The 60,948-nt window shown below is 49.6% G+C and overlaps 2 protein-coding genes and 1 long non-coding RNA gene across 12 annotated transcripts; 1 reads left to right on the top strand and 2 right to left on the bottom strand.

The window, feature by feature from the left end:
- Positions 1-293: 293 nt before the first annotated feature.
- L3MBTL1 (L3MBTL histone methyl-lysine binding protein 1) lies at positions 294-35,253 on the bottom strand. 9 transcript variants are annotated; one of them, XR_014315322.1, is made up of 22 exons: positions 34,857-35,247; positions 28,514-28,666; positions 28,134-28,360; positions 27,670-27,811; positions 27,253-27,406; positions 26,991-27,123; positions 26,282-26,366; positions 18,085-18,173; positions 17,468-17,572; positions 16,404-16,539; positions 16,002-16,093; positions 14,597-14,748; positions 14,107-14,183; positions 13,500-13,585; positions 13,206-13,316; positions 12,624-12,738; positions 11,702-11,801; positions 11,373-11,515; positions 11,178-11,227; positions 6,668-6,825; positions 6,176-6,238; positions 294-2,953 (listed from the first exon to the last, which is right to left on the bottom strand). XR_014315322.1 is itself a non-coding variant. In XM_082744654.1 (22 exons), exons 2-22 carry the CDS (start codon positions 28,647-28,649, stop codon positions 2,855-2,857), a joined length of 2,544 nt encoding a protein of 847 aa, XP_082600780.1. In that variant the 5' UTR covers positions 28,650-28,666; positions 34,857-35,248; the 3' UTR covers positions 294-2,854. The 9 variants fall into 9 exon arrangements, 6 of the variants coding, with proteins under 6 accessions (XP_082600780.1, XP_082600781.1, XP_082600779.1 ...); XR_014315323.1 differs by having other exon boundaries at positions 11,472-11,515; positions 34,857-34,957; XM_082744654.1 differs by having other exon boundaries at positions 294-2,989; positions 11,318-11,515; positions 34,857-35,248.
- Positions 35,254-38,264: 3,011 nt separating this feature from the next.
- LOC309871542 lies at positions 38,265-47,534 on the top strand. The gene is made up of 2 exons (XR_014315341.1): positions 38,265-43,114; positions 43,325-47,534. It is a non-coding gene; the product is annotated as an uncharacterized lncRNA (long non-coding RNA).
- SRSF6 (serine and arginine rich splicing factor 6) lies at positions 45,198-51,144 on the bottom strand. 2 transcript variants are annotated; one of them, XR_014315330.1, is made up of 7 exons: positions 50,876-51,144; positions 50,503-50,651; positions 49,516-49,783; positions 49,045-49,169; positions 48,691-48,899; positions 48,242-48,325; positions 45,198-48,146 (listed from the first exon to the last, which is right to left on the bottom strand). XR_014315330.1 is itself a non-coding variant. In XM_082744673.1 (6 exons), the coding sequence occupies exons 1-6, from the start codon at positions 50,980-50,982 to the stop codon at positions 47,786-47,788; spliced, it is 1,035 nt and encodes a 344-aa protein (XP_082600799.1). In that variant the 5' UTR covers positions 50,983-51,009; the 3' UTR covers positions 45,198-47,785. The 2 variants fall into 2 exon arrangements, 1 of the variants encoding a protein (XP_082600799.1); XM_082744673.1 differs by lacking the exon at positions 49,516-49,783 and having other exon boundaries at positions 50,876-51,009.
- Between the last annotated feature and the right edge of the window lie 9,804 nt (positions 51,145-60,948).

Genomic DNA, 60,948 nt, shown 5'->3' with positions numbered 1-60,948 from the left:
CTTGACCTGAGCCGAAGGCAGACACTTAATGACTGAGCCACCCAGGGGTCCCAGTTTGATGTTATTTTAAAAATGTAGGGCTTCGCTGAATTTTCCACCCCTGTCCACTGTTTCTGGAGGTTCCCATTGTTTACGTTTCTCTGTGTAGACAAGTTTTGTTCCTTACCTTTAAAATAGAATAAGGACCCCCTAACAATAAAGGGAATGCTTTATTCTCTTCAATAATGGAGCTATTGATATTCATTTTGGTGTTTTCTGGATGTTTTACCATGAAAATAGAAACAGACTCTGACTGTGTATCACCCAGATGTTCAAAGTTTATTTATGTTGTTTCAATACACTGACAACACACCACAGTTTGTAAATTTTTCTCCCTCAAGAGCCAAGAGTCATTTTATCTTAAACCAGAAGATGCTCTTAAAGAACACACGCACACGCACACGCGTGCACACACACACACATACGGAAGATACAAAAACAATCCCACCAAAGTGCATGTGAATGAAAGTGCAAACAGGCTTTGTTTTCAAACTCTGGGTCCGTTCTCTCTGCTTCAGAAATTTAACAGAAAGGTCCTCACTGACCTAAGCCAGGGCTGGGCCGGGGGCTGGGTGCAGCTGTTGGGGGCCAGAGTGTGAGCCGTGTCTGCTGCCCAGAGCAGGGCGCTGGCGCCGACGCCTTCCCTTCACCTGCATCCCCGTCAACGTGGGAGGATCTCCTCTAGGGACAAGATGTGGGTGAAGGGGCCGGAGGGCCGACTGCTTTCCCCCTTTCTTATGGTTTCTTTCTGAAGAGTTTGACGTTGGTGCAGAAAGTGCTGAGGTCTCCAAGTTCGGAGGCCTGGGGCCCCTCTCCTCAAGGCCCGTTGGTAGTCCAGCCTGCCTCTCCCGTCGGCAAGCACTGCGAGTGTGGCCGGCAGATCCGCGTGGCAGAGCTGTCCCAGTCCTGCTCCTCGGGAGTGGGGAGCTCCCACGGCACAGCCGTGCATCCTTGCCGCCTTCTCCTCACACCACAAAGCCAGCTTCTCCTCAGTTTCAAAGAGGAGCCAACCAGGCCAAGTTGCTAGAGAGTTCCGCCACCACCCAAGCGAACCAAGGGAGAGAGGCTCGGACTGGCCCCTCCTGCCTCTTGGCCAAGGTGGGGCACCAATGCAACCTCTGGGAGCCTGAGCCTCAGCCAGAGGCAGGGCCTACCCACTTTCTTCCCAGGAAGGCTGTGCTCAGAGCTGCCTCTAAGGGCCGAAAGGGCAGGAACATCAGAAGTCCTGTGGGAGTTCAGCGGGGCGGCTGAATGGCTGCCCCGGCCCAGAGCTGTCTGGGCCCACAGGAGGGAGAGTCCCCTACTGGGCTGTGGCAGGAAATCAACAGAGCTTTGGGTGTCCCACTTCTATGGGAAAGATAAAGCTTCATATTTTAACAATAATAGCCCTTGACATTTTCCCAACACTGAGCCTCACAGATGCACCTGTCAAACACTTCTGGGGGGGCGCTGATGTGCACACACATACCACGTGACTGAGGGAAGGGTCGGGCTCTGCACCCCGCAGGCCCATCGCAGCACCTGGGGCCACGGGAGCTTGGAGGTTGCTCCTCACCTCCCTGTGGGGCCAGCTGCTCCGGGCCCTCTGCCCCTGCCCCACCCTGGTTGGTTTGGCAGCGGCTCGGTGGAGGCTCGGCCCCCACTTGGACAGAAAGGTTGAAGTCCCCGAGCCCCAGCAGACACCCGGCTGGCAGTGCAAGACAGATGGAGAGTGGTAAGCAAGGCTTATGGAACACAGAGAATTCAAAGACAGAAGAATTCACCTTCCCAACTCCCAACTTCAAGGGGGCTTTGTAAGACCTCAAGAGCAAGACATTGACGGGACAGGTCGAATGTGATGTTGTGAGGTATGTGCGCTAGACCGAGCGGCACATCCCCACGGCAGGAGGCCTGGCAGGCATGGGGTCCTCACCCCAGGACCAGTACCCTGGCTGAGATCTATGCCTGCAGGGAAGGATGGTAGGCCCAGCTTCAGGGACCATCATGCTTGCTGGAGATGCCCCTCTGGGGAGCAAAGACCCGAGATTGTCTGACATACCCTTGTGCTGCCTCTTCCCCACACCTGATACAGGAAGGGTATATGGGGAACCCATGTGGAGCCTTAAACTCTTCCGCACAAGTGAAACAGGTCCTAACCATCCACTCTGCTGGAAACAGGGTTTGGCGTGGGCCACCACAATGCCAGCTCATCAGAACAGCATGCTCAGAAAGGCATCTGGGCTTGGCATCCCGAGAAAAGCAGCCAGAGACGCCCAGTGTATCCTAGGACAACCTGTTTCCAAAGCTCACCCATCCACGGGGGGAGAGCCAGTGGGGTCTGGGTGGGCCCTGCCCAGGAAACCGGACAGCGGAGCAAGTACGTATGTTTGTGGCTGGGTCACTTCCTGGCTGGAGCCAAGGCAAGAAAAGCATGGAGAGAGGCCCAAGAGAAATGAGCCTCTGACCCGAGGATTCCCCTTCTAACAGATTGTCCTTAACCGCTAAGATAAAGACCCTTTGGTGATCACACAAGTCAGCTAGAGATGTGGGGCGGCCAGAGGCAGGGCCCCTCTGGTCTACTCCACCGGTAATGTTCCCCCAGCCCAGTCACACCCTCACTGGTGTGCCTGCTGGCAGATGAGCCCCAGGACTCGGGGGCTAGGACTCCCAGGTATCCTGTAGGAAGCAGCCCCAGAGAGAAGGAGCACCAACCCCTGGTAAGTCGTAGAGGGGGGTTGGGGTGGGGGTGGGATATGAGGAACTCAAGTTGGGAAGGAAGCGTTGGCTGCGGAGGGAGGCCCAGCTTGGGCTGGAGGTGAGCCCAGCCCCGAGCCACTCACTTTAAGGTGTCATCGGCGTTTTTGAACATGAGAATGGCGTTATAGATCTTCAAGGCCGGACCCAGCTTGACGCTCATGATCTTCACAATGTCCGCCTGTGTCAGCAAAAGGAAGGCCTCGCCGTCAATCATCTGAGGGGTCGGAGGAGGGAGGCGGAAAGCGGAGAAGGTGGAGGGAGAGGGCCGTGGGAAGGAGTGGCGGAGAGGTGGGTGGGGGATGCGTAGGGAGTGGGCGGGGGAGAAAGAGAAACGGAGTCAAGGATGGGGGGGGAGGACAGAGATGGGAAGAGGAAGGAAAAGGAGAAACGAGGGAGGGAGAAAGGAAAAAAGGAAGATAGCGATGGGGACAGAGAAGGACAGAGATCTCCACTGGCTCCCCCATGTTCACCCACATACTCTTTCTCTCTCTTTCTGCTGCCTGGTCTGAGGTCAGTGTGTGTGCATAACGTCTTCTGAGTCCTCCCGGCCAGTGGCCTCAAAACACCTGCTGTTGCGCTCCCCCCCCCCCCAGCAAAGCCCCAGGTTAGTGTCCCTGCTGCTGGCAGGTCAACACGCAGACGCAGGGGGCATGCACAGGGGATGCAGTGGGATGTGCACGGTGTCACCTATGAGCTATTCTTGCTGGGGGTTTGTGGGGAGAGAGGATGGGAGAGTGATTTAGTCTGAATCTGGGCTGGGCCAACCGCCAGACTGGACAGACTGACTACCCATGAGACCGTCAGTCTGCTTTGCCCTAATTTCTCACGCTAATGACTGGTCTGTGTCCCAGCCAGAGAGAATCTTGATGTTGTGTGTGTCTGAGTGGACCATTTCAGCCCAACCACAGCCACTCCCTGGAGCGTGGTCCAGATCCTGGGGGGTGGGGGGTGATGCCACGGACCAGATCCTGGGAAGGGTCATCTTCAGCTCTCACAGGCGTCCTGCTTCCCACTGAGACCCCATCTGATGCTGGCTGTCCACCCTTTGCCCCTTCTGGCCACTGCTTTTGTGTCCCAGACCATGCCGAACTGAGACACACAGCAGGTGCTCAGGGTGGGAGGGAGCCCTTCTTCTGACAAGCGGAGGATGTTGTAGCACCTAACTTTCGTGTGGCTCTGTGGCTGGCTCAATGACTACACTCAGCAAGGAGTTATGACTGTCGTCACAGAGGGAGACCTCTAACCAGTGCCACATGCTTCTATCTCGTGAAACAGGTGTGGTAAAGGTGTGGCTGAGTCACCAAATGACAAGGTGTATGACACTGGAAAGGCTTACTGGTATTAGAGATGACAGGATCAAGATTTAAAACAATGAGACTATGAAACCAACAAAATAACATTTAATAGGGATAAATGTAAAGTTGTACATTAGGTTAATAAAAAAAAGAACAGTGGTACAAGTAACAAACTGGAAAATGTGGTTAGAATATAATGGAAATTGATATAATAAACGGCACTTGGGGACTTTTGTGACCTCCAAGCTGGTCTGATGTGGCTATAATGAAGCTAGTGCAAACTTAATTTTTGCTTAAAAAAAAAGAAAAAGAAAAGAAAAAATTATATAGGGTTTGCATCTAGGGGAAGAGAAAACAACCCAAATATCCAGTAACAGGAGAAGCATGGGCTCTTCATAAAATGGAGCGGTACTGAGCAATACGAATGGACAGACCACTGGTTATACACGGTAACACGGATGAGCCTGAGAAACGTCACACTGAGTGAAAAGAGACAGACACCAAAGGATAAAAGCTGCACCCCCCTTTATGTGACGTCTGAGAACAGGTATAACTAACTTACGGTGCTAGAAATTAGAACAGTGGCCACTGATGAGGGCAGGGACTGACAAAGGGGCCAAGAAAGACGTCTGTAAGAACTCCCTGGTATGATGGGAACGTTCTAGATCTTGGCTGAAGTTCTGGGTTCAGGTGTGTTCGTCTCACAAAACTCGTGGAACTGTACTTCTAAGGTGTGTGGATTTTGTTCCATGTACATTTTTAACTCCATTAAGAAACATCTGGGGGTCGGTTCAAGGATTCTAACAAGTGTGCCCCTGCGGTGAGTGCAGCTGTTAAGGGGGGGGGGCGGCTGTGCCTGGTGACAGGTGGGGGTATCAGGGTAGGGGCTGGATGGGGAATCTCTGTACTTTCCTCTCCATTTTGCTATCAATCTAAAACTGCTCTGTAAAGATAAAGCCCTTTTAAAAACAAAACCAGAAAGCATGTACGGGAGAACTCAACCGGCGTGTTCTGTGCTGGTCAGAAAGCATCTGACACTGGGGTACAGCCCTGAACACATATGTCAGAGTGAGACCACCAGCCCAGGAGGCAAGCACCCGGAGTGGGGTGGCATCTGTGGGCTCCCCCGCACGAGGTTACTATGAAGAACCGGCTGTGCTGGGTCTAGAGGGAGTGAGTCTTCTCGGGGAAGAGGAACAGACTTCTTTCCTATGGGCACCTTTCCCACTTATGGGGAGCTGAGACTATGCTTTCCTGGATGAAGGGGTATGGACACGTGTATTCTTGGGAGGGGAGATCTAAACAAACTCCAAGCTACCCTTCCAGTTTCAAACTGTGTGAATTCGGAGTCATGATAAAAATCTTCACTTGAGGACTTAAGGACGACTATTCAGAGTTAAAACCACCACTGAGCCCCCCTCCCCCACCCCAGTACCAGGAATTCTGTTATAGTGATAGGATTTGTGTATTACTCTATAGCAGGCGAGCGATATAATTATACTAGACATTCTGGTATCACGATCCATTCATCATGGCCATTGTTCAGGACAGCCCTGTGAGGTTGTCACTGTTATGGCCGCATTATCCCTGTTTTAACTCATTTTATAGATAAGAAGATGCAGTCACACACAGTAAAGAGCTCCAACTGGCAGAACTGGGATTCACACTCACCCTGTCTGTAAAGCTATGGTTCTTTTATGTACGACTTACTGCTTCTTGTCGTTGGTAAGCTTTCCGGTCGTGGTACTACGTATGTGTTAGGACCCTGGCGAAAGAGGCAGACCTATGCCTTTCAGGACCCACTTGAACTTACTGTCCCTAGTGAGCTGGGTTTGGAAGGCAGGCCGCACGGAGAGCAGAGGAGCGAATGGAGCCCCATCTCCGAGAGGCATTCTCCTTCCTGCGGTGATCTGAACACAGAGGGTTTACAAGCTGGGCCACGGTCCGTACTGGATTTTTCCCAGAGACGTGGGTCACTGTGACCTGTCTCCCACAGGCAGGACAACAGAGGGCCCTTCCTGGCAGGGGGCAGCGCTGCTGAGGGCATCTGCTCCCTGTCGCCTCAGTGACCGACCCTTCTGCCCCACTCTGCACTTGTACCTCACCTCATCTTTGAAGAGTCGTGCCTGGTCCTCACAGCCGGTCAGGGTCTGAACGAAGCTGAAGACCTTGGAAACCAGAGAAGCACCTGTTGCCAAGGGGATGGGGCCTGGGAGCGCAAGGCAGAGGCGGTCCCACGTGCACTGGCTGCTCTCGGGGCTTTGACAATGTCATTTTTCCTTATTAGCCTGCGAGGATGCTTGTGTCCCTGCTGCTGGGTGAGCGAGCCGGGACCCAGGGGAAACGTCTCTCCCGCTGGACTTGCATGGGGACTAGAAGTGCGGGGCGCCCCCACCGGCCAGGGGAGGCCTGCTGAACCATCGATCGGCCCCCGCTGGGCACCCACCCAGAGGGACCACGGACAGGAGACAGGAGCAGCGGATGCTGCCAGGAGCCGAGTCCGCCTCTGCCTGCCCGGGGCCTTTCCTGAGCCCTCCCGCCAGGCTGTGGGGAGGGCACAGTAAGGGAGAAGAACGGGGATGGGTCCTCTCTCTCACCTCATCAATGGTCCACTTGGCAACCGCAGAGGCGGAGATGCCCGCCACTCCCGGCAGGAGCTTGCAGTGCTGTTCCCAGCACAGGGACAGCGAGCGGTCCGGGTGGGCCGACAGGGCTGACATGAAGAGGGACTGGTGCATGGCGTCCGCGGCTAGCGCTGCAGGCGGAGGCAGAGGCCAAGGCCAGCAGGCTGACTCTGAGGACGAAGCTGGTCCCCAGGGCCCGCTCGTACCCCTGCCTCTTGGGAGGACCGCGGCCCCTTTCTGAGAGTCTTGCAGAGCCAAGAGGGAGGGCGATGGGACCCCTCACGCACAGCTCGCTCCCTCTGGCCAGTTACGCTCCTCACTTCACAGACTTCTGGGGCTCAGCTGTCAGGAACGACCCCAGCCCCCTCTCTCTGAGGCTACATCACCCTGGGCCCCACGAGGAGATGCTGTAGCATTCCTGACTGTTCTCTAGATGCCCTGCAGCAGAACGGCCTCTACCCGCCAAGGATCTCAGCCCCGGCAGCAGAAGCCCATTCGGTCTGCCCTCCTCTTCTTGAGACCTCCGGGGCCCCGAACCACTGGCGGGGGGGCGAGGGAGATTCTGTGCGGGAACCCGGCCTGGAAGCCGCGGCCATCGCCTCCGGCTCCCGTCCTCGTCCCTGTGCTCACCTGAGCCCGGTCCGGTTTGCCCGCTGCCTACGTGGACCTGCTCGCCGCCTCCACGCTACCTGCCACCCGCCGCTCTGCCTGCAGTCCCAGCTCCTGGCCTCCAGCCTCGGCTGCTACAGGGTCTCCTGTGGGACTCCGCTCTGCTGGGCCTCCTTCTAGGCCAGGCCTGGCGCCTGCCTGCCTGGACTTCAGTTACCTTTGGCCGCTCTGACAAGCCTGGCCCCTGCCTCTCTCACCAGCCTCGGCAGGCCTGGAGCCACGCGGTCACTGTCCCACGGGGCTTGCCCTGCCTCTAACAGTCCAAGAGAGCTGCCTCTTTCCTGTTCATGGGGCATTGGTTCTGGACACGCGGCTGCAGCTCGCCACCACCCCCTTCCCATGGGGCCTCCCCTGCTCGTCAGACTGTCCTTCCCTGACCTTCGGCCCCTAAGCTTCAGCCTTTCACCTCAACTCTGCACCTTGCAGCCACCCCCCGAGCCTCTGGAATCCTATCGGCAGCCCCATGTGCCGTACTCTGCAGCTCCTCCTGCCATCCCTGCTCATTGGCCCCAGAGAGCCCTGCCTTGGGCACCATGAGGCAGCTGCCACCACGCGCGGCTCAGCCAGCTCTCAGCGCCCACCTGCGGCCCCGGCAGCCTCTCCCCTGCCCGCTTCCGCCCCAGCGCTTTGTCCCCTGGCCACAGGTCTGGCCTCCTGCCTTTGAGGTCCTGTTTCTGGTTCTCCAGGTACTGGTGGAGGAGTCCTGGGGGACAAGGCCAAGAGGCTGTAGGGAGCTTTGCTCCTTATCTTTCTTCCCCAGAAAGATATCACAGGACAGGAGCTCTCACTCGCCGTCGGGGTGTCTTACCGAACTGCAAACTGCCTTGGAGCCGGTCAGAACCTGCTTAAGTTTGTTTTTTGTTTTGGGGTTTGGTTTTTTTTGGCCTTATAAACAACGGAAACATATTCCTGACAGTCATGGCAGCTGGGAAGTCCAAGATCAAGGCACCAGCAGATTTGGTATACGGCGAACGCCCACTTCCTGGCTAACAGATTGCCAGTTTCTCACGGGGTGTCATTTCGCAGGAGCACTGGAACCTCTGAAGTCTCTTTTATAAGAGCACGATCCCATTTGTGAGGGCTCCACCCCTATGACCTAATCACCTCCCCAAGGCCCCACCTCCTAATACGGTCACACTGGGGATTCAGTTTCACATATGAATTTGTGGGGGGACACCAACATTCAGTCCATAGCATTATTGTTGTTGTTGTTATTATTATTATCATATTATTGGATAAGCCCTTCTTCACCCTCTCTGGGCTGCAGCCTCCGTCTGAAGAGACTTAAGTTCTCAGGATGCTTCTGGAATGAACACACAGGCACACGCCCTCTGGTGGTCAGAACATGGCTCTGGATGGCAAGCTGGCCAGGTGTCCGTCCCACAGACGGCTAGAAAAGGTGCCCACTACAGTCCCATCCCCAGAAGTCCTCACCCTGGGGCCTGAGAGGCTGGCCAAGCCCCTCCTCACTCAAGCCTGAAGCTGCACGACGTGCCTTCTGCTTCCACCAAGAAGAGTATGGACCGGCAGCACGAGGAGGTCAGCCACACTCAGGGCTAATAATACCAGTAGGGACTGGTATTAAGCCCTTTACTTGACCTTTTCATTTAAGCCCCCTACTGCCTTCTGAGGTGGGCGTACTATCAGCATTGCACAAATGAGCCAGCCGAGGCTCAGAGAGGGGGTCACCTGCCCGAGGTCTCACAGCCTGTAAAAGGCCATCTGACTCCAGGGCTGTGCTTTTAACCACCATCCTAGATACTGTCCAGGTTGCAGAGACTATTCCTGAAGAACTGGAATAGCTTAAGTGCTGCCCACCAACTAGGCATGAACTAGGTGCTCTCCTACCCACTCTTCTGGCCTCAAAGACAAGGGCATTCCACTCGACTGAGGTGAGATCCCCAGCACGCCTGCTGTGTGTCAGGCCCTGTGTCAGTGCCTGAAGCCGTGAGGTCAACCTGTCACCCAACGGGAGGCTCAGTCACCCTGTCCCTCCCTTTGGAACGTGCCATGGGGTTCACTGTGTTCCCCCCAAATTCACATGGTAAAGACCTAACCCCCAATGCCCCTGAATGGGACTATACAGTTAATCCTTGACCAGTGTGGGAGGGGCACCAACACCCCATGCAGTCAAGTCCACGTAGAACTTTGACTTCCCCCAAAACTTTGCTGCTAACACCCCACTGTTGACTGGGAGCCTTACCAACATCATATACATTACCATAGGTTTTCTATGTTATATGGATTATATACTGTATTCTTTCAATAAAGGAAGCTAGACAAGAAAACGTTATTAAGGGGCGCCTGGGTGGCTCAGTGGGTTATAGCCTCTGCCTTTGGCTCAGGTCATGATCCCAGGGTCCTGGGATCAAGTCCCGTATCAGGCTCTCTGCTCAGCAGAGAGCCTGCTTCCCCCTCTCTCTCTCTGCCTGCCTCTCTGCCTACTTGTGATCTGTCAAATAAATAAATAAAATCTTAAAAACACAAAACGTTTTTAAGAAAGTCCCCCCAAAAATACATTGGCAGTACTGTGCTATAAAAAATTCACATGTGGGGCGCCTGGGTGGTTCAGTGGGTTAAAGCCTCTGCCTTCAGCTCAGTTCCGGATCCCAGAGTCCTGGGATCGAGCCCCGCATCGGGCTCTCTGCTCAGCAAGGGAGCCTGCTTCCCTTCCTCTCTCTGCCCGCCTTTCTGCCCGCCTCTCTGCCTACTTGTGGTCTCTATCTGTCAAATGAGTAAAAATAAAATCTTAAAAAAAAAAAATTCACATGTAAGTGGACATGCATAGTTCAAACCCCTTTGTTCAAGGGTCAGCTGTACTGGGAGACAGCGTCTTTCAGCAGATGACTAAGTTCAAATGAGGGCATCAGGGTGGGTTCTCATCCAATCTGGTGTCCTGACAACAAGAGCAGTTTTGGACACGCGCAGAGAGACACCGGGAGCACACACGCACAGGGGGCGGACTGCGGGAGGACACGGTGAGAAAGCGGTCATGTGCAAGCCAGGGGCAAGGTCTCAGAAGAAACCCACCCTGTGGATACCTTGATCTGGGACTCTGAGCCTCTGGAAGTGTAAGAAAATAAATTTCTGTGGGTTAAGTGGCTAAGTCTGTGGTACTTGGTCATGGCACCAAAGCTAAAACAAAGGAGCTGGAGGGGTAACTGACATCTGGCTAGGTACTTCCACACTGTTACACCAGTGGCAAGGGCAGAAGTCAGACCCGAGTCTGAATCCCAGCTCTACCCCCTACAAGTTGATTGACTTCGCCCTCTGAGCCTCCCAGTCCTCTTCTCTCAGCAGAAGAGAATGGTGTCCATGTTATAGGATGCCTGTGAGGGTCAGCGACCGTGTATGTAGAGCGCCTGTGACAGTGCTGGGCCCACAGTAGGTCCTCAGTAAACAGCATCACTAAGTAGTTATTCCAGGTACTTGATGCCCAAAAGAAGTATTAGTCATGTCTTTAAATGAGACTGAGACTCGGAGATATTAAGTGACTTGCTTAGGGTCACGCAGCTAGACAGTGCAAGCCAGGCCTCCCTCCCAGGAGGAGCAGAGCTGGGGGCCTCCTCCTGCTGCACAGTGGGGAGCCTGAGGCCCAGAGACTCACAACAGGGTCTCCGGTGAAGTGGGGCTGGAGCCTGAAGGGCCTCCTGAGCTCTGGCCTCTGCTCTGTGCTCTGCAAGGGCGTGAAAGGAAGAGGCGGCCTCCCTTCCACTTTCCCCTCTGGGTCCCCTCGTGACTCATCCCACCAATCACTAAGCACTCACTGTGAACACGGTGTGGAGGGCATGGCAGTAGAGGACTCTGGACTTACTTGGGAAATCTTCCTGTGGGATCTTCCGGTATTTAGGAGGGCGTCCAATCCTGGAGAGAGAGGGACCCGGTCCGTGGCAGGGCATCAGGGCCTGGCCTGGCCCCAGAGGACACGAGGCCCTGTACCCTTGCCCTCCGCACCGGCCATGATGGCGAGGCTTCTTCCTTAGGGAGAAGCCCGAGAGGTTCCTCTTACGGGCCGAGGCCTCTGTGTCGGATAACTCCGCCTTCAGCCGACTCTGGTTCCTCTCAGCCAGCGGGCAGCCCGAGAGGCAATGGTGAGCTGTGAACTTGCCTGTGACGTGTCCGGAACCATCACAACCAGGAGTGGGGCACTTCCTGGGGAAGAGTTAGAAGGAGAAGGCTTACATTGGGCTGAATCCACTTGTCCCCACTGAGCCCTTCCCCAGGCTGGTCCCCTTCAGAGAGTGTTTTGTGGAACCCTGATGGGCCTCACGGAGGAGGTATAGAGGACCCCTCTCTGAACAATGCCTGAGAGTCTCTAAGCAGAAGCCCTTCGCTCACCGGTGGTGAAAGCTATACTTGGAGGTCCGAGTGTGTGGCAGGCTCCGACAGCTGAGAGGGGGACAGCCCCCGGGGGAGGCAGAGCTGGGCTCTCTGGGTCCTGGGGGAGCAGGAAGAAAAGAGAGTTAGCATGAAGTCCTGGACTGGGGGTGGGGTGGGGGAGGGAGAGCAGGGAAGGAACAGTTTCTCTGGGGAAGGTCAGCACTAGGAGCTAGCGCCCACCTAAGGGGCCCTAACGTAGACTGTGACATCATTTCCTGCTAATGAGTAGCCGCCCCTCCTTGAGGAATGAGGGCTTGGCTCTTATACGCTTTGTCAAAACCCCAGGCCATGTCCATTGTCTATGAGAGGAGATCCCTATGGGAGAAAATCAACTCCAAGCTGGTGTGGGCACAGCGGTAGCTTAGAAGCCACATCAGGCACAATTATGTTACCCTGTTTGCTTCCCTGTTTCGTTCTTGAGACTCTGGTAACTTTCTTTAGGCCCTACTCGTATTTGGAGAAAAATCAAGAAGGATCAACACCGCATGTGTCTTGGGGTTAAGTAGTCCAATGACCTGACCTCCCAAGCCACCCGCAGGGACCAGGATCTTATTTAAGGGAACCCAGCTTCCTCAGCAAACATAATGTGTGCTCTGTGTGGCTCTGCTGGGTGCTGAGGGAACCCCTGGGGTGCAGAGCTCCCTCCTAGGCACACTGAAGCAGCCTAAACCCAACAGCCAGGGAAGCCAGAAGCACAGCTCAGTGTAGCAGAGACCCCTGATACAGGGAGGATGGGGGACCCAGAACTCACTGTGGGCACTGGAGCCCACCTGTGCATGACGGTCAGAATCCCCTGGATTCTACAGGAGGGGGACGGTCAGAGCTCATGGGGTTGGGACTTCTTAGTAGGAAAGGGTCCGAGTGTCCTAAGCGTACGCACGGAGAGGAGGCTGCAAGGGATGTCCTGTCTTGGAGCACCAGCCCGCAGGATGGATGTCTGGGTGGTCGGCGTCAATCCAGAAGTCATAGGCGTGACTCCAGCCATCGAAGTGGAGCTGTGGAGGAAAGGCCGTTGGCGGTCAGGCATTCCTTGAGCAGCCCAGCTCAGCCAGGAGATCCTCCAAGCTCCAGGAGGTTCTCTCTGTCCCCCGGGTCTGTCAGAAGCGACATCCTGGATTGGAAGGACCAAGCAGCCAACCTCACAGTAACCCGCCTCCACCACCACATTTTCCAAGGTCATTAAGTTACTGGCATCTTCCATCAATCTAGGCACAGGACAAGGGTCATCAGACCCACGTGGAAGGCTCAGAGAGGGGAAAGGACTGGTCCCAGCTCATCAAGATCACTCACGGACGAGGGCAGAGCGAGACCCAGGATCATCAACCTTGAGTATAGAGCTCTCCTCCCTACAACCTGCAGCCTCCCTTATGTCTGGCTCCTGCCATGCCCTTGACCGCAAAGCTGTCAAGAATTCCTGCCCAGACAGCCTGTGCACTCCCCAATTCAAGGGGCCCAGAGCCACCTTTATCCGATGGTCCTCCACGTCCTCCACACTGGCCACGCGCACCAGGGCTGGGTTCCTGCGGTCCACGGCCTCCAGTTTCATGTTGACCAGAAAGCTGTGTGGGGGTCGCTGCAGGGGGACAGCAGCCTTCAGGCCAACGCCCAGCTCAGGGGGGCCGAGGCCCCAAGGACAGAGGCCAAGTCCTGTGCCTTGGAAATCATGGTCTGCCAAAGGGGCAGCCTTTCATTGGGCTGGCTGAGTGTTCCATGCCTTCCCAGAGGTCAACTCTGAGAGCAGAGAGAGCTGACTCACCACCTTGAAGGCCCAGGTGGGCACAGCAGATGCCCCGGTTTCTTCCAGATACTTCTCCCAACAGAAGCTATCAGGGTCTGGGTAGTCTGGAGGAGAGGATGAGAACAATGTCTCGGCACCCCTGCACACCAGGGGAGCTCTCTCTCCCCAAAACAGGACCAGGAGCTCAGAAGGGGTACAATCCCCCTCACCCCCAGCACCACCAGCACCAGCTCCAGGCAGGGGCTCCTGAGGCAGAGGGGCACTAACCAGAACTAAACACATCACCACCCCACAGTTCACTGTGGGTTCCTGGGCTATCTTCCCCCCTCCCCAGCCCTGCTGCTGCAGCCCTAGCCCCAGCCCCCATGGGAAACTTTCTTTGCTTTGGATTCCTGCTGGGGCTGGGGAGGGAGTCATTTAACTTTCTTCCTTAAACCTCAACAGAATCGGGGGTTGACAGGTCTCTCCTGACATCAAAGACTTCTCAATTCCCAAGCCAAAAAGATGAGGCTCCAGGACCCAGATCCTAAAGGCCCTGCTACTGAGGCCCTGTGAAGGGGTTGGCCGAGGAGAGGGCTGTGGGGCCAGGCCTGGGAGGGGGCATCTTCTCAGACAGCAGGGTCACCTTGTGGAGGGGTGAGGGGCTTTCCTTGCTTCTGGCACCAGCCCACCGGGTGGATGTAGGGGCTGCTGGGGTCACACCTGAAACCGAGAATACTTCACTGTCCCAAGGGCCACTCAGGACGAGGACAGCACGGCCTCAGTGCCCATCCTCATTTTGCTGCTTGGCGACAGCTACACAGATGGCTGGTAAAAAAGTCAGAAAACTGCAGCATTAACTACAAACTATAATAAACCATAATATCGCAGGGAAAACCATGAAACACAGCAGCTTGCTCATCCTAACCTTGGTATTTTTAGATGAAACATCTGATATTACACCGGGTTGCTGAGGATACAACAGATCAAAGCCACAGGACAGTCAGTGAGTCCCAGAGCAAATATCAATGTCAGGACCAGGCAGGGGCCACATGGGGCCTAAGGTCTGAAAGCCCTGCCTTGGGCCCCAGCCTCCCACCCCCCGACCCAAGGCCAAGTCTGGGCCCTCTCACTACCAGTAGTCGTAAGTATCATCCCAGTTGTCAAAATGCACTAGGAAGCGGCTGTCCACCACGTCGGTCACGCTGGCCACACAGACGAGGGACGGGTTCATGCGGTCCACTGCCTCCAGCTTCATGCCCACCTGGAAGCCCAGGGGTGGGGGGCTCTGGGGGCAAGAAGAGGGGCTGCCATGGCCAGCCCCAGGCTGGCCAGCATGAACCCAGAACCCCCTGGCCCAGGAAGGAGGAAGTTCTCTAGGAGTCATCCCTGGGGTGGGGTGGGGAGCAGGAGAGAAATCAGCTGAGAAAGAATGTCCCTCCAGGGCAGAATCCTAATCCCCAGCCCTGAGCCACTCGGGAGCTTCTGCTCTCCAAGGGGCGCTAACAGGCAGCCTCACTGAGCTGGACGCTGAGGGACAGGCAGGAAGTTACACATTCCCCTAGAGTCCGTCAGGGTGAGCACAGCCTCTCCTCCCCAGGCAAGCCTGGCCAAGTTTGCACTGCTGCCGGCTGGGGCGTCTGGGTCAACACCAGGGCACTGGGGAGGGAGGAAATGACATGAGCGGGGGAGAGGGAAGGGAGGGCATCTGTCAGGCATAAGCTTCCAAAACTGTCACCTCCCTGTTGACCTTTATCACAACCCCATGGAGACAGGTACGATCATCTCCATTTCAGAAGTTAAATAACTTGCCCAGAACCACAATGCTAGTCAATGGTGGGACCAGGATTTAAACAGTTTGACTTAAAAGTCTGGATTCCCTGTCCTCATAGTGGGTAGAATGCCCCCAGTCACCTGGGATCCTGGGGCCAGACCACGGTGGGGGAGTAAGGGTCCCTGTCTGCATGGCACGGGACCCTGCCCTTTTGATATAGTGACAACTTTAACGGGGGTTCCCGAAGTCTCTCGGACCTTTGGCTGGGGGTCAGGAGCTACTTTAACTGCTGGATAAAGCTGCCAGCCGCCTTGAACAGAGAAGAAGGCAAGGAGCGAGTGTTGGGACTAAGTGGGAGAGCTGCGGTATGGGTCAAAGGGAAGGAAAAAGCAGCTTCCAGAACAGAGGCTTGGTCCTTAACACCAAGACCTGCAGAGCAAACCAGAGCAAGAAACCAGCACAGTGACATCCCTGGGCCTGGGCCAAGCTGGTGGCCAGGGACTCGCAGGGGGTGCTAGGAGGAGAGGGCTTCTGCAGTGGGGTGGAGGGGAAAGCGGGATGGAGGGGAAAACAGGGTGGAACCTATAACCAGCTCCCCCTCTGGCCCTGGGCCAGCCCAGAGGCCCCGCCTGCTGGGTGGGAGGGACCAGAACAAAGCTGAGAGCACTGGTAGGAGCACTTTCTCCTGGAGGAGTCCGGACAGCCAGGCCCGAGGCAGGGACTCTGTCCCGGAGGGTGGTGTCCACTCTTGCCCCAGGGGCACTCACGTGGCTCTGGCTCACGAACAGGTGCTTGGGGGCGGCCTGAGCTCGTGTGCTGCGCAGGTACTGGCCCCAGCTGAACTCCTCCTCCTTGTAACCTGGGCCCCTCAGTGGGGGAAGAAGAGAGGGCCGTGCAGACAGAGGCTGGGCCGCAGCAAGGGTGGCCCGTACCCAAGCACCAGAATAGGGAAAGCCCAAGGACCTCCCAACCCTCAAGAGCCCACCCGGGAAACCCTGCTGAGGCAGGATGTGACCTGGGTAGACACCCAAGGGGCAAGCGCAAAGCAGAAGCCTGGGTTCCTAGTCATAGTGGGACTGCATGAAGGCCAGCTGTGGAATGGGGAGTAAGGAAGGGCGACCGACGGGGAACAAGGGAAGGTCACTGTAAGCAACCCAGCCAGGCCTTACCTTTGGGGGGCTGCAGCTTGTGTCCAGTCTTCTCGAACCAGCCGGCAGGGTGAATGTCAGGGGAGTTGGCATTGATCCAGAAGTCATGGCACTCGGAATACCCATCAAAGTGCAGACGTAGGCGGTAGCCACACACCTAGCCCCATGATGGGGAAATCACAGGGACTCTGACGCCAGCAGACACCCGCTCCCTCCCCCTCACCTCTCCTAGCCCAGGCTGGTGGTCTCAAGGGTCTCAAATGCTAGCAGATTCCCCACCCCACCACTCTTCCCCCGATCCCAAACGTGGCCCCGAGCTCTCTCATCCCACGTTGAGGACAGATCAGGTACTCATGAGCCCTGAGCTCTGGGTATGACAGGCGGAGGCTAGGACATCCTCTTGCCCTTTGGAGCCCTGGACAGAACCCCACGGGCACCTACCAAAGCTCAGGCCTGTTCAGGGCCGCTGACAGCCTTGCCTTCTGCTACCATGTCTCCCTGCTCTCTGCTCACACACTGCTCTGACCTCACCAAGCTGATGGCAGCTCCTTGAACGTGACACCCTTGTCCATGCCCCAGTACTTTTGTTCCTTTGCTACTTCTGCCAGGAACACCCTACTCATTCACAACTTATCCCTCAAGGCTCAGCAGGAGGGCTTTCCTCTATGAAACCCCTTCTGTCCCCTCGGTGCTGCCCTGCGCAACCTCAGTTGCTCCACTCTCATCCCCGCCGCCCCTGCCCGCCTGTGCTGCACGTTGCTGTGTTTCTCTCACTGATTCCCACACCACAAGCTCCCAGAGGACAGGACCTTGGTTGGACACACACACACATCCCTGCTCTCAGCCCCTCTCCTCCTCGTCCCTGCATGGAAGGACACACCATTCAGTAACATCACCATGCCCAATACTTTGGTGTTTATTCCTTTTTTAGCTCTCTGTGCGTTCCACCATAAGCCCCTAAAGATTGTGCTTTCTGAGGGCAGGGCAGCATTTCCCTCATCCAAGCCAGGCCCTCCGTGCCCCCAGCAGTCCCCGTCGGTCTACCCAAAGAGATCGCCAGAATGTGGGTGCCTGCCTCAGCTCACCTCCGCCACGGTGAGGATGAAGTACATGGACGGGTGTTGAGGGTCGATGCCTTCCAACTTCATGCCCGGTCTGAAGCCATTCTTATTATGAGTGACGGCCTGGTACTGTCAACGCACAGATTGGGGAGGACCCAGCCTCCATCCAGCCTTATCCTTGCCTAGTGGGCTTGGGGTGAAGGAGCGGCCTTTAGGCCCCACCCGCCTCATGTTACCAAAGGGGTAACTTATTTGGGGATCTTCAGTGCAAGGAGCAGGACAGACCAGCTCCCGAGTCCTCTGAAAAATGTCTAAGTCAGGGCTGATCTAAAGGGCTCCCCCTTACCCACGCCATGGGAAGATGAGCGCACAGAACTGGGTAGAAGGTACGAGGGTTGCAGAGTCCACAGGTGCAGGATGGGCAAACCTGGGTCCCACCCCTCTACTTTCTCCTACCCTGAAAGCCTCTCACGGTGAGTCCCTTTTCTATTCTGGGACCCTAACCAGTCTCTCCCCCTTCTATTCTGCCAGGTTTTTTTTGAGGGATATCAGACACACAATACACCAGAAGGTCTGAGTTTGGTAGTGAGTTCCTGGACTGGGCATATAAGCTCTTCCCAGGTAGAAATTATCCGACTCACGTCCTGGAAGAGGCTGACAGGGGCAGTGACAGCCTTCTGCTCCTCGAGGTAGGACTCCCATGACCAGCCTTCTTTCTTCTCCCCTGATGCTGTGAACAGGAGACAGACAGACTGACCCCTGGACTGCTCCTGACAGATTCTTCTCAGTTTCCCCCGAATCAACTTTACCTTACCTCCAAAACAAACCCTTGTCTATGGTTGTGTGCCGCCCTCTGGGCCCTCCCAGCCATGATGGCCCCAGACCCAGGGGCTCAGACTTTAGGTGAGCCTAATCTCCGGTGGGGCTACGCCAAATTCTGTCCGCCCTATCCCCCGGCCACTGTCAGGAAAAGTACTTTGGACTGTAGAGCATGTAACTGAGGTTACAAAGTCTCAGTCACAGAGGGACCCTGCTCTCTGACAAAGCTGAGTGGCAAGTCCTGAGCCAGAGGACTTCATTGCCTAAGCTCATGGGAGAAAAGAGGAAGAGAGAAAGGAAAGAGAAAACACGGAAGGAAGAAGAAACAGAGGAGCGAGATCACAGGGAAATGAGAAACTCATATTTCCATCCTTCTGAACACAGAGGTACGCACAGAGACACAAATACTTATCCATGTGTCTGGCGTGCCCACAGAATAGAGACAGATTGTATGGCCCTCCCAGACATACACACGCTGTACGTGCACGCGCACCCCCCCCCCCAAGCACATGCACGCACGCTACAGTCCGGGCCTACAGCCCTCAGAGCTCCAGGTCCTGGGGAGTGCGAGGGGAGACCAAGTCCCCTGAAGGAACTTCAGGTTAGCCTGCGGTGGGGACCTGGCCAGCAGCAGGGAAGAGAAACATCCTTTAGAGACTAGAACAGCTGGCAACGTGTGAGGTAGGCTCACGAGGTCAGCCTGGGCTGCCTTCAACTGAAGGCCACGGACAATGAAAGAGGCAACTACTTGCAAAAATCAATTCATGTCCCTTGGGTAAACAGCTCCAGCTTCTTCTAGTAACTTCTCTGCCCCCCCATTTTGTCATCTGCAATATGCAAACGACTTCATCTACCACAGGGAGTCGTTGGGAGGAGTAAATGAGATGCTGGGAATAAAAGATCCTCACGAAATGCAAAGTCTGGTCTTGAGTTTCTGGATTCCCAGGGCTCCCCTGGTCTGTCTGACCTGGACTCTAGCTCTGCCATGCTCTGGCCCATTTGGCAACTGCCCTGGGTCATTCAGATGTGGAGGGCTCTGTCACTCACAAAGACGCTTTTTTCTTTAGTTGGAACCTAGGTGGCTAGAAGCTCCTCCCCGGGAGCTACCTAAGGTCTGGGGTCACTGGGCTGAGCCTGACCCAGCTGGGCCAGAGCAAGGATTTTCTTCATCATCAAACTCTCAGACACCCACAGGGGCACACCAGACAGAGCACATCCTCTGCCCCTCCTTGGTCCGAACTCCCAAATTCATTGTCTGTTGGCCGTACCCCAAAGTGGCTGAGTCCAAAGACCCCTGTGCTACAGCAGAGGCCTCTGACTTCATCTTCTGTCCCTTGGCCTCCCAACCCCCAACCTTGTCATTGGCTCTTTAATTATCTGGATTCTCTCACTAGTCATGATGCATAATAAGTATACAGATGGCGCAGTTTGTTCTCAAATGCCACTTCCATTAACCTTAACCATTCCTTTACCACTGAGTGGGACCTCCTGTGTGACAGGGCTGGTGCCAGAAACCGGGGGTACAGGGATGCCTCAGCGACTTCACATCCACGGACCCCTTTATTCCTCATACAATGCCTTGAGGAGAAAGGTAGGATTCATAGTAATCCTTTTCACAGATGAGAAAAGAAATTATCCAGGGGCACCTGGGTGGCTCAGTGGGTTAAGCCGCTGCCTTCGGCTCGGGTCATGATCTCAGGGTCCTGGGATCGAGTCCCACATCAGGCTCTCTGCTCGGCGGGGAGCCTGCTCCCCCCCCCCCCGCCTGCCTCTCTGTCTACTTGTGATTTCTGTCTGTCAAATAAATAAATAAAAATCTTAAAAAAAAAAAGAAAAGAAATTATCCAGAATCTACTAGAAAAGGGGCCTGATTACTAAACCTTTCAGTCCTGATTAGACCTCCCCTCCCTGACCAAAACCCCAGCCTCCTCCAGTTGCCTGCATCTGTCTTCCACGGTGAACAATGGGCTGAGCTGTTAGGTACAACCTCCAGACCAGAGAAGTCCCAAAGCTCCTGGGTACGGGTGTGCGGTCTGTGTGCTGCACACAGACACCCAGCCAGGAGGGTGAATGTGGGCTGACATTCAACTGGGGTTCCTTGCGGAGCCATGTTGCTGTCTACTCAGGTTGCCTTTTTCTAATTGGGTCTGCTCAGAAAGCGCACTTTTTACGAGGTGTCCCAAGGTATGGTACAGACTCCCTATGGTCCTGATCCTCTCTTGACTTCCAGAAATGCTCCTTTGCTTACTCCTGCTTCCTTAGACCTTAGCGCTCTCGGCTAGCACTTTCTTTGGCTAGCCCAGGCTGTCCAAAACTAAGCTCGTTGCTTCTCTGGCCTTCTTGGTGCAGTCTATTTCAGTCCGTGGCATCCGTTCAACCAGCCACATAAGGCATGGACTTGGGAGGGATCCTTCAGGTCTCTCTTTTCTTTTCTTTTTTCTTTTTTTTTTAAAGATTATTTATTTATTTGACAGAGAGAAAGAAATCACAAATAGGCAGAAGTAGGCAGAGAGGCAGGCAGAGAGAGGGGGAGAAGCAGGGTCCATGCTGAGCAGAGAACCCGATGCGGGGCTCGATCCCAGGACCCTGGGATCATGACCTGAGTCAAAGTCAGAGTCTTACCCCACTGAGCCACCCAGGCGCCCCCAGGTCTCTCTTTTCACCCCCAAGTATCCTTCAGTCCCTGAGACCTGTTGACTCCAGCTCTACCTGGCTCTCCAACTATCCCCACCTCTCCGTGCTCACTGTTCGTCTGGCTTTGAACCTGGTCCAAGAGCCTCTGGATTGATCTCTCTGCCTTAGATTCAGTCTATTACCAGAAAAGCTCTAAAATAAAACCGGTTTATTTCTTTGCTTTAAAGTCCATGATGGCTTCTGATTTACAACCAAAAAAAATTTAAAAATCCAGACATCTTTCTGCAGCATACGGAGCTCTCTGTGAACTAGCCTGATCATGCGTTTCCAAGACCCTGGGTGCTTCTGCGCATGTGCGCACCCTAATCTCCCGACCTCATAGATCCTGCCCATCCTATCCCTTTACCACAGATCCTGTCCCATCCCATCTTCCTCTCATCCTTCAAGACCCAGCCATAGCTCTGGCACCTAGCACAGGGTTTTACACAGAAAGATGATCACCGAATGTTTGTTAAATGGATGACCAGAAGGGTGGATATATGCATACATGGATGTACGGATGACTGAACGCATGGATGCTTGGATGCGTGGACAGATGGATGCAGAGATGGAATGTCACCCCACCTACCTACCCCATGAAGCCCTCCTTGACTATATGAGGCAGTTTGTTCTGTGACGGTCCTTCGTACCTACACATCTCAAACACAACACTTACTCTACCATTGCATGATAACTACCTGTTCATACATCTCACCCTGACATCAGACTACAAGTTTTCTAAGGGCTAGTACTGTGTTTTGCTTAGTCTGAACTCTTCTATCTCAATAGAGCTGGGGGAAAAAAAGAAACAAAGGGAGAAGGCATGCATAGTATTAAGGGAAATTTAAAAAGGGATATCACCACATATCCTGCAGACTTTAAAAGATAAGAGGTATGAACAACTTTACATCCTTCTGACACACTTCCTCCTGCATCACCCAGTCTCAGGCCCACCTCTGCACACTAGTGAAGTTGTTCTCGAGTCACCAGAGCCACAGTCCAGTGACTTTTTCTCATTCCTCAACTCTCTTGATCTCCATGTGCTACCAACATCCCTTCCATCTGCGCATTTCCTTCTTGCCGCGCTCTCTTAGCTCTATCTTCCTCCTCTTCTTTTGCCATCAGTGGTTCTTCTGTCTCTGACCCCAACCGTGCTCCTCAATGGTGGATCCCTCGAAATACAGTAAATCCCCCCGATTTTCTCTCTTTCTGCTCAATCTCTTAGGAAGCTTCTTTGGCACTTCTTCAGTCATTTAAGTAGAGAGAATTTGTTGGGGCACCTGGATGGCTCAGTTGGTTGAACAACTGCCTGCAGCTCAGGTCATGATTCTGGAGTCCTGGGATCGAGTTGCGCATCAGGCTTCCTGCTCAGCAGGTAGTCTGCTTCTCCCTCTGACCCTCACTCCCTCATGCTCTCTCTCTCTCTCTCTCATTCTCTCTCTTTCTCAAATAAATAAAATCTTTTTTTAAGAAGATGTTTTTAAAAATTTATTTATTTGACACAGAGAGAGGGAGATCACATGTAGGCAGAGGCAGGCAGAGAGAGAGGGGAAAACAGGCTCCCCATTGAGCAGAGAGCCCGGTGTGGGGCTCAATCCCAGGACCCTGAGATCATGACCTGAGCCGAAGGCAGACACTTAACCATCTGAGCCACCCAGGTGCCCCACAAATAAATAAAGAAAATTTTAAAAAGAAAAAACATTAAAAAAAAGAGAAAGAAAGAAAAGGAAAAACATAGAGAGAATTCACAAATGGTTCTAGCCAGACTTTCCACTGGGAACACAGAACTGAAGAGGGTGAGCTCCAAAATGGTATGGTCTACTTTTTACCTGGCCTTCAGTTTCCAGTAAATATAAATGGACCTTTCTGAAAACCGAATGAAAGCCATGGACCATCTCCTCAGAAAAATAAATAATTCACAGAATTTTGCATGTAAATTTGGACTAGGGACCTCAGTTAAGAAGGCATCTAGAAGAGTCATACTGATTAATGACTTATACTAAATCATTCCCAATTTGTTCCCCAGCTCTGTAAGGGATTCCTTGTATTTTGATTAAAAAATATGTTTCTTCTATGTCATTAAAAAAATGGCATGGCTCTGAATAAACTTTCTTTCTCCAAAGAAAATATATACATGGCTAATAAGCACATGAAAAGATGCTCACCATCATTAGTCATCAGGGAAATGCAAATCAAAACCACAGTGAGCTACCCCTTCACACCCACCCTTCACACCCACCCCAATGGCTATAATAAAAAAAGATAAGAGGGCGTGGGTGGCACAGTGGGTTAAGCCTCTGCCTTCCGCTCAGGTCATGATCTCAGGGTCCTGGGATCCAGCCCCCCATCCCACTCTCTGCTCAGCAGGGAGCCTGCTTCCTCCTCCCTCTCTGCCTACTTGTGATCTCTGTCAAATAAATAAATAAATAATAAAATCTTAAAAAAAAAAAAAAAAGACAACAGCAAGCCCTGATGAGGGTGTGAATAAACGAACCCTCATATGCTGCTGGGGTTGGGGGGAGAGAAAATGGTACAGCCACTTTGGGAAACAGCCTAGCAGTTCCTTGAAAGGCTAAATGTAATTAAAAAAAAAAAAAAAAAAAGCTAAACGTAGAGTTACCACATGATCCAGCAATTCACTCCCGGGTGCATACCCAAGAAAAATGAAAACATATCCACACAAAAACTTGTACACAGGGGCGCCTGGGTGGCTCAGTGGGTTAAAGCCTCTGCCTTCGGCTCAGGTCACAATCCCGGGCTCCTGGAATCGAGCCCCGCATCAGGCTCTCTGCTCAGCAGGGAGCCTGCTTCTCTTCCTCTCTCTCTGCCTGCCTCTCTGCCTACCTGTGATCTCTGTCTGTCAAATAAAAGAAAAAACAACAACAACAACAAACACGGAGCTAAGTGAAAGAAGCCTGTCACACAGGGCCATGTATTAGATGATCCCACTTATGTGAAATGTCCAGAACAGGCAAATCATATCCGCAGAAAATGAACTTGGGGTTGCCTAGGACTACAGAAGGGTGGTGGTTTGGGGGGAATGACAGCTCATGGGTACAGGGCTTCTTTTTGGAATGATGAAAATGCTTTAAAACTGAATGTGGTAATGGTTGCACAACTCCGTGGATACACTAAAAAACACTGAATTTGTATAAGTCAAATGGGTGAATTACATGGTATGTGAATTCCATCTCAATAAAGCTGTTCGACACTACTTTGTAAAGTTATGTATGAAGCACTAACTGCTTAAAATGGATAAAGTCGACATCATCAAAATGAAAACATTCAGTTCCTCAAAAACCATCATTTAGAAAGGAAAAAACAAGCCACAGAGTGGGAGAAAATATTTGTAACATATACATATGACAAAGGACTTATATGCTGAATATATAAAGAATAGGAAGAAGATAAACAACCCAATTCAGAATGGATAAAAATGTGGGGTGCCCGGGTGGCTCCGTTGGTTAAACGTCCAGCTCTGGATTTTGGCTCAGGTCATGCTCGGGGTTGTGAGATCGAGCCCTGCACTGGGCTCCGTGCTCAGCAGGGAATCTGCCTGAGATTCTCTCTCATCCTCTCCCTTTGCCCCTCCACCTCTCTAAAATAAATAAATAAATAAATAAATAAATAAATAAAAGAATGGGCAAAAACATATGTCTGAGGTAACTAAAGGGAGACAGAACAGGAATTTTGGGGGGGCTGCTCTGAATCTGAAAAGGCTGTAACAGGTTGACTCCAAAGAACGCCACCACAGATACCCGATCTGGACGTCAGCAGAATGAGAGATGACGCGAGAATATCAAAATAGCTATTAATAACGACATATATTGTGAAGACTTTAACCACGGTATGTTGGAAAGATTCCTTACACGAAGCAGCCGTTGAAAACGTAATGTGGATACATGAGAGAGAGAGAGAGCCCAAGTGCATACACGAGTTACAAGGCTCTAACTCATGAACTACTGGAACATTCTGTCAGGACTAGACACGTCAGGCCGTTCAGCATGGACCCAGGAGCTCGCCATCCAACTGCCAGAGTGTAGCTATAACGTGGATTCTCCACACACACAGGACACTCAAACAACCCTGCTACCCCTACCCCTCATGCCAGATTCTTCTGCCAAAAGACCCCAAAAACAACTGGAAAAAAACTGAGCCATACATGCAAACTTCTGCCAACTGATAGAGTAGCTTCCCTTGGACAAAGGAAAAAAGACACAAGGAGGAAAGTATCCAGAAATCAATGCCACACCAATGTTTATTTACCGTTGAGATGGCAAGAGGTATGAATCAAAAGATAACCATACTGGCCAACAGGACCCAACTAAAAGAATGCTGATTCATGAATGGATTCCCTCAGTAAGAGCAGCTGAGCCACTGTCTTGGGTGGTTGGACTGTCTCCTTCTTCTAGGTAAGACTTAAGAAGCCATAAACCAATGAGAGCTATGTTTTCGGCTTCTGATGTGAGAGCCTTGGGTTGAGAGACAACAGTGAAAATGTGGTTTGCTTGCAGTGCGCAGAACTTCTAACAGGCACTGCAGAGTTCGGAGCCCAGGACATAGACTGGGTTCCTCTGGCTGGTACTGGATCCATCAAGGCAGAATGTCCTAAGAACTCACCTCATCCTCTGGCTCTCCTGAGACAGGAAGGACAGTCACTCAGGCAACTACGCCACAGTCCGAGCGGAATCACCAACACACACCTCATGCATTCCTGAACCGAGCAAACACTGAGAGTCCACGTAATACCAGTCGCTGAGCTAAGCACCGGGGATACAATGATTAATCAAATAAATTCAGTTTTGAGGGTGGAAGATAGACATTAAACAAGCTGATATACAGTACCTACGTGATTACAAGTGTGATGAATGTTACTCAGCTCCAGCTGACTGCTGTCACGTGGAAATGGAGAAGGCCTGAGGGCCAGAGATGACTATAAATGGCCTTTGTTTCCCCCTTTTTTTAAGAACCAGAAGGCCAGAATGGGGGCTCAGATAGCAAGGACAGACCAACGGCCAGCACAAACTTGCTCACACCACCAAGGGGAAGCCATGCCATGTGATGCCATTAAAAGCTGTTTAAGTCTTTGGGTTCCGAGCCTGGCTGTGAGGCCTATTCACGACTGGCTAGCACATGATACAATTCCTCTGCAAACACATATACTAACGTGTAAACCAGAAACATCGTGTCTCATTTTTCTCTCTTTCCCTCACACATACACTAATTTCTACTTATCTCTGTATGTACAACACGCCACCACATACGTAACCCATACTTCCAGCCTCACACCTCCAAAGACGTATACACACATTACAGCAACGCGGACACACACGGAGACCACCGTACCAGACTGGCTGTTGCTCCACTCCTCACTCTCTGGGGTGCTAGCAGCCGGCTGTCCCTCTGAATCCTTTCCTTCTTCTTGCTTCTCCTGTGGAAGGCAAGCCTCATTCCTGTCCTCACGGGTTGGAGTGAAGCCCCAGACTTATTCCAGGCCCCCGCCTGGCTCTCTGGTCACATGGTATTCTGCCCCCAAACAAGTGGAATCTCTTCTAGATTACCAGCAGGAGCATGGCTCCAGCGGGCAACCCCCTACCACGTGGGCACAAACTCACATGACCATACAGCCCCTGGTTACACAGTCTGACTACAGTCCCCTCCATTCCTCAGACCAGCTGTGTGTTGATCTTACTTGTCCACTGGAATTTTCATGCTCTGTCTCTTCCAGCTTCTCTGCCTCTGGCTTCGTGACGGGGTTCCAGTGATGGAGCTTTCCATCTGCCTACTCATCTCCTTGGGTGCTGGTGTATGTGAATGTGACTTAGCCCTGACGCTAGACTGAGATGGGGGCTCCAGAAAAGCGGGAAGGTGATTTAATCATTTTCCTCTAACCCTGTACAGGACCTGAGTTAAAAACGGGACCCCAAAATAGGATGAGTGAGTCATCATGTGTCTTCTCTGGCCCTGCCCCACAGCCTTGATTGATGGAGAGGATAGTGGGAATAGACGTGTAGCCTCTAGCCTCCCCTTCCCCTCCCCACAGCCCTCTTCCTACCAAGGTCTCAGGCTCTGACTCCTCCTCTGATGGGCTGTGGTATTCCCTGCGCTTCCTCTTCTTCATGGGTTTGAGAAGCTCAGAAGCGCTGGTGCAGGAGTTCTGGCCAGAGGAGTTCTCCACTATGACTGACCTGAGGGACAGATGGCCTGAGAGAAAGAACCACCCACCCTACACCACCCAGTCCCTCTCCTAAGCCCAGAACAGGGGGAATGGGATCCCTAAAGCAGAGCAAGTACGGGTGCAATCCCCTCCCCCTTACCGCTCTTGGAACAGAGGCGGGCAGTCATCATTGGAGGAACCAGCAGGATCTGGAACCGCGCTTTGCTGAGGTCCACACTCCTGGCACTGACAGGTGCCATCATCTTCTGGGGGATCCTGGGGGGAATCTTCTGGAGGATCCTGGGGGAGGTCCGCTGTGGAGGCCAAAGGGGCCTCAGGCCGCCCATCCATCACAACCACACTCGGGCTCCGCCCACCTCGGAGCTCACGCCCCCTCAGGCTCCCCGGGACCTTCCCCCCAACAGTTTTTGCCATCTCAGGACCAACCTCTGGGTGCACCGGCAGAACCCAGGTCACCCACCCCAACCTCCCCCTGCAGCCCCATGAATACTCCTTAGGGAGCTCGGGCCATGCCCCACCCGGGCAGGGCCCCAGCCTGGGGACTGGGGGTTCCTACCCGGCTGTTGGGTGCCTGCATCGCCACCTCCCGCCGGGGCCTCGCCATCTTCATATTCGGCCACACCTTCGGGCCGTAGCTCTGGGCTCGCGGGCTGCTCCGCTCCTACCATGTTCAGCGGTGCGTACTCGCTTATCCGGAACTGCAGCGTGGGAGGGTCTGAGGACGGGACTCCCGCACCCCCTCGACCCACCTCCGACCTGCAAGGTCCTCTCCCGCCGCCTTACTCCAGTAAGGCTCGGCTCCGGGAGCCTCGCTCCAAGCCACGCCCCCGGCAGCCCGCCAGACTCCCAGCGCCTCCGCCCAAGCCATGCCCCTAGAGTCCCTCTGTCAAAGCCGCACCCCAGAACCCTCCATCGCGGACTCCTTCCTCCTCCCTCCCCTCGGGCCCCGCCTCCTGCCCGCTGGCCCCGCCCCACAAGTGCCCCTCACCGGCCCCTCCGCCAATCCCCACAGACACTGACCCGAAGGCCGCTCCCAGGAGGCGGGGCCGCGGCCTCCGTCCACTCCAGGAGCCGCACTGAGGTGGCACCGGAGCTGGCCGCAGGCCCGGGGCTTAACTGCGGCAGAACGGTGGCCGTGACAGGTACGCTGCCCGCCACTCGCTCCGGAGTGCCCACATGGATGGGCTCCCGTGGAAAACAGGAAACATCCAGGGCACTGCTGGGCAGGCCAAGGGTGGCCGAGCCGGCTACGAACAAATACACAGACATGACACAGGTGAGCCTGGCGGCCCTGGCCCATGCGTGTGTGTAGGCAGGTGAAAGTATGTCCTTCGCGGGATCCACACCTGCTTAGGCAGGTGTGGGGCTGCTCCTCCCCCCAGGCCCCTGGCTTGGCCCACCTGGGATGATGAAAGCGGTAGCGGGCAGGTGAGAGCTGGAACCTGGGCTGTCTCTGGCCACCAGGTGCACGTTGACCTCTCCTGTGGAGGGCCCCTTCAGTGTCCTCAGCATCTCCATTTCGGCATTCCCCTCCATCCTGGTAGGCCTACAAGCTGAACACGACCCCCACGGTGATCAGGGAGGGAAGAGCCTTCTTTGAGGAGGAGCTGGTCACCCTGTAGAGAAAAGCCTCAGCCCTGAGGAGAGCACGGTTTCTTAGGAGACCAACACTAAGTCTGGCTCCTGGTTCTAACCAGGTCACCCAGGTGAGGGCTCTGGCCAGGCCCTGCCTCTCCCCTGGACGGGAAGATGGGCATGTGTGAGGGTGCTTTGTAAACTGTGATGTACAGGTGCACCACTGACTCTGGGAGTAGGTCTCAGGCCAAGGTTCTGTCTGGCCAGCGTCAATGCAGAGCTCAGGCTAAGTCCAAACTCCCCTCTTCTCAAGCCCCACCTCCAGCCCCACTAGACTCTTCTTCCTGTGGGGACTTAGAGCCCTCAAGTACCAAACTCACTCTCACTCTTAAGGTCCATTTTCCTGGGAGGTCATTTTCCCAATCACATTCTTTGATGCCCTCTGGCCACAGTCCTTCCAACCCTAAGCACAGAGTGAGCACTAGAAGGTCCGCTGAACAAACGCACACATGTGAAAAGCAAAGACGTGCTCTTGGAGAACCCAGATAGTGCGTGACTCTTCCATATAATAAAGCAAGGGCAAGAAAGTATTTAATAAAGAGGTGGGTGGATAAGTAAATATATGGGGAAAAAAGACCTAATGATGTAACAACTATACTTAATAAATACCTATCATTTACTTAACTCCTAAAACGTATTGGCCACTGCCCTAGTGGCTTACCAGTCCAGGAGAATTTTCTGTGATGATGTAAATGTCTTATGCCTACATTGTCCAACACACTAGTAGCCACTAGCCACATGTGGTTCCTGAGCACCTGCAATGTGGCTAGTGTGAATGAAGAACTGAATTTTTTAAATCTTAATTCAAATTAAAATTTAAATAGTCACAGTGGCCATAGTTACTGTACTGGACAGCAAAACTTTACAGATAATATAATTGGCCTGTCGCCTCTATTTGCAAAACACCTCTCAGAGTCTGACTTCTCTCCATCTCCTTGCTGCCTTGCAAGTCCCAACTCCCATCAGCCCTCCTTGGACTTCAGAAACTGCCTCCTGCCTCCTACAGTTTATTCTCCAGTAGGAGAAAGCTTTAAAAACGTAAAACAGGGGCGTGGCTCAGTGGTTAAGCATCTGCCTTCGGCTCAGGTCATGATCCCAGGGTCCTGGGATGGAGCCCCACGTCGGGCTCCCTGCTGAGCAGGAAGCTTCTTCTTCTCCCACTCCCCCTGCTTGTGTTCCCTCTCTCACTGTCTCTCTCTCTCTCTCTGTCAAAAAAATAAATAAAAATCTTAAAAGAAAAAAAGATGTAAACCAAATCACATAATTTCCCTACCTAAAATTCTTCCATGGTTCTCCACTGCCCTTAGAATAAAATCAAAGAGGTTTACCCTATAGAATCTGACCCCTGTTTTCCTCTGACCTCATCGTCCACCACCTGTTCTCCACCCTTGACAAATATTGGTTTCCTTCTACTCACTAACAAACATGTTCACTGCAGAGCCCTTGATCCTTGTTCTAAACTCTGCTTAGAATGCTCCTCCCCAAGCTCTCTGCTTGGCTACCTGCTTTCCATGCTCCAGGCCTCAGCTCAGTGGTCACCTCAGAAGAGGTCTTTCCTGGCCACTCAGTTTAAGCAGCACACCCCTCACCCGTGCCACTACTGCTCATCCCATTATTGTGTTTCTTTCCTTTGCATCCTTCATTATAATCAGTAATGATCTTCATTTACTTATTTGTGTGTCATTAGTCATCCCTATAGAAATCTAAGTTCCATGAAGGCAAAGACTTTAATCTGTCTTGTTCCCTGCTATAGAGCCAGCCCCTGGAACAGTGCCTACACACAGTAGGTGCTAAATAAATCTGTGTTGGATTTCAGTAATTTCAACGTGTTAATAAAAAGCTCTGGGTGTGTGATTGATTCCTGGTTGCTTTAAGGTGTTGACAGTCCTTGACAATGGCTTGTGGCATTAAGTTAAAGGAAAACATGGCCTCAGCTCAAGACAGACTTAAGACAGTGTGAAACTCAGCTCCAGGGGTGCCTGGGTGGCTCTGTGGGTTAAGCCTCTGGTTTCGGCTCAGGTCATCATCTCAGGGTCCTGGGATGGAGCCCCGCATAGGGCTCTCTGCTCAGCAGGGAGCCTGCTTCCCCCCCCCCCCCCCCCCCGCCTACTTGTGATTTCTGTCAAACAAATAAAATCTTAAAAAAAAAAAAAAGAAAGAAAGAAAGAAAAAGAAACAGCTCCAGAGCTTAACTCATGGGGCTCTGAGTAAGAAACTTACCTGACTGAAGCCTCAGTTTCCTCGTGTGTAAAATAAATACAGAAATGATATCTGTCTCAAAGGGTTCTAGTGAGTATCACATGTAAAAAACGGGTAAAGTCTTGGTAGCAGCAGGTCTTCAACAAACACCAATTCACTCCCTTTTAACAGAAATCCCAGGGGTGCCTGGGTGGCTCAGTGGGTTAAGGCTCTGCCTTTGGCTCAGGTCATGGTCTCAGGGTCCTGGGATCGAGTCCCCACATCGGGCTCTCTGCTCAGCAGGGAGCCTGCTTCCCCAACCTCTCTCTGCCTACCTCTCACTCTACTTGTGATCTCTGTCAAATAAATAAATAAAAATCTTTAAAAAAAAAGAAATTCCAGGGAGCTGGGTCACTTCTGGTAACATAGAAGCTGCCTGCTAGCAGAGGGGGCTGCTCTCTCTCCCACCTCCTCCCACCTGCTGTTCCTGTGCACTCGTTTACTTTCCAGTTTTTCCTCTCTAAAACAGAGAGTCCATCCTCTGTATTATATCATCAGGTAGGTGAAGACTAGATATATAACCTGATTAATGAAGGCAATACTCAAACCAAGGTGTGTTTCCCTTTGTTAAGATTGTAAAATAGAAGTCCCTGAATTTCAATTCTAATTATTTTGCTTTTCACAGATGATGTACTTGGACCACTTTTAAGTTCTTTTAGATAGAGTCAATCTTTTTATTCAAAACCTTGGCAGTCACTGAGAGTGCATGTGGTTACTCCTGGAAGAACTCTGTTCCTGTTTCAGAACCTCTCACATGTTTTGGGGATGTCCAGAAAGGGAGGCCAGGGGAATGGCCTTCTGCTCAGGGTTGTTGTCGTTGTTTCAGCCAACACTGGAGGGCAACTAGGTGTCAGCTCCATTCTGTGCTCTGGGAATACAGTCTCAAACCAGACAAAAGTGCTCTCACGAAACATATTGTAGAAATAAGGGGTGAAGTTGGGTTGGAGATGTAAACTGGACAGCCGTTGTGGATAGCTGGCATTGAAAAGCACAGAACTGAGTATAAAGAAACAGGTAGGAGCTTTGGAGCTCACCAAGATTTATAGGTTGGGAAGAGGAAGATCTGGTAAAAGAGCCTGCCTTCAAGTCAGAGGGAATCCAGAAGAGTTTGAACTTCTGGAGGACACAGGAGGAAAGTTTCAGGACCGTGGGACTGCTCAGTGTGAAATGCCCCTGACAGATCAAGTCAGATCTTGAGATCTGACCACTGACCAAAAGAGTCACTTCAGAGGAGCTGTAGACACATAAACCAAATTGGAGTGGGTTCTAGAGAGGGATCCTGGATTAGCTCAATGTTTACTGAACACCTACTATGCACCAGTTACTGTTCTAGGCAATGCAGATTTGTCACTGAACAAAACAGACAAAAACCTCTGCCCTCTGCCATAGACTCTACATTCTAGTGGAGAAAACTGATAATAAAGTTTGCGCCTCACAGAAGAATGAAAGATAGGGAAGTGGAAGCAATGGGACTGACAACTCTGTCAAGGAGCTGTGATGTCAAGAGGAATGCATGGAATTGGGGGACGGCTGTTTGGAGAGTGATGTGGTCTCAAGGAAGGGGCGTGGTGTGTTTGTTGTTGTTTTTTAAAGATTTTATTTATTTATTTGTTAGAGGGATAGAGAGAGAGAGAGCGCACGCGCACAAGCAGGCAGAGTGGCAAGCAGAGGCAGAAAGAGAAGCTGATCAAAGAGCAAAGCGGGGACTCCATCCGAGGACTCTGGGATCATGACCTGAGCCAAAGGCAGAGGCTTAACAGACTGAGCCACCCAGGCGCCCCTGGTTTGTTTAAATAGGAGATATTAGAGCATGTTTGTATTTGATGAAAATGAGCCTACGGAGAGGAAAAAATGGTCAGTGAAGGGGAAAAGAATAATTCTAGAAGACAAGTCCTTAAATATGCAGGAGGAAAGAGGAGCTGGTGCATCTGAGCTGTTGGGACCCATCACACCTGCTTGTAGCCTCCTGGCTCGCGGCACCCACTGCGTCTGTGTCCATCCTCCCCAGCTAGACCATGAGTTTTTCTGAGGCCCGTACCTGCCTTCTCTGTGATCTGAATTCCCTCTTCCTCTCCCGCTGCCACCCCTTGTGTTTGCAGCTCATGCAGCATTTTCATAAACATCGTCTCACTCGGTACATACAGCAGCACAACCAGTCTGCAATGGCTCCCAGGCCCCAGCCACGTGCTAGGAAGCCATCTACTCCTACCCTACGGCCTGATCACACCCTCAGAACCCCACTCCTCTGTCCTCTGCACACACCTCTCCACATCCCATAGGTCTGGAAATATCTCAAGCAGCCTCCCAGATCCAGCTTGAGTGACACCTCTTCTCTGAAGCTTTCCCAGAATCCACCCCCTAACAAAGTTAATCATCCCCTCGGCTGTACTCCACTCCACCACAGTCTAACTATGCATTAACTTGTCTGTCTCCCCCAGGGATGGAACAAAGCTGCCGACGTGCGAAAAGCCTGACAGGCCCGCTCAAATCGGCAGTGCATGAATGAATCAGAGAGCTGGGAGTAAAAAGTGGTCAACAGTGTAAGAAACAATGGTACTGAAATTCATAAAAGGTTTAGCCATTCTTGCCTTAGGGGCTGGAATTCGATCCACCCCTCCCCAAGCTGTTCAGGGACTCCGGGAGGAGGGGATAAAGTGGGAGGTCCCAGCTGCCCTGCAGGTTGTCAGGGGGCAGTCCTCAGCTTCTCTGGGAACTGCCCTTAGCCAGGGGAGCTGCCTCGCCCAAGTGCCCTCTCCTGGAAGCAGCCATCCTGTTAGACCAGCTGATAAGGGGAATGAAGACCTCGCCCCCTAGCCTCAATTTGAGATTATGTCAGCAGCGCCCTCCCTGTCCACTCCAGAGCTTCCCCTGGGACAGGCTGGGGCCTGTCCCAGGCCATTGGCTGTTTAACTTCTGCCCACCACCTTGCTGTCTTCCCTGTCTTACAGGTGATATTCGCAAGGGCACTCCAGTAAACCTGCGCTCACATCTCCCTCTGGGAGTCTGGTTCCAAGGAACCTAACCCAAAATACCCATTTGGGTCCCCGGGCCAGAGCAGTGTCCGGCCCATAGCACATGTTCAATAAATATTGCATGAGGATGTCCCTGTTTATTTTCTCGTCGTCTCTCTGCTAAGGTTCCTCCCAACCGCCTGCCCTTCAAGGCCTCGTATACAACAGACGCTCAATAAAAGCCCTGGCTATAGGGGTTGGGGGTGGGGAGCGACACACACTCAGAGCCCGGGTCTGACAGAGCGCCGCAAACTTGGGGCCACCCCCCCCCCCCGCAGCTGCGGCCGGGACGCGGGAGGCGGGGCAAGCCGCTCCGGGTCGGGACCACCGCCCGCGAGCCCTCGGGGAACCAGCACACAGGGCTGCGGGTGGGGCGGCCACTGACCCGTCAATTCGGCGCAACGGTTACTTTTTAAGACGCCAAAATGGCGGAATTCTTTTTATTCTTTCTCTTTATGGCAAAATAGTAATAATCCCATTTCCCGTTATAAAAATCGGAAATCAATGGTAGGAAAAAGAAAGTTTGCCAAATGACCCATTTCCTAAGAAACCTCAAAGCCCGCCCTCTACACCCTCCGTCGTATTAATGGAAAACTCTTAATTGACTGCATTTCGCTAAAACCGGAGCCGCCGCCTCCCCCGCTCGCGGTCGCGGTCCCCAGCCCCGCTGCCGTTGCCCCCGCCCCGCCGCACTCTGCCCGGACCCCTTCCGCTCCGCTCCCCTGCTCTCCTCCCCAGCCCGCGCCCCCCGCCGGCGGCGTTCGCCATGGGCCGCGCGCTGGGGCCGCGCACCGGGCACTGGCGGCAGGGCGGGCGGCGCCCCGCATCCCGGGCCGAGCCCCCGCCGAGGGCTCCCTACCTGCGAGGCCCGCCCGTGGCCGCCCAGCGCCGAGCTGCGGTCCGAGACCCGCGCCGCGCGCGCCTGCGCGCACAGGGGGCGGGCCCGCCTCCCTGCAGGACGCGGGGCGCGGAGCGCGCGCAGAGCGGGATCGGGGGGCGCGGGCCCGGCCGCGTGGGCCTGGTGGCCTCTCCCCGCCGCGACCAGAGGGCTGCGCAGGCGAGGCGGGTGGGGATTCATCCTGCCCTCCGCCGTCCGCGTCACGGCCAGCAGCGAGCAGGGGGCGCGGGGCCCGCCGAGCCGAAGAGCGAGCCCGCCGGCCCCCCGCTGAGTGGTCAGTGACAAAAGACGGGGTTGCGCTCCCGCACGCACGCCGGCTGGGTCGCTGAGCTGTCCAGTGCCTTCCCACCGCGACAGCTCCATCCCCTCCCTTGAGAAGTGGAGCCAGGGAGCGTCCGAAAACGGTCCCAGAGGGGGCGAAGGGCTTTGGGACCAGAGGATAGGAGGCCCAGGGCAGCGGGTTCCGATTCAGCCCCTGACAGGCATACAGGGCCTCATTAGCCGCGCCTGCGTTTAGATGACCTATTGCCATGGCTTCTAGTGTGACCTGGAGGACCTCACCTTATCCTCCTGGTACTTCATTTCTCCATTTGTAAAGACTCACTGCTTCAAGGCATATCGTTCCCGCTGCGGTGTTACCTTGAACAAGTCACTGCCGCTCTGTGCTTAAATATCCTTGATCTAACTAGTTACATCTCTGTTGTTGGTTCTTATAGCACAAAATACCTCCTTTCACACTTAACACAGCTGTAGCTTCACATAGATTTGTGTAATTGGAGAGGTTAAGAGACTGCAAGCTCGGGACGCCTGGGTGGCTCAATGGGTTAAGCCTCTGCCTTCGGGTCAGGTCATGATCCCAGAGTCCTGGGATTGAGTGCCCCATCAGCTCTCTGCTCAGCGGGGAGCCAGCTTCCCCTTCTCTCTCTGCCTGCCTCTCTGCCGACTTGTGATCTCTGTCCATCAAATAAATAAAATCTTAAAAAAAAAAAAAGAGAGACTGCAAGCTTTAAGAGAGACATTTTCTTGTATCCTTAGCACTAAACTGGATACTGAGTGGGTGCTCAATAAATATTTGCTAGTAATACGCTGCATGCAGATAACAGGGAAACTCTTGGTATAGCCTAGAGCTGGGGGCCCCCCTCCCACACAAAAGGATTAAACCTAATACCTTATTTTACAGAAGAGGACATGGACGTCCCTTTGGCCTAAGGTCATGGACACAGGTCAGACCTCCAGACTCCTGACTTCAGTCCAGATGAGAAAAGAATTCCTAATTAATCGTAGACAAATTCCCCAAATTGTGATCATCGGGTTTAAATTTATGCAGACTTTATTCTGGTTGCTACACCAACGCATTACATGTGTTCTTCCTTGCTGCAATGTCAATTTTTAATCACATCTCATATTATTGGGAACAGAACAGCATAGTTGAGGATGCTGGTTGCCATAACAATAGTGGTCTCTTCATACACACCAGTACACACACAGCCATCCTCTTTTTCTCTCCTCTCTACCCAGACTGCTTGTTCTAGATTTTCCAAAAGATTTATTTTAGGTATTGGATTATAAGAAAGTGATGAAACTACACAAACACATGGCTTCTCAATTACAAATGTGTCTTACAGTGATTCAGACAGACAAGTGGAATCTGAGCTAGCAGGATGCAGGAACCAACAGGAATTGCTGAGACATCATTGTTCTGCCCATTAACAGTCTTAACAGGTGGTCCTAGCACTTTCAGTAGTCTTGCTTTGTTGAACATCTTCAGGGATGGAGAGCTCCTCCCAAGCTGATGGGATTTGGGGATGGTGGCTTCTCCTAAGGCCACCCTTTGTTCCGCTGTTCCAGTATGCCTTCAGGAGCAAGGAAGCAAGTCCTGTCTTTCCCTCAAGTGAAAGAGCCCTCTTGTACAAGTCAAAAACCTCCACTGTCTACTCCAAGTTGAACTTCTACCAAAGAATGGACCCAAATTTGTTTGAAATGTTAACAGAAGCACTGGGAAAATTGTTAAGCCCACATCTGTTTCTACAGAATTCACCATTGAGGCAGTCTATTTAGGAAAATCATTAAAATGTGCCCTTTTTGTTCAATGTGAACATCATTCTGTTTACAACCTGACAGACTTTACTAATAGGGAGACTTTTCTAGCATAAACACCCCAGATTCGTGGGTAAAATATTACAAGAAAAAAAGCAAACAGAGGAGGAAGAAGAGTAAATTCATGGCTGAAAAGGGTAACAGGAAGAGCCAGAAACAAAAGAGGGAAACAGAGCCATGGAGGTGGGGGTGCCCTGGTGTCTCTCCTGTCCTGGAGGTGGTTATTGATTAGAGATGGGGACCAGCTGCTAGGGACTTGGGTTTCATCACACACTTAATGGCAGGAGATGGGATCTTAGGTCTAGCCGATACTGGGAGTAGTATGAATTGAAACCAGCGTTAAGGACTGGACACTTCTCATACACAGACTACGTATTTGTGGGTCCATAGTGGGAAAGGCAAGGGAGACCCAAGTTCCCAAACATGATCAGTTTCAGGTCTTGCTCTCCCCGACGCATGGCTTTGTTACTCAGAACTTCATTGATAAAATTTTATTTGGCTTTGGGAATGGAAGCTTAGGTTTGTAATTGCTAGAACTTGTTTTGGTGAGGGCCAGAGCCTCAGCTATTTCCCTTACCCCCATCCTCCTAAACATTTGAACCTTGTTCTCAACATACTGATAGAATTCCTGTCTTAGGACACTGAGGTGCCAACAAAAAAGAATCACTCAATCAAGGCTTATTTACTTTTGTGGAACAAATTAGTGGCTTAGAAAAGCACAAATTACCTTGTAGTTCAGGAGATCAGAAGCCCAAACTGGTTCTCACTGGCTCTCAAGGTATTCTATTTCCCAGTACCAAGGAGTTTCTTCCCAAAGAATTGCTTGTCAGTGGGGACAAATACCACTTAGAAAAGGTGATCCAAGATCCTGGTCTCTGTACAAGGCAGTATGTTGCTTTCTTCTGGCTCTATCTGCTCCAGGCCATCTTCTGATTTCATTTTTCAGATACCTTCATGTCCTAGTGCACTCGGGCTACTAGGACAGAACACCAGACAAGACTATGGCTTACAACAACAGAAACCTATATCTCCCAGTTCTGGATGCTGGAACATCCAAGGCGCTGCAAATTTCATGTCTAGTGAAGTTTTCCTGGCTTCACAAACAGCCATCACCTTGCTGTATCATCACATCGGGATTAGGCTGCCACATGAATTTTGTGGAGAGATACAGAGTCCATAGCACTTCCCAACACACAATCAGCTATTTGGAACTGGCTTTCTGGTACAAGCCAGGTACTTGGACAATATTGGCCAGATATGAGGGTGGCAGAGTGGGTGGGTATGTCCCTCAGAAAAGCTTATCTACTGAGAGCTAAGAATAAAGTTCCTTGGTGTACTTGTTAACTCAAGAGAGCTTTTCCTGGCTTTGGATTGCAAATGAAAAAAGCAAACTTCATCAAGTGCGTGCGATGTTTTATACTTTATTGAAATAGGAAATATTTACTTTTTTCTGTTAGGGTCAGGACAGGAAACATGGCATACACTCTAAGTAAATTTGAAGAAAATTTAATAAAGGGTCTGTTTTTAAAGGTATACGTCAGTTGCTGGAAATTCACAACTGTTAGCAAAAGATCACTGGGGCTAGGAAAATGGGACAGTGGTTATCAGGACTTGTAAAAAGAGGGCTGTATGTAGAAGACAGTATGTCCTTCCGATGAGGGCCACCAACCTAAACTCCAACCACTTCCAACCTAAACTCTACAGGGAGGGAGCTGTTGGAAGTACTCCAATCTTAAAAAAAAGAAAAAAAAAAAAGTCAAGTATCTCTTTAGGCAAAATGAAATAACCCCCTAAGTTTTCCCTTTTCATTCGTCTGCAGGTTGGTGGATTTAGGCTGGGCTGTTGTTTCAAGCTATAGGTGGCTGAGGCTAACTGACAGCTTGGCCCCACCGGTCTCATCTCTTACCAGCAGGCTTACAAAGGGTGTAACTGTCATGGTGATGACTGAGATGCCAAAGACCAAGCCCATTTGTACAAGTGCTGCTTAAGCCTTTCCTTGTGCTGCAGTAACTACAACTTTGGTGGCTTAAAAGAAAAATGTGTTACCTTAGAGTTGTAGAGATCAGAAGTCCAAAATAAGTTGAAGGGCCTGTTTAGCCTGGAGAGGACCTTCAGAGTCAAGCTGTGGGTAGGCCTGTACTCCGTCCAGAGGCTGTAGACAATTTAGTTTTCTTGCCTAGTGGTCCCTTCCATCTTCAAGGCCGGTAGTGTAGCATCTTCAAATCTCTCATTTTGCTTGTTTTCACATCAACCTTTTCTGATCTTTTTACTTTCAACCTTCCTATTGTAATTACACTGGACCCACTTGGATAATCAAGGATAATCTTCTCATTTCCAGACTTTAATCACATTTACGAAGTTCCTTTTTTCACGTAAGGTAACATAGTGATAGGTTTACAGGATTAGAAGGCAGGCATCTTTGGGGAAGAGAAGGGTAACATCTGGTCTATTTAACATGTTATGCCTGCCAAAAATCCACTGGCCAAAATCAAGGGACAGGTGGTATTCTGCTCATAAAGCAGGGGGCGGGGGGGGGGGGAGATTTATAGAAATATATGTAGATCTATGAACAAATCTGGCAAGGCTCTTACAAGTGTTTACTGAGTTTGGACCATTATGACTCAGGATATTACACCAATCAGCTTACTACAATCACAGCCACAGTTATCGATGCTGGGTCTGCAGAGGTATGTCATCTATAACAAAGGTGAACGAAAGCTGTAACTTTAAGATTTTACTCATTCCAATTACAATGCTGTTGTGTACTCTACAACCACACTGAAATTCATGCTCTGAATTTCCTTCTCCCCCTATTCCTGTTACCCAGAGCAGGAGAACACAGTATTTGCTTAAACACTCTGAAGGAGCAGAAGATATTTTTGTTTGTTTGTTTTTTAAAGATTTTATTTATTCATTTGACAGAGATCACAAGTAGGAGAGATAATACAGGCAGAGAGAGAGAGGAGGAAGCAGGCTCCCTGCTAAGCAGAGAGCCCAATGTGGGACTCGATCCCAGGACCCTGGGATCATGACCTGAGCTGAAAGCAGAGGCTTTAACCCACTGAGCCACCCAGGTGCCCTGTGGAAGATATTCTGTAGGGATATTAAAAAGTTTCCTCACTCCTTTGCCAGAACTGACCCAGAATTAAGCTAACGGCAAGGTGTCCACATACTACGTGCTCGTTCTGAGCAGTTTATTCATGATTTTAAAATTGGTATTCATTCATTTGAGAGTTAGAGCACGTGTGCACACATGCACAAGCCGGTGGCGGGTGGGGGGGGGACAGAAGCAAAAATAAACTCTCCATGCCAGGACCCCAGGATCAGGATCCAAGCTGCAAGCAGACACTTAACCAACTGAGCCACCCAGGCACCCCTGCTCTGAGTAGGTTAAAGCAAATCTGGAGTGCTGTCTCTAACTAGCAGGCCCCGCTCTGTAAGAGGGACCTGACCACCCAGAATACAAGGAGACAACAGAGATGGTTAGGGGCTTTAAAACTGCCACACTGAGACAGCTGAGGGGATGTTTAGCCTGCAGGAGAGGACCTTCACAAGAGCAGAGATCCAGTAAGAAGCAATTAACACCCAAGGGCCCAAGTTGTGCTTGCTAAATACCGTTTCCAAATAAAGATAACCTGGGTTCATTAGAGAAATGGCTGCTTCCACATCTGGGACTAGAAAGTTTAGAAATCCCACCATATTAGAAAGCAAGGAAACTGGTAAGATTACTAGGGCTGCTTTGAACTCAGGAGGCAACCTGAGTTGACTTCCACTGACTAAAGATAGAAAAAGGCCACACCAGTAAGGAGAACTGCCATGGATTGAAAAAAAGCTCTTTAAAATCATGAATTCATGGTTTAATGAGCCTAGGCAAAGATCATCAATGCCTCCCAACAACAAGAGATATCCAAGTAGTTTTGGGAAGGAAAAAACCCCCCACCAGAATCTGACAAAGCCTCTAGAATAATGGATCTCCAACTTGAGCATGGACCAGAATCATTTGGAAGGCTTATTATAACACCACTATGGCTGGGCTACAATTTAGTTTCTGATTCAGTGATCTAGGGTGGGGCTTGAGAAAATGCATTTTAAACAAATTCCTAGAGGATGCTGCGATATTACTGGTCCAAGCACACTTTGAGAACCACTGTTCTTAGGTCCAGAACATGCTAGATGATACCATGAGAATGCAGTCAGCAAAATCAAGACTTAGAAACTACTCAACAGTGACCATGAACAAATATACTACAAAGAAGAAACTGAGGTGACTTAAGATGTTTTTTAGAGGTATACAGTGAACTACCCTCAGCTGGAATGTCTAGGATTTCCTTCAAAATTACCTGGGGAGGAAGCAGACAGATCTATACTGTTAAAGCCGAGTAACTACCCAAGTTTCATCACTATTCTCTATTTGGTGTCTGCAATCTTCTAAAATCAAAAGAACAGCAATATATTTAAATAGCACGCTCAAAGTTGTTTAGGATAGCTAGAAAGTAGTAGTGGTCAATTACTCTCATACTTGGGCACCATATTCAGCAACTCTGCTTTGCCTACCTTCTCCTCCATTGGCTAGAAATGTAAAGTTTGACTATTTACAGAATGTTTTAGTAAGAGCAGCTAATTTTTAAGGATCTGCCAAGAGTGCTTAGGTAACAGCATTTACCCCCACAACACTAGAGGGCACTATTTTCTATGTGAGGTCGCAGCTTATTTTCCAGTTCATCTTTGCCATCTCTCATCTATTTAAAGTGGCCTTCTGCTCCTTTTTGGCCCTGGGCTAGAATCACTCTCCTGCTTTCAGGGGTAATGGGGTATTATCTGCTGCCAATAAAGCTCTCCCTTCAGCAGCTCTTAAATTTGAAAATGACTGGCTCCCTCCTTAAAACCAAAAACTCCTTCTTTTAACTTTTTCTTTTTAAGGTTTTATTTATTTGACAGACAGAGATCACAAGTAGGCAGAGAGAGGAGGAAGCAGGCCCCCTGCGGAGCAGAGAGCCCAATGTGGGGCTTGATCCCAGGACCCCGAGATCATGACCCGAGCTGAAGGCAGAAGCTTTAACCCACTGAGCCACCCAGGCACCCTTTCTTTTAACTTTATAAGACTGTCTATTCACAGAAATAGTGACTTACAGGTTATTATTACAAAATGACTAGATATGGTGCACTGAGCACAGTCTCATTCTTGTGACATTCCTGCTAAAAATGCAATCACGAGTAAGTATCAGACAAACCCAAATTGAGGGAAAATTCTACAAAGTTAACTGTCCTCTACTCTTCAAAAATGACAATGTCAAGAGGACCTGGTCTAGATTAGAAGAGACCAAAGAACCAGGACAACAAAATGTGGCAAATGATCCTGACTAATGTAAAGATTAGCAGGCCACTAATGAAACAGAACTATGGACCGTGGAGTAGAAACTACTGATGTTATTTTTGGTACGCACTGTAGTTACATAGACAGTGTCCCATTACTAGGAAATAGTTTAGGGATACAACAGCAAGATGTCTCTACTTTCCTAGGAATCAGGAGGAAAAAAACCAAAAAACCCATGTAAATGAAACAAAGTATAATTAATGAATTTGAAAAGGGCAGTTTTTCGTAGAGTTTTCCTATTTACCAGAATAATTCTGCTTGAAAGCATGTGCATTCTGTACTTTCTGAGCCTTCCTCAATCTAATTTCTTAAGTGCTTTTCACTAGGAATTATCTGACACACATTTTTTTCTAATGCTTCAAGGCTGTTAGGAACTGAACTAGGCTTTAAATCCTACCTCTGCTTATAAATCGTAATTCTAGGACTTCCTTAGAAATGATACTGATAATAGGTATAAATAGATGGATGTTAACAGTAAAAATTTAATTACAAGTAGTTTCCTAGTGTTTGAGCTCCAATACTTATGTTACTTGTCTTTGTAAAATTCCAGTGACCTATGATAAACTACCTGGGGACTATCAATTTTTCTAGATTTGCATTTCCAGAAGGATACACAAAAAACTAGCAATCCTGGCTTCCTCCAAAGGGTCAAAGGTGGAATTTGCTGGTATTAACTCTTATGCTTCTCTTCCAACTTCTGAAGGAACCACAATTCCTTCCTACTCAAGTATAAAAACTTAATCACTAGGCGCCTGGGTGGCTCAGTGGGTTAAGCCGCTGCCTTCGGCTCAGGTCATGATCTCAGAGTCCTGGGATCAAGTCCTGCATCGGGCTCTCTGCTCAGCAGAGAGCCTGCTTCCCTCTCTCTCTCTCTGCCTGCCTCTCCATCTACTTGTGATTTCTCTCTGTCAAATAAATTAATAAAATCTTAAAAAAAAAAAAAACACTTAATCACTAGGGCAGCTGCATGGCTCAATGGGTTAAGCATCTGACTCTTCATTTCTACTTAGTCACAATCTCAGGCTCCTGGGACAGAGCCCCCAGTCAGGCTCTTGAGCTCAGTGGGGAGTCTGTCTGGGGATTTCCTCTCTTCCACTCGTGTGCTCTCTCTACAATAAAAAAGTAAATCTAAAAAAAAAAGTTAACCATTTATTAAGTACTACACTGTGGGCCCATCTGTGGGCTGCTGTTACACAGCCAAGACAATCTAAACAAGCTATTGAGGACCTACATCAATTACATAATCCCATCAGCTCATCCCTTCAGCACACAGAAGCATACATGGTATTAAACATACATATATACAACTTATTCCGGAAGTGGTACTGCTTTAAAAAGTTCAAACTTTAATGTTCGTAAATTTACCAGGTACTAAACTATGTTAAAACTCTCTATATTCTCATTCTTTGATATTTAATGTTAAAAGTATAATATTTTTCATTCCTGCCACATAAGCCAAGGGATTACTTCAATAAAACAATGTTGGTACTGAAAAAGTATGTTTATACATTCAGGAATATACTTGTCAGTCATTTAAAATAGCAGATCTCTAAGTAAAAACAAGTTGTAGGATACCACTCATGGTAAGAACAGCTTGTTGGAACAGATTTTAGGACCAAAATCTAGGCACAGACATATTGTTAATAGCAGCTACCTTAGACAAAGGGCTCTAAGGAAAGACACTTTATGTTCCTAAGTACGTATACTTTTGTAATTAAAATTAAGTCAAAATTTAAGAACATTTGGGGCGCCTGGGTGGCTCAGGGGGTTAAGCCTCTTTGGCTCAAGTCATGATCTCAGGGTCCTGGGATGGAGCCCACATCTGGCTCTTCTGCTCAGCAGGGAGCCTGCTTCCGAACACTCCCCCCCAGCTCTCTGCCTACTTGTGATCTGTCAAATAAATAAATAAAATCTTAAAACAAAACAAAACCCTTAAAATCATTCAAGTGCCACAGGACTGAAATTGAATAGTGACAAAACACTTTCTGAACACAAGGTAATTAACAATGTGAAGTTTCCTAAAAGTAAACTGCCAAAGTTTAGAGTGCTCCAAGTCCTAAATGAAGGAAATTAGATTAAGGACTTTGGAAAAGGTGATTAAAAGCTTCCTAGTTTTCCTGAGAAATAATTATTATGGAAAATGTTCAACCACTACAAGGTAACAAGTAAATTTCATGTGAAAATAAGGCAAGACAATATAGAAAAGGTTTCGTATGCTTAATTCTTCACAGTAGCAGATAGTACTCAGTATGGTACTAAACACTTCCCTCTTACTAACCTTATTTATTATTTTTAAAGATTTTTATTTGACAGTGCGAGCAAGCACATAAGCAGGGGGAATGGCAGGCAGTGGGAGAAAGCAGACTGTTGAGCAGAGAATGCTACATGGGGCTCAATGCCACGCCTCTGGGATCTCGAGCTGAGTGGAAAGTAGACCCTTTAACTGAGTCGCCCAGGCATTCCTAACCTTTGTTTTTAAAGATTTTAAAGCAATCTCTATACCCAACATGGGGCTCAAACCTACAACCTTGAGATCGAGTCACATGCTCCACCAAGCCAGCCAGACACCCTAGATATTAACCTATCTTCACAACTCATGACTTATGCTTACCATTTCACCCATAACATTCAAGATTGACTGGTAAAGACCTTCCCCCAAGATAAGCCATACATTATGTTGATTCTAAACGCAGGTCTCTGGGGGACTGAAAACAAGGCCCTTTTCTCCTACTCAAGTCAGGAATGGCTTGCCAATGGCCAACTCTAGTTCAAAAAACCATGTGCCAAATGTTTGGCACTAAGTGGGAATACAAATAAATTCAAAACGAGCCTTTCCCTCAGTAAGCATTTTATTGAGATAAAGCATAAAGTGGGTTAACAAAGTAGGAAAAAGAAGATACCAAGATGAAGGTAGTAACAACACAGGACTGGAACGTAATCACAGGAACTGGTAGGACTCAAACTGGCCTTAAAGGCACTATGGCGTATCAAACAACATTATCAGGTAAAAGAAAGGGGAATCCTCATGTTGCTCATTTCTGTTTTTGCTGTTTAAATTCTCTATCCAGCCACAGATGTACACATGGCATGTTGTAGACTCTCAGATTCTACTTATAAGTTAGCAAGGAACTAAACATTTCAGTTAACTCTGCTCTTAAGTGGGTCAGTGTTCCGGGGCTTCAGCATATCCAATGATGTATAGGTCCACAGGTATGGACTAGGACTAGGTTTTCACTAAGTTGGTCTTTACTAGTACCAGAAACTTATGGGTATAGGCATTTACCTTCCAATTACCCACTTTGGGGGCAGCTAACAACGTACACAAAACCTATTACCATGTGATGTTACACTAAAACAAGAAAGCCCAGTTGAAGGATGACTTTACAAAGTCAAATTTCACATTTTGATATTCCCTCCCCTTCCTTTTTAAAAGGCTGTGGTTTTAAAAGCTTTTGTTTTTTCCCTGAAAACAAGAGACCTTTGGTCAAAGCCAATTCTTAAACCAAATTTTGAAAGGCAGCTGGAGATGTGCCTCTTCATGTAAGAGTTGTAATTTCTGTTCTTTCAAGTAGGCAAAATAATGAACTACGACTGCAGACACCAGTGTCTTCTCTGAAATCCTGAAGTTTATACTGGAAAAAAAAACCCATTTCATATGAATATCTAAATTTTAGGAAGTAAGAACGTAAAGAAAATAAGGTTATGGAAGAAGCATCAATCTTTTGGGGCACTATATTCCTAAGAGTAGGTTCTAAGATTTTGTAACAGGAAGCCCAGAAATTTCTCAATAACAAGTCTTTTTACTCATTATCAAGTACTCCCAGCTACTCTGATTCTGATGCCTAAAATCTTTGACTCCTTTTTTTATTTTTAAAGTACCTCATTTTATCAGGTATGCCTTCTGGATTATATGAACCTATAAACCAACTCTAGATTATCATGCTTTCTAGTCATACTTGCGCCATGAGCACCGTACCATCATGCCCTATTTATATAGTACAACCCAGCCCTTGATACCTACAGTGACAGCTCCTGAAAGATAGAAAAGCTGAGTCAAATAACCTACATCTCAGTTCCAAACCAAGGTTAATGAGTGCTTTAATTTCATTGAAAAGTACCTGAACAAAAAGATCTAAGGTCATTCATTTCTCAAACTGCAATTTCAACTAATTAGGTCTACAAATACAGGAACTGGTTACCCAGTACCTCCTAGAAATTTGCAGTATAATTTGGCTTCCATAGCATATTACACTTCATAATAAAGTACAGAAAGGTTAGGGTTTATCTATGTAAATCCTTTTCAAATCAACCATTATGTCCTAAAGTTACAGGGATGATCTAACCCATTATTACATAACCTCATCAACTCTAAGGAGGACTGACTGTTGGGTAGAATTTTACTTTAATAAGCAACTGATTTTACCAAGCAACCTGTTAAGTGCCTGTTAAATGTAATGATCTTCCAGCAGAAAATGCAGTATTTGCTTTTCTACTTTGAACAAGAATATACTAAATTTCCAATCAAAGAAAGGCTACTTCCATTTTTATGTAACAAACATTGAAAACCACAGAACCATACTCTAACAAAACACTAATTACACTGACCACTTCCAGAAAATAGAATTACTAGGCTAAATGGGATCCCAAGTGTTAAGAACTACTTCTTCCAAGAGTTTGAGCAAACTTAAGTTTAAAAAGTTTCATTATTTAAAACCTACTAATTTAGGCAAAATCATGTAACTGACTACAAAATACCTTTTATTTTTAACTTAACTCAAAGGGGCAGATAGACTTTGGCAAATTTGATTAACAGCACAAATGTTATCCAAATGGAGTAATTTATTGCTGGTCTGAGACTTGCCTTCTTTTACACTTATGTAGAATTTACAGTTTCACAAAGAACAAATTATCAATATTTAAAGGAACTTAAGTGACCTATTCAGTAAGGCAATCAACTTGGTAGCAAATGTTTATTGAAATCTTACATAACTCAAGCTTTATAAAAAGCCAACATAATTGAAAATCGGGATCTCCCTCTAAAGCCTTAGGTATTCAAAGCTTGAAACGGTTAATTTAAAAGCAAACAAAACAACAAAATCCCTGCAGCAGATCCTGCTGAAATACTTAAAAAAAATCTAAATGAGCTTAATCTTTACAAAAGTTATTTTAGCTCAAAAGCTATAAAATCAAAGTTATCTTAATTCTACAAAGAAGGGAGAGCGTCTTTGACTTCATGCCACCATTTCTTTAGAACCTCATTTTTTTTTTCATCAAATTTGGCCACAAATTAAATTTCTGTGTGCCCCATTTTCAGGAGATTCCTCTTGCAGAAGAGGCCAAGTACAAACATGGAAGAGTAACTGCCTAAGCAAGTAGGAAAGTGTTCCATAATAGTGTGCAAAGAATATAGAGTTCTAGGTTAATCTCTGGAACTCGATCTGGACCGTGATCTTGACTTTGAATGAGATCTAGAGCGGGATCTTGAGGCTCTTTTTGGTGGAGGGGACACGGATCGTGCCTTTGAGGGTGGGGCAGGTAGGGGTGAATTGGAACGAGACTGGCTTCTTGATCTAGATTTTGACTTTATATCACCTTTTCCATTTTCTTTGGGGGAACGAGATCGAGAACGAGACCTGCTTCGAGATTTCTCATACTCCTTAGATCTGCTTCGAGAGCGCGAACGGGAGCCCCGATCAGACTTGGGCTTTGATTTGCTTTTTGATCTAGATTTCCTGCCTTTTGATCGAGAACGTGATCGACCTTTGCTCCGAGACCTGGATCTGGACAAGAAGAGTCGATTTTTTTTTTCAGTACCTTGCCAGAACACACAAGCACAGTAACAATCAGAAAAAAAACTAAACAGCTTATTATTTACCGGGAGCGGCTTTTTGAGATACTTCGAGATCTACTGCGGCTGCTCCTGCGACTCCTACTTCGTGACCTTCTTCTAGACCGTGATCTATAACCAGAAACACAATAAAAATCTTTTTATTTTATTTTATTTTTTATAAACATATATTTTTATCCCCAGGGGTACAGGTCTGTGAATCACCAGGTTTACACACCACAATAAAAATCTTAATACATCTCAAAACGAACTTTTGGGTCATTTACAAAAAATAATACGCAAACAAAACGTAATCGTTTACTACAAATTAAATCCGCCTGAAAGCACCCTGGAAAAGAACCCAATAATGCACAATAAAAAGGACACCAAATACTGAACTTGTTTCAATTAAGTTCCAATTCAAGTACTGCCATTTGATTTTCCTCTACTCTTGGCAAGTATTGTTTCCTCTCCTTTCCCCTCTTTCAACAAATTACCTTGATCTGCTTCCAGAGTAAGAACGCCTATGGCTCGTTCGTGGTTTATCCTCAATGAGCCTAATATTCCTGCCATTTATTTCTGTACCATCCAGTTTATCCAGAGCACGCTTCATGTCAGAGTAGGAACGGAACTCAATCACGCCTTCATTTGTGCGTTCTTTGTGAGCATCCGCATAGGTTACTTCACCTGCTTGTCTCATGAAATCCTAAGAAAGCAACAAGACTGGTCAAACCTAGAAACGTAAAGAAAAAGATCTACATACCGTACTCCATTCTCAGAAGTAAAATGAAAGAAAAGCCTACCTTTTCAACATTAGTCATATTATTTTTATCTCAAATTATAACACATACCTTTAAATCTTGCCAACTGCAACGACTAGAAAGGTTTTCTACAATAAGCCTGAATTCTGTACGAACAGGTGGTCCGTATTTGTCTCTGCCAGAGGTTCTCCGACTGCTGTATCCACCTCCACCACCTTTATCACATGAAGAGAATAATTAGATGCTTTGTAATGATAGGGATGCATGTTTTCTTGAAAGTTAGTACAAACATATCAACTTTTATTTACTGGAGTAGGACTTTGCTATTATATTGCTAAACCTTCGATACAGTTGTGATTTGCCATAAATTAAATTAAGGGCAAGTCAAATAGACTAAATCCAACTAAACTTCTCCTACAATCTGTTAGAGAGTGACTGCTCCTTTATTCAATTTACCTCGCTAAGTTTTATTTTACAGAACATTGTAAAATATAAAACTTAACTGATTACATGCATTTCTACATTTTACAAAAATGTTTACTAGTTACACTAAGTACTTACATCACAGTGTGAGGTTTTTGGTGGTGGTTTGGCCACAAAACACGCAAGGTAACAGTCACCTAGTTCAGATTAACCAGTTTTGTCTAACCCTTGGAATCCTCACCATCACCCTGCGTCTAATGGCAAAAGGCTGCTGTCGTCATGGCTTCCGGTAAGGTCAGCCAAAGGGTCATAGGGCAAGGGTCACACAATGTATGGAAAAGCCAAGGCCAATCAGGAAAGGCAGTCATCTTAGCCTCAGTGGACACAGCCTCAGCCCCATTGGTCACTTTCAAATTGAAACATCAAGGACTTGTTAAAAAGTTTGAATTCAACATGCAACAATTTCAACATCAACATTTAACATAACCAAACCCCTCCCACCTCCTCCCAATAACATGCCCCAACTAGTTCGAATATAGCATGAAGCTCATTTAAGTCTACTTTGTGGTACTATACCACATTACTTCAAAACAGCATTTTCTTTGGCCCCCGCCAATTTAATTAAATCTAAGATCTAAACTTAACACCCTTCCCCTGACCCCGTCCCCACCCCCCACCGCCACCCAGCCTGCCCTCAAACTTCTACACTAACACATTCCCATTTCTAGCTAAAGCACTGTCAGGTAAGCAAGGGGAATATAACAAATACAGCCATCCCTCACTTCCAACGTGGGCAGAGCCCACGACAGTGCTGACAGGGGCCCAAACCACCCCCCTCCCAACTTAGCAAATAACCAAAAATAAGAAAATTTAACCCGCCCCCTCCCCAAACACCCCAACCCTGGCTAAGCAAAACCCACAACCCAGTCCCCGCGCTCCGGCGTCCCGTGGCTGCCCCGGGCAGGCGCGAAGGCAGCAAAGCCCGGGGACACTGTAATCAATGGACCCCTGCCACCGCGCCTGCCCGGGCTGGGAGGCCCCACCCCGCCCACCCTAAGCCTGCGCCCACCCTAAGCCCCGCCCCCAGGGTCCCAAGGACGCGGAGCGCGCGGGGGTGGGACTCACTGCGGCTTCCGTAGCTGTAGCCGTCGCGATCGCGGCGCGGACCCCGAGCGTGCTCCACGATCACGCGCTCGCCGCAGAGCTCTTTGCCGTTCAGCTCGTAAACGGCGTCGTCGGCGTCGCGGGAGTCCTCGAACTCCACGAAGCCGTACCTGGGGGCGGCGCGAGGGCCGGGAACCGGCAGGCGTCGTTAGGCCGAGGACGCGCACGCGCGCGCTCCCACTACCCGCGCGCGCTCCCGCGCCCCCGCGCCGCCGCCATCTTGGAGGCCCTGCCACGCGGCGCCGCGGCCTTGGCCCTCTTCCGTCCGGCAAAGCCCCGCCGCCGCCAGACCCGGGGCGTTGCGGGAGGACGCGGGCGCCCAGTCCCGACTCACCCATTTTTGAGGTCTATTTCGAGGAGGCGGCCATAGCCACTGAAAAAGCGCTGAATGTCCTTCTCCCGGACGTTGTAGCTAAGGCGTCCTATGTAGACGCGCGGCATGTCCGTGGCGGGCAGGGGCCCCGAAGGCTGGCTATCGAACAGCGGACCGCAAGTCAAAAGCCGCGGTGCGGGTGCGGGGACGGCGAGAGCCTGTACACGCGCCTCACACCGCAGCGGCGGCCGAGTCCAGCCACACAATGGTGCGCGCGCGCCAGGGTTACGCTATAAGGGCGGGCGGGCTGGGGGGCGGGGCCGGCGCGTGACGTCAGCGCGCAGCGCGTACCCTCCCGCGCTGGAGCCCTGGGCTAGGGGGTGACTGGCAGGTCCCCCGTCCGCGAGGTTTCTGTGAGGTGAGGTTCTGTTCGCTCACACTGTTTTCTGCACGCAGTGCACTGTAAGCGCAGTGTCCCGTTGTCGAGCCACAGACTTGTTTTCTAATTTGTACTTTCTACAAAACTTCCTCTCGGTGACTCTCCCGGGACAGTCGCTCGGGAGGCCGGCCGGGATGATTCCGGTTTTTCATTGGTTCTCGAGGTTGTCACACTAGGCCTCCGTGGTCTCTGATTGGCTCCTGAAAGCGAGGCTGCTTGTTTCTGCCGCTGGTGCGCTCACGGTCCCCTTGGCGGGGAACCGGCGCGCGGGGCGCGGATGATTAACTCATTTCACCGCTTTCTCGGCTTGAGCTCCAAAGTCGCTGTGGCCGGGTCGGGATCGCGTTGTGAGCGCTCAGCCCTACTGGTCTCTGTCCCTGGTGGTCTCACTCCGAGCCATCGTCAGCCTTGACCGCCTCGCGGCACATCCCCCCCTCTCCCTCCGTGGGCCTTTCTGGAAGCCCCGGCAGCTGGAGTCACCTGTAGATTGCTGTGTACCTGGTCATTCCACGCTCGCGGTGGGCGCTCGCAAAGGGAGCCCCTGGCCCAAGAAAGTCGAGCGAGACCTGACAGCCCTCTTGCAGAGGTGCGCTGCCCCCGGGTGTCCCAGCGCCCTCTCTTCCCCCACCAGGTTGGAAGGCACCTTTTCTAAATGTGGCAGAAATATACACTTTTTAAAGTGTATTTATAGAGATACCTTTTAAAGCTGGAGAGCTGTATGAAAACCCCGAAGAAGTAGGTTTCACTGGAGAGCAGAAGGCCCTGGTGTACTCTCGAAACTTGACTACAGCAAAACAGACTGGGAATGAGGGAGCAGAGAGACGGGGGAACACCCGGAGAGCACAGGGTCACAGAAGCCAAGAGAGGAAACCGTATCAGTGAGATACCACTTGCTGTTCAAGTATCTCCGAATACTCCAGCTCTTTTTGAGTGGTCCTACCTCAATATTCTTCAGAGGGTTGAAAGAGGGCGATTTTGCCCTCCAGAAGACTTGTGGCAAAGTCTAGAGGCAAACTGGTTGCAGGGACAGGGGGAGCAGTGTTAATACTGGCATCTAGTGGTAAAGGCTAAACAGCCTGTGGTTAAAGTTAGGTAAATACAATACCAGTTAGATCTTTAAAAATTCGTGGGCTATATTAATTAGGGAAAAGAGAATTCAACGATGAGACATTTTCACACTCATCAAATTGTCAATATTTAAAAACTCGTTACAATTCATTATGGGCAAGAGGTGAATCAAGAAAAGCACCGATACAGTGTTGGTTGTACTGAACATTCCTTTTGGGAAGGTAATGGGGGTAATATCTTTACTAAAGGATATGTACAGGAAATGGGGTGTTGCTGCCTCTTTTTGCAGTTCATTTGTCTAAAGAGAAAGGTGCAGCGGTGTCATCCTGTGCTTCCTCTCACCTCTCTTTCCCCAGAGCTCAATGGCAACCCCCCTCCTTTTTTTTTTTTTTTTTAAATAAATAATCTCTGTACCCAGCGTGGGGCTCAAACTCATCACCCTGAGATCAAGAGCCACACACTCTATGGACTGAGCCAGCCAGGTGCCCCACAATGGCTACTCTTACAAAAAAAAAAAAAAAAACTACTAACGCAACAGCTACAGACGAAGACACACACACAGTCTCAAATATCATCATTAAAGGGAGTGTTGGGTCCTCAGCATTCTGTGGAGTCTTAATGATCTAACTCACCTCTGTTGATATTTCGAAAGAACAACTCAAAGGAGAAATCATAGATGTACAGCACAGGAGTTCCATTTCTTTAGATACCTACAATTGCAGCAAATAAAGATCACTCTGTTGCTAATTCTAAAATTGTGGAGAAAACTGCTGAAATCTGTCATTGAGAGAGAGTGTGTTAATAACTTTGAATCCATAATTTCCCAGATTGAACAGTTTAGAGCCCACATTGTGGTTTTCAATCCCAATGCCATCTGATTGGAAGTGTGTGTAAGCTGGATTCTGGTCAGTTTTGCTCTATGATGTCTGAAAATATTAGCATCCCAGAAGCTGTCATCCTGAGTGGATTTGGGGTGAACCATGGCAACTCAAATATGTTTACTTGGAGTGAAGCAAATGTAGCAGGAGTTGTTGCAGAAATGGAATTCAGTAATGGAAATTGTCACGGACATAGTTTTTTTTTTTTTTTAATTTAATTTAATTAATTTATTTGATAGACTAAGATCACAAGTAGGCATAGAGGCAGGTGGTGGGGTGGGGGGGAAGCAGGCTCCCTGAGCAGGGAGCCTGATGCGGGGCTTGATCCCAGGGACCCTGAGATCATGACCTGAGCCAAAGGCAGAGGCTTTAACCACTGAGCCACCCAGGCACCCCAGGGACATAGTTTGAAAGAGATGGGAAGTACATGATTGAAAGAACCTCAGAAGGGATGAGATTAAAGGTATTTTCCAAATGCAGTATTAGATTAAATATTGCCAATGTTGGGGGTCAACAAAAGTGTCTTGACATGTTGACAAATGTCTGCTGAGACACAGAATTGCCCCCTGAGGTATTGCTTGTGACAGTGAGGGCATGTATGGCACTGAGAATGGGCTGCTTCTGCATTCAAAGTGTTCAAGGATTAACCAGAATTCTCACCAGAAGTGGCAGGATAACAAGGTTTCATCACTCAAGGCAATGGGATATACTAAACTATTTAAATATCTGCTGTCATCCAAGCAATATGATAAGGAAATGTAATCATCCAATTATGATTAACTGTGAATGTGCAGGTTTTTTTTTTTTTTTTCTTTTCTGAGTACATGAGTTTGGGCCAACAGCATCCAAGCCCATGCCCAGTAAAACATGCATTAAGAACCTATAAACAAAATCTATTAGTGTCAAGTGGGGAAAAAAATGCACACAGTGGCCCAGAGATATAAATCTGTGAGTCACAAACTGGATGGAAACCCCAAAAGAGTACATTTAGATGGAGAGCAGAAGAAAATTCAGAACTACACTCTGGGGAACTGTATTAATTCCTATATATAAAGCGAATGGCAGCTCTAAAAATTACCACCAACTCCATGGTTTAAAGCAACACAGATTTATTAGCTTACAGTTAGGGAGGTCGGGAGTCCAAAATGGTTCACTGGGTTAAAACAGGTTTCAGCAGGGCTGCATTCCTTCTGGAGGCTCCAGGAGGGTTTTATGTTCCTTTTTGCATTTTCCAGCTTCTAGAGACTGGATTCTTTGGCTTGTGGCCCCTTCCTCCATCTCCAAAGCCATGAATTTTGGTTGAGATCTCCTTGCATCCAGTTACTTTGACCCTGACCCCTGCTTCCATTGTCAAATCTCCTGATGCTGAGCTTCCTGCCTGCCTTTTAGGAGACCCTACTCCCACCCCACCCCCATGATTACATTGGGCCCACCTGGATAATTTGGGATACACTCTCCATCTCAACATCCTTGACCTAATCTCTTCTTCTTCTTCTTCTTCTTCTTTTTTTTTGTCCTAAGATTTTGTGTATCCATTTGTCACTGAGAGAGAGAGAGAGCACAAGCCAGGAGAGAAGCAGACAGAGGGAGAAGCAGGCTCCCCACTGAGCATGGAGCCTGATGAGGGACTCATCCCAGGACCCCGGGATCATGACCTGCGCTGAAGGCAGCTGCTTAACCAGCTGAGCCGCTCACTTCTGCAAAGTCCCTTTGGCCATGTAAGGTAACATCTTGCATTCTGGGGAGGAGGACGTAGACATCTTCGGTGGGGGGCCTTATTCTGCCTGCCAGGAAGACTCTGGAAACTTCAGTGTAGGAAAAGAGACGGGGAAGAGAGGTAGGGAAATAAACCATAGTGTCACAGAAGCCAAGAGAACAAAGGGATTCAAGGAGGCAGTGAGCCACCAACCGATAAGCTGAAAGTTCATGAGGCTTTGACCCAACCACCTTACTCCTGGAAATCTTGATAAGAGGATTAATTTGTAAAACCTCAGGCCCTAGGATGATATTCTAGCAATGGAATACTCTGTAACCACTTAAAAAAACATTAAATTTATTCATTTAACAAATATTTTTTGTGTGCCTACTATGTGCCAGGCACTACTCTTGGCATTGAGAATATAACACGGAAGCTGCATGTCAGAGTATGGAAGCCACCACCTTAGGTGGTTTCCTGGCCTGTCACCCATTTTGTAAGTTAAGTTCTGTTGGAATACAGCCATACCCACGCTCTCACATGTGGTCTGTATCTGCTCTGGAGTGGACGAGAGCAGGATTGAGCAACAGCCACAGATGCTGTCTGCCCACAGAGGCTCAAGTATATACGAGCAGGGTCTTCAGAGAAAAAGTTTGCCTGCCTCAATTCATGCTATGAACTTTAAAAAGATGCCCATGGTACGTTGTTAAGTGAGAAAGGCCAGTGTTAATATACACATGATTGCATTTTTATAAATAGCAGTGGGTGCCCCAAGCCTTCAAGCCCCAACACTTTGAGTATGTATGTGTGTGTTGGGTTGGGTTTATAGTTATCTTCGAGCATCAGTGAGGGCAGGTCCTACATAATCATGGCCTTACTAACTTTCTCCCAGCATTCCTTACTCCTCCTTCTACTTGCTCTTCACTGTGCCTTGAATGTACCAAGCACACACGCACCACAGGGCCTTTGCATTGAATGGCTCCCTGATTCTGGAGCTCTTTTTTCCTATGGTTTCTTTCCCCATCTCTGGTTTCTATTCAAAGTCACCTTATCATTCCTCTAACCACTTATTATTTTTTTAATTCTTTCATATTTTATTTTTCCCCAGATTTATTGAGATGTTATTAACACACAACATGGTTAAGCTCATGGTAGAATGTGTGATGATTCAACACACAACAGTTCAGCGAATGCAAGTTGGTCGCAACAATCAGGCTGGTTACCACCTCTAGCCCCTCACGTCATTACCATTGTTGCATGTGGGGTGAGGACACTTGAGGTCTACTCCCGACATTTTCCCAGTTGTTAATACAGTGTTAATTGTTAATCCTAGTCACCATGTTGTGCATTAGGCCCCTAGAATTTACTAATCTTACAGCTGGGCATTTGTACCCTTTGGCCAATGTCTTCCCATTTTCCCACCCCCTCTCCAGCCTCTGGCAGCCACCATTCTGCTCTGTTTTGACAAGCTCAGCTTTTTAAGATTCTGTATATAGGGGAGAACATGTGGCATTTGTCTTTCTCTGTCCGACTCATTTCACCTAGCACACAATGCCTTTAAGATCCATCCATACTGTCACAAAAGGCAGGATTTTTTTTTTTTTAAAGATTTTATTTATTTAGGGTGCTTGGGTGGCTCAGTGGGTTAAGCCACTGCCTTCAGCTCAGGTCATGATCTCAGGGTCCTGGGATCGAGTCCCGCATCAGGCTCTCTGCTCAGCGGGGAGCCTGCTTCCCTCTCTCTCTCTCTCTGCCTGCCTCTCCATCTATTTGTGATTTCTCTCTGTCAAATAAATAAATAAAATCTTTTTTTTTTTTTTAAAGATTTTATTTATTTATTTGTAAGAGACAGAGGGAGAGAGAGCAAGCGAGCACAGGCAGACAAAGAGGCAGGCAGAGGCAGAGGGAGAAGCAGGCTCCCCGCCAAGCAAGGAGCCCGATGCGGGACTCGATCCCAGGACCCTGGGATCATGATCCGAGCCGAAGGCAGCTGCTTAACCAACTGAGCCACCCAGGCGTCCCTAAATAAATAAAATCTTAAAAAAAAAAAAGGATTTTATTTATTTATTTGACAGACAGAAATCACAAGTAGACGGAGAGGCAGGCAGAGAGAGAGGAGGAAGCAGGCTCCCCGCTGAGCAGAGAGCCTGATGTGGGACTCGATCCCAGGATGCTGGGATCATGACCCGAGCCGAAGGCAGCGGCTTAACCCACTGAGCCACCCAGGCGCCCCAGGATTTTTTTTTTTTTTTAAAGATTGTATTTATTTACTTGACAGAGAGAGAGAGAGAGAGAGAGATCGAGATCACAGGTAGGCAGAGCAGAGGCAGAGAGAGGGGGAAGCAGGCTCCTTGCTGAGCAGGGAGCCCGATGTGGGGCTTGATCCCAGGACCCTGAGATCATGACCCAAGCCAAAGGGAGAGGCTTAACCCACTGAGCCACCCAGGCACCCCAAGGCAGGATTTTTTTTTTTAATGCCTGAATATTCCATATAGAATTTCAATAACATTCTGTATATATTCGTTTTCTTTATTTATTTTTCTGGCAATGGATACTTCAGTTATTTCCATACCTTGGCTATTGTGAATAATGCTCAAACAACTGTGGGAGTGCTGATCTCTTTTTGAAATAATGCTTTCCATTTCCTTTGAGTATACTCCCAGAAGTGGGATTGCAGGATCATATGGTAGTTCTATGTTTAATTTTTTGAGAAACCCCCGCAGTGTTTTCCACAGCGCAGCACAAATTTGCATTCCCAGCAACAGTGCACAGGGTCCCCTTTTGGCCTCGCCAATGCTTGTTGCCTCTGGTCTCTCAGACAACAGTCAGATACATAAATAGTGACAGGTGTGAGGTGACAGCTCATCATAGCCCACATTTTCTTTTTTTTTTTTAATAAGATTTTATTTATTTGACAGAAAGAGATCATAAGTAGGCAGAGAGGCAGGCAGAGAGAGGAGGAAGCAGGCTCCCTGCTGAGCAGAGAGCCCGATGTGGGGCTCAATCCCAGGACCCTGAGATCATGACCTGAGCCGAAGGCAGAAGCTTTAACTTGCCTGAGCCACCCAGGCACCCCCTAGCCCACAATTTCAAATAGCACTTCTCTCTGCACTCTACATCTTCTTACCCTGTTCTGTTTTTTCTTTAACCCACTGAGCCACCCAGGCACCCACTGTTCCGTTTTTTCTTTACAGAACTTTCACCACTTGACATACATTGATTTACTGTCCATGCCCACTGACACTAGAACATGAGCTTCATTTGCACAGGGATGATGTCTGCTTCCTCTCTATCCCCAGCACCGAGGAGAGTGCCAGGCATGCGGCGAGCGCTCGGTGAGAGTAGCGCCGCTCTAGCAATATTGTTCAGAGCTCATGAAGTGAGGCTGTCCATTCTGCAGATACCATTGCTGAAGGGCTCATCAGGGCGTGCTGGTGGGATGGATTCTTCTTCCTACTGGTTCAAGCCCACTCGCTCACGCGGCCTGGACCCTCAGACCTTCTGTAGGGATGCTCCATGATCCCACGTTTCTTTCACTGAAACTTATCCAGACAGAGGATTCTGGTGTGGCCAGACAGCCCCAGATGTTCTCACACATTGTCCGTGGGAATGTCACTTGGTGCAGTCACTTTGGAAATTGTGTGGTAATGTCCACTAGACTGTCTACTAAGGCTCAAAGGGCTAGCTAGCATCTACCACTGCAACCTAGCATTTCTGTAAGTAAATTTGTATACATGCTCTCCGAAAGGAATCCACTAGAAATTCACAGCAGCATTACACGTAGTAGCCCATAGCAAAATCAGCGGACCTCATGGCATAACCATCTAAGCAGGGCACAAAGGAATCCATACCACCTGATTCCCTGCAGGGAGAAAAACAGCCAAACTAGTCTGTGGCGTTAGAGGACAGGACGGGGTGTGGTGACGAGGTTGGGGGCTTCTGGAATTCTGGTCATATTTTGTTTCTTGTTACACAGGTGGGCCCCGTTTGCAAGAACTCACTGAGCTATACGCTTATGATTCGTGTACCTTGCTATATGTATGTTGTACTTCAATGGAAAAAAATATTTTTTAAGATTTTATTTGACAGACAGAGATTACAAGTAGGCAGAGAGGCAGGTAGAGAGAGAGGGGGAAGCAGGCTCCCTGTTGAGCAGAGAGCCCGATGTGGGGCTCGATCCCAACACCCTGAGATCATGACCTGAGCCAAAGGCAGAGTCCTAACCCACTGAGCCACCCAGGTGCCCCAACGGAAAATTTTTTTTCGAGAAAGGATTATCTCAAAAATTTTTATGATTTACTTGACCTGGAACCCTGTGGATTGTGCTGGGGACTAAAGCTCCTGAGGATTTGATTCATAATCTTTGCCCATGAATGTCATTTTGTCTGAATCAGAACTATTTTGGTTTTTGTTTTCCAATTAGTTTCTGTAAACGAATTGCTGCTTGACTGGGGAGATGGGGCTCTGTGGCCATCTGGTGGCCACTGGTATGATTACAGCGGTAGATGAATTCACTAGATGCCGCATCCTGGTCTCAATGAAGCTCAGGGAGAGGGAGGTCTTTGAAGGTCCCTGAATCTAAATCTTCTCATTGTCAAGACCTTATTCACCCAGAGGTTTTCTGGCTCTTACTTGAATATCTCCCGTGGTGGAGCATTCACTGCCTAACCAGACAGCTGAGTCCCTTCTTAGACATCTCTCATTTTGAGTAAATTCTTGAATTGTCTAGCCACTGGTCCTGGTTATGTCCCTGAGGCTATTCAAATAACATCTGTTTCCCACACCTTGGTCTTCCAGATGTTTGGGGGCAGCCCTCAGACCCTCTGTTCAAGTCCTCCCTTCTGGCTGAATGCCCACAGTCCCCCAGTCTCTCCTGGGGCCTGCTTCCAAGTTTGTTTGTCACCCTGGCTGCTGACCAGTCTGGACTCCGACCCCTTTGCGGCCCTCTTCAGGTGTGGCCCCCTGACTTGCCTGCACTTGTCCAATGCTGCGGCAGCGGCCATTATTGCTCTCCAGGCAGGTTGTTAAGAGCTGTTGGCAGAGATGTTGGTAGTTGGTGTCTAATTCCTCACTCAGCCCTACCTCTTCTGCTGCATGGAACCAGACTGGGGTCGGACTAGCCCATTTGTAGCAAACAGTGTTTGTCTTGAGAATGGAAGAAGGCATGACAGCAGCATGGAAAAACAGTGCTTATTGGCAGGGAGTCTCTGTTCCTGGGGCAGCCGGGAGACAGAGCTGAGATGAGGAAATCCTAGTAGACTATGTGTCAGGTGAGGAGCATGAGGCCATGAGGAAACTCTGAAGACATGAACTGCAGAACGCACAGCCTACTTTCGGGATACCATGGTCTCCCCCACTGTCAAAGTCCCCCAGGAGGCAGTGCTGGGCTGTCCTCCCAGATGGTCCCTGAGCTGGTGCATGTAGGTTTCCATTCTTCTGCCAGACCCTGGGCTGCGGCTTGCAGACCTTTTGTCCATCATCAGTTCTCCATGCTATTATTTGACAAGTTCAGGCTGAGACATAGTCCTGAGTGCTTTGCACATGCTCTTGCTTCTCACTACAGCCCTTATTCTGGGGGCAAATGCGGCATCCAGTGGTGGTTCTTTGATGTCATAGGACAGGAGAGTCGTGGGGAACTGCAACATTCCGGAGAGCACCCGAGGGTGTGCCCCGGATACAGAACCCACGCCCTAGCAGAGGGAGAGAAAATAAGTCTTTTTCAAAAGCACTTTGCATGGCCCAGGCACCGTGCTAGGCATTGGGGGCATAACCAGGAACAAGACAGACCCAGTCAGCCCTTCCAGAAATTACAGACCCAAAGGAGTGGTCCTCAGACATTGGTGAGTGAGCTCCATTTAAATAAGAATATATCAGACAGACTCCATCCTTTCAGGGTGGAGTCACTGGGTGCAGGGCGGGGCCTCGGAATGCGCCTGTTCCATGTCCTCCAGTGGGACTGTGACGCAGATGGTCAGGGCACCTTGCTTTGAGAAATTCTCCTATTCCAAGTGTG

The sequence above is a fragment of the Mustela nivalis genome (genome assembly GCF_964662115.1).
Source record: "Mustela nivalis genome assembly, chromosome: 8".
In the NCBI taxonomy this organism is placed as follows: Eukaryota; Metazoa; Chordata; class Mammalia; order Carnivora; family Mustelidae; genus Mustela; species Mustela nivalis.
Note: the sequence above shows the minus strand (reverse complement) of the source record. Positions and strands in the feature narration are given on the sequence as shown.

What these genes read in the sequence shown, in the direction of transcription:
- L3MBTL1 (XM_082744653.1), bottom strand. Translation starts at nt 28,649, where the DNA reads ATGGAGGGGAATGCCGAAATGGAGATGCTGAGGACACTGAAGGGGCCC. An exon ending in CTCCTGGGAGCGGCCTTCGG is followed by an intron (nt 27,812 to 28,133) that starts GTCAGTGTCTGT and finishes CCCACGCTGCAG; the next exon opens with TTCCGGATAAGCGAGTACGC. An exon ending in AGTCAGAGCCTGAGACCTTG is followed by an intron (nt 26,367 to 26,990) that starts GTAGGAAGAGGG and finishes TGCCTTCCACAG; the next exon opens with GAGAAGCAAGAAGAAGGAAA.
- SRSF6 (XM_082744673.1), bottom strand. Translation starts at nt 50,982, where the DNA reads ATGCCGCGCGTCTACATAGGACGCCTTAGCTACAACGTCCGGGAGAAG. An exon ending in GAAATAGACCTCAAAAATGG is followed by an intron (nt 50,652 to 50,875) that starts GTGAGTCGGGAC and finishes CGCCGCCCCCAG; the next exon opens with GTACGGCTTCGTGGAGTTCG. An exon ending in TACTCTGGAAGCAGATCAAG is followed by an intron (nt 48,326 to 48,690) that starts GTAATTTGTTGA and finishes TTCTGGTTATAG; the next exon opens with ATCACGGTCTAGAAGAAGGT.